This window comes from Zosterops lateralis (genome assembly GCF_965231275.1).
Source record: "Zosterops lateralis genome assembly, chromosome: Z".
NCBI lineage: Eukaryota > Metazoa > Chordata > Aves > Passeriformes > Zosteropidae > Zosterops > Zosterops lateralis.
The window spans coordinates 79,608,533-79,668,952 of NC_139800.1; the positions used below are offsets into that span (position 1 = coordinate 79,608,533).

The 60,420-nt window shown below is 42.3% G+C and overlaps 1 protein-coding gene across 6 annotated transcripts; it reads left to right on the top strand.

The window, feature by feature from the left end:
- Positions 1–12,488: 12,488 nt before the first annotated feature.
- Positions 12,489–52,692, top strand: LOC310922926 (integrator complex subunit 6-like). 6 transcript variants are annotated; one of them, XR_014592517.1, is made up of 19 exons: positions 12,489–12,662; positions 12,749–12,826; positions 30,842–30,991; positions 31,412–31,501; positions 31,817–32,000; positions 32,740–32,868; positions 34,746–34,909; positions 35,986–36,138; positions 37,713–37,845; positions 43,693–43,787; positions 44,537–44,647; positions 46,323–46,538; positions 47,019–47,142; positions 47,702–47,844; positions 48,176–48,407; positions 49,075–49,467; positions 51,190–51,283; positions 51,707–52,083; positions 52,445–52,692. XR_014592517.1 is itself a non-coding variant. In XM_083883900.1 (18 exons), exons 1-18 carry the CDS (start codon positions 12,552–12,554, stop codon positions 51,804–51,806), a joined length of 2,700 nt encoding a protein of 899 aa, XP_083740026.1. In that variant the 5' UTR covers positions 12,489–12,551; the 3' UTR covers positions 51,807–52,692. The 6 variants fall into 6 exon arrangements, 4 of the variants coding, with proteins under 4 accessions (XP_083740026.1, XP_083740027.1, XP_083740028.1 ...); XR_014592518.1 differs by having other exon boundaries at positions 51,707–52,008; XM_083883900.1 differs by having other exon boundaries at positions 51,707–52,692.
- The last annotated feature ends 7,728 nt before the right edge of the window (positions 52,693–60,420 follow it).

Genomic DNA, 60,420 nt, shown 5'->3' on the forward strand with positions numbered 1-60,420 from the left:
ATTCTGGGGCAGACATCTGGGGTGGCTTAAGGAACTGGATGAAGTTTGGGTCCCCTTGGGGGAGCAGCAAAGAGTCCCGAGCCTTTGAGGCCAGAAATTCATACTTTCTTCACTGAGTTTGCAAAAATTGACCCGTTTGTCCCTATCTCCCAAGATTCAAAAATGAAGGAACTCTTTTGGAGAATCCTTTCAAATTGAGGCAGATTGGCCTCAATGCCACTCAAGCCAACAGAGTTTTTGTTCAGCTGCTGTATTTGAGGCCTGTCCACTTCTGGTTTTAACTGCTCTTAAAATATTTCTGCACTAACAATGTGGAATATTAGCACACATAAATCTGCTGGGCTTGCTGAAGCAGTTTGCTTATAATTTTGACAGCAATAAACAATAGTGTTTCTAGAGGGAGAACTAAGTTTTTCTGTATGTTTGTTGTGTTAGTTCTTGGTTCAGGCTTTTTTTTTTTTTCTGCTATTGTCCATTAAAATTTGTTTAATGGCCTGAGCGACACAGTGACTGATGCTGAAACCCTCTGATGTCTTTTGGAAATGCAATAGAAGCAATTTCCAGCCCATGTCACAGGAAATTTGCATGTTCCAATGAATAAAAACTAAGATGAAGGCAGGATGTGTGGGAAGACCTGGTAGTGACAGAATCATTCCCAGCTGCTTTCTTGGTTGCAGAGTAATCACAAAACGAGGATTTTTACCAAGCTTGTTTAATCCTCATCACTGGATTTTGGAAGGATGTGGTCACTGCCAGCTGCCTTGCTGAGTTACATGCATGTTCTGTACCACTGGAAAACTGATGATTAGGCTCTGACCAGAAAACAAACCTCAGTGAGAAAGAACTGTCACCAAACTCCTGAAGTCGATGGTCACCAGACTCCCATTTCTTAGATGAGCTGGTTTTGTTTTAATGGTGCTAAGGAAAAGCTCTATTTGGAGGCAGAAGGCAGAGTGTAGCCCTGGTCTCTGAAATTAGATCACACTCTTTTGCCTACAGGGAAAGGAGCAGCTTGCTCACTGGAAAGGATAAAGCTTGCACACTGGCAGCTCTGTATAGTGTTTCAAGGAAAGCTTCAGAAAAGATAAGATTCTCATTTTGTACTTTGACAAAGAGCTGCACTGACTACAGGAGTCTCCACGTTGCACTCACAGCAAGTACTGCAGTTTTCCACAGTGTTGCTGCAGCACTGCCCCACCTCATTTTATTGCCCTCCCTGTTTGCCACATCACCAGCTCCAGGGAGCTGGGGGTGCTGTGGAAGTGCAGGTCCCAGAGCCTGGGAGCAAAGGGTTCATGGGAGAGCTTTCTGAGTCTCTGCAAGCAATGGGAAGTTAAAGAGTCCAGCAGCTTTTGCTGCTTTTGCGTGAAAATAGTAAACAAGTAAGAAAAATATTACAGTTGTAACTGGTATGCAGTAAGGCTTTAAATTTGAGTTTACCTACCTTTCAAGTGTTCCACATATCCTGTATTTGACCAGAGGTTTGCAAACGTGGCCCTGGGAAGGTTGCAGGAGTAATTGGCTGGCAGCCTAGGACTGTATTTAATTAGCAAGGAATGCACCGGCCCTAACTGCATTCCCTGCAGGAGCCACAGCCCACATGGCTACAGGTGCTGTCCTGCTTGCTCCTTAGGCCCAGGGACTACTCTTCCTCAGGCAGGAGTGCTGCATGCCACAGCTTGTGCTGCATTTGGAAAAGAATACATTTGGATATCACTATCAGGACAGAAGTCTTTCTATTTTCTTGTTTTTGCCCAGCCATAATGACAGGTAATATTATCAGATTTAGGGTCCTGCTGCCTTCTTGGTATGTGAACCTCTGGCTGCCATAATCTTGCTGGATTCATTTTTTAATGCCTCTTTGATAAACCATTTTGGGACAGCTGGGCCTGACTCTGACTAGCATCAGCTGCTGATCTTCCTGAGTTCATCTGGAGTTTCAAGTGATTGATACTTCAGAGAATTAAGCTCAAAGTGCACAAGGCAAGACTGCCTAGAGCTAAAATACCCACAGTCAAAGCCCATTAACTGGAACGTTTGTGTTTCACTGAAAGTCTCTTTGGAAAGCTGAGGCGAATTTTTCTTTTATTTCCACCATTCTGGAGTGTTCTGCCTTGATACACTAAGGTGTAATATACTGTTTTGTTTTTTCAAACACTCTGATGGCTAAATGCTCTTTTCAGTGGTAATTTCTGAATTAAACAAACAAAAAGTTAACTTCTATTTTTACGGTCATTTTAGCTTTATCAGGTCATTGTTTTCCTGAGACATAATTCAGGTAAGCTCCTGTTACGTGTATCAAAGGGTAATTTACGGTTTCAATTCATTAAGTTATGTATTTTGTATCACAGTGGCTGCTCCTCAAGAACAGCAGGAACCTTGTGGAACTGTGCTCCTCCTTTTGCTTGTTTTCCTTCTGATCTATGCTTGTTTTTTCATAACTACTTTTCAAAGGTTAGTTCCTTCATTTTGCCTCTATCCATTCAATTTCCTGCGTTTTATTTTCTCTGTTATTTGTGTTCCTTAACCTGTGAGCACTGAGAAGACCTGAATAAACGGAGAAGGGAAAAGGCTTTGGGACCACTTAGCTGGAAACCCTAGGGCATTGTGCTGCGGTGCAAACCCCTAAGGGACACAGTCCAGTCTCAGTGACTCCTTTTGCAGAAGACCCACACCACCAGGGTGTTAAACAACTCAAGACCCCCCCCCCCACCTTAGTGCAAGTGCAACCATTTGCCTTTATTTTTCATTTTCACCTGCTCCTAAGATGAGAATACAAGTGCTGTGGAAACCTTGATTCACCAGTAGCTCATCACAGATTTCCACTGTGCCAGACTGTCACTAGGCTTTGCGATCTTCTCAGTTGAATTTTTAATTTAATTTCTTGTATATATGTATATATATAAGGCCTGTACCCAGTAATTGATTGCCCACCTTGTCCTTTTCCCTTCCCCCTTGTCTGCTGCTTTCTTCTCTCTTCTGCTTTTCTGCTGGATGGTAAAATGAGGGAGCAGGATGTGTGTGCTGGGAGGAAAGGGGAGCTTACACAGGGGGTGGCAGGAGGGTGGAGCTGCAGGGGATAAGGGACAAGCTGCCTGCCCCTGGCTTGGCAGTGACGCAGAGTGTGTGTTGTGCAAGGCTGTAGAAGTGTTGGGGTGACGAATGAGCTTGTTGTGACACGGGGAAGGGCTGGCACAAACTCCCAGTTCAGTTGGATTTTCCTTGCAAACACAATGGGTTTAGCTGAATAAGGAGTAATTGAAGTTTGAAAATGTTTGGATGAGAATTGGCATTATTACAGCTTTTTTTTTTAATGAAAGGGTGAGCATAATCATAATTGCAAATTTTTGTCCTTTATATGAATGTTGAATATAAAACCTTTTATTGCAGATAGTATTTTTTTTAAATTAAACTGAATGACTTCAGGGTGGAGTTTCTGGTTTTTCTTTTTGTTTGTTTGGTTTTCCTTGCTGTCTGAGGTAAATTGTTACTTTCACTTGGCTCTGGAGACCAGTTGTTTGGTTACTTTTTTTTTTTTTTTTTTTTTTTTTTTTTTTTTTTTAGAAGGTACTGAATTATTACTGGGGACTGATGAGCATTTTGACCAATAACGGGGGCAGCTACATTTTCTACCCTTTAAATATGAGATAAATGCTACAATTCAATGCCAAAACACGGGATTGAAATTTTCCTTGGTTTAACCTGAGCTAACACAATATCCTCTCTCTGCACATTTATGAGCGTGGTTGCTCTAGGGAAAATGGGGGGAGGGCTGGATTGCAAAGCTCTGCCAGAAGCATCTCCTGTCCTCTGAGAGAGTCTGCTGGAAGATGGAGTCAGGCAGGAGAATGCAGAGAACGTTTGCTGCTCCTTAGTGATGTGCAACACCCGGGCTGGCGGCTCAGCACGGAACAACAGGAACTGCCTTGCTGTTTCCAAGAACAGCCAGTAGCGCTCAGGGAGGGAGGAAAAGGCCACATATCGAATCATCTCGACTTGGTGCCTCCTCCCAGCTCTGGGTAAGGGTTCGAAAACACAAAAGTTTCACCAAAGCTGCAGTGTTTATTTGCTGTTGATCACACTGTCCCATATGCATTTGTTTAATGCCTTTTAAAATCCATTTTCAGTCTCCACAACCTCCTGAGGAACTGGCTGCCACAATGCAATTATGGATAGAAGGAAAGAGTACTTCCTTTTGGGTGTGTTTGTTTTAAACCTGCTAAATGCCTTTGTTGGATGCCCCCTCAGCTTTTGTACTGCAAGAGAAAGTGAACAATTACTCTGCATTTACCTTCTCCACTGGCGTTTTACAGACTGCCATCACGTCCCTCTGCAATCAGCTTTTTTCCCAACCTGAAGAGTCTTTGTCTACTTCACTTCTTCCTGCAGTGAAACTGTTCTATATCTCAAAAAAGATAAATGTGGGCTTTTGATTACTCCTCTCTTTTTTCCTCCTCTCAGACAAAAGCGTCAAGGAAACCCTATACAGGAATGCCGTGATTAAAAGTTTTTTGGTGCTTCTTTGTGCCAAAATAATTAGCTTTTGGCTCTTGGAAATTATCAAAAGCTTCTGAAAGGAAGAGAAAATGTTGTTCTTGTAACCCCCTCCAGTTTGAGATTGTGTTCGTGTCCAAAACTAGGTAAGAGAATGCAGCAAATAAAAAGAAGTGTCTGTGTTTGAGGTTTTCCTTTGTTCCCAATAAACCTTCCAACTTAATACACAAAAATTAAGTGAGTGCAAGACAGTGACAAATCCGGGATCTGAGAGTTCAGGAAGTTCAGTAATTCAGTCTGTGCTGAGCAAGGTCAGCAGCAGTGACAGGACACAGCAGCTCCAGAGTGAGTGAGGCTGTTCTATTCTACTTAGTCCAGAATAAGCATGGTATCTTCTATTATGTCTAAATCTGAAGGAACAGATGAGTAAAAGAGCACATTTTTATTTTAAGTTTCTGTGTTCCTATCTGGCACAAATACTTCATCTGAGAGAGGCAAATGCAAATGTCTCCAGATCTGAGCACAACCATCTGCAGGGAGCACTTTGCTGTCCTTTCAGTCTGGCAAAGTCACAAAGCTCTTCCACCTTGTGCCCTTTTTTCCTACCTCGTTGCATTTGAGCTGACTTTACAAGACTTTGTACACCTACTTCTTGCTTCCTGCTGTGTCTCAGTTGTTAGGATTTCCCATCTGCAGTGTGCTACTGGCAGTGCTGCTGCCCTGCACTGTTTCCTGCCATCTCCTCTTTCCATGCCCCTGCACAGAGGGCTGCTCTCACAAGATTGAGGTTGTGTCCCTGCCTAAAGTCTTCCTGGAAACTTGTTTCTTCCAAACACCTTCCAGATACCTCAAGAGATGGGCTTCACTTCCTCTTTTTCATTATCTATCTGAAAAGAATATATATATATGTGTGTGTGTGTGTGTTGAAAGATCTTTCGACATTTTATTTTCCCATGCACTTGCTTTTTGCTGAGTTTCCTGCTAAGTTCCCAGTGCTACTTGGGCCTTTCCCTCCTGTCCTGCCTCGTTGTCTTGTAACCACCCACTCATTAGATCATGGCTTAAATTAGCTGGTGAGAGCTACAGGGCAGGGTTGATTCCTCTCCCCTCTGCAGCGAGGGCTCCATATAGTTTTAAGCTTTTTTTTAAAAAAAGGTGAAAACAACAAACTAAGCACTTCTGCAACTGGGGAAACCAAGGTAGGAAGTGCCAAGTACCCATGGAAGGTGCTGGTGAAGGTCTGTAACAGAACCTGAAGAGCTCACATGGCACCAAAGCCTTATGTTCCAAGTAGATCATTGTGTCTGCTTTTGTAACTGTCCTTAATGACAAAATGCCTTAAGGATTAAATATGGGATTCTTTTGAGGAAAACAATATTTTGTAAAAATTGCTTACAGGAAAATGCAATGATTTTATGGCACAGTGTTTTCTGTATCATTTTTGCTTGTTTTGGGGGAACTAAATAATGATAAACATAGTAATGAAAGTGTTTGTTTCAGTAAGATGATGATGATCTGTTAAGGATATGTTGGAAATGTTAATATTCAGCCCTAAATGATAATAATATTTCCTGTTTGGGATCAGTAAGTTACTTTAGGTGCCCTCAGCACAGAGTTAACATCCCATGGAGCAGTGTCCCATCAATATTTTAGAGACTGTCTCTAACTTTTTAAGACACAAGGTGCCATGCCTGTGAGGGCGAGTGGGTGTTCCCAGTGCAATAAAATGATGGTGAGGGGTGAAAGGTGACTTGCTGAGCTGAAATCAGAGGGCTGAGGCTCCCTGAGGCTTCCAGCAAGATCTGGTCTGCTTTGCATCAGACACAAGCAGTATGCAGACTACAGTCAAGTTAGCTAAACTTCCTCTGTGGGAGATACTTTGAACTCTGCAAGGGAGAATTTCTGTTGCAGGCAAACCATGTATATAGTAAAAAATCACAGCTGTGTCCAGAAATGAAACAGCCAAGTGTGGCTTTTGCTTTATGATAAACCCTGTCAGTTCAGAGCAAGTCCCCAGCCCATGAGTATTCTTTGCCATAAAATAAATGCTGATAGGTAACAGATGAAACAGTGTGAACTTCTCACTTGGTGGCATGAATCTGTGTAGCATAGGCTGGGAAAACAACTCTCCTAACCAGTCCCTGTTGGCTCCAGTCTATTTAAACATATGTATTTTCAGGTTTCAGTTCTGGTAACGATATGCTGCTTTTATGACTCTTCCTCACAGGAACAGAGGCAGAAGGATGTAGTTTTCCTCTGAAGTGGCAGTTTTTTAGTCCGTCTTTATATTTTACATTGTGGAATGTAATAAAATCCAAATCTTGCTGCTTGTGCATTCATTTAATCCATATTGTTGCTTTCCACATTGGTAATACTCTGGATTTTTTTCTCTCTCTCTTTTTTTTTTTTTTCCTCCTTTTTTAAATGCCTTTCATCCAAAGATCCCAAGCTGATTTGGCCTGATTCCCAGGTACAGCTTAGCAACACTTAGCATAAGACCAGTAAAAGGAAGTAACGGGGAATTTCACGCAGTTCTTGGCTGGCTGTCAATTCAAATGCACCTACAGTTGGAGCATCCCTGGCCTGTGAGCCCCTGCTTCTCGTGGCTGTGACTGCCTTATGCAAGGCTCCTGTCTCAGCCACAAATCCTTCTCCCTTTCTTTACCCCCCAGAAGCAGTTCTGCTGTCTCCCAGTGTTTATCAGTGAGAGATGATGAATCTTTCCTAGAGGAGAACTTGGCAGGACATATGGGGGCTTGGGGCTGGGGCCATTAATCTGATGTTATTTGCTGTTGGAGCACAAACGTGCACTACGCTGAAGCACACACTTTCAGTTTTGTATCTCCCTGAATAAGTATGTGCACAATTTTATTTTTTTTTCCTTGTCTTCTGAGGTTCACAGTAACTCAATTCTCGCGTTTGCTAAACAGGAGAAGGTTTCGGTTTCTTTTTCAGCAGCCGGAATATTTTTCAAACTTTTATTCTGAATATTGTTTCTTCTTTGGAGAGAGTCTTGGACTTTGAAACCTGTTTTCATATGGAAAGCTTTGCCTGTCTGGAAATCTGTTCTGGCTTGCTTTGCTGTTCAAAGTGCTGCTCCGTGGGTTCATTTTACGTCTCCTCGGAGACATTTTGTCAGAATTTTGCTTATCTACTAGTATGGCAAAATGATCCCCCATCTTAAGCAACCAATCACTTCCTCATCCCCTTCTCATCGGTCTTTAAAGCAAAATGGAAATCAAACTCTGTCTGCTGTTACACAGGCTGTGGATCTGGCTTTCACCTTTGCACTGTGGGCAGTATTAGCCGTGCTTGCATAAAAACTTTGCAGGAAGAGGAAATCTTGCTGAACTGTGCATAGCAAAGGGTTAACACATGTCTGAGAAAACCAGGAGAAAAGGGGAGAAAACCAGGATGGCTGGACTCTGACCCTTTGCTAAGTGGCTGCTTTTTCTGAAGTATGTGGAAGACAGATGAAAAACCTCAGAGTTGCCCTGAATTATCTTCCTGAGCCTACAGCTCTCTCTCTTTGTAGTTAAATATGACAGTTATAGTGCAGTATTTATGCACAGTCAATAAATCAGTAGAAAACATGCTGCAGTCAGGGCATGTATCCATAGTCTGTTCTTTATATTTTAGCTGAAAATGGAATTCCTGAATTTGCTGAAGCCTGTGAAAAGAAATTCAGGTGCACATCTCCAACGGAGACTTACACAAAGTCTGATGGCTCACAGTAACCAGGGTTTACTCCTCAGCTTCCATTATTGTCCTCCCATCTGCAAACCCAGATTCTTGAAAAGCAGCGAAAAGGCAAATTTTGGATCAGAGTCCTAAGCTCTTGAGTGGAATCATTGCAGAAAGGAGATGGAGCAAGTGAAAGGGGCAGAAATCTTTAAGGGTGAGTTACAATTTCATGGAAGTTTGTAGCGGAGTTACAAAATAGAAAAAATAAAAAAGGTCCTGCTGAGCAATATCCTGGAAAATACTGGTTTGGGGGTTTTGTTTGTGTTTGTTGGTTTGGGGTTTTTTTTCTGTTTTGTTTTTCCAGAAGGGGTTGTGTGACACACTGGCAGAAGCAGCCTGGCCTTTTCTAGTGTCTGGCTTAAGAGCAGCTAACTGCTGACAGGGGAGAATATTTTGCCCTGATGCAGCACACAATATCAGAGGACTTGAATTTGCTCAGCTTCTGCCATCTTGAATATAAATGTGAAGGAGCTATTATTTAGAACAATTTCTCACCTTCCACACTCAGATCCAGCTGCACACGAATTCTTTAAGTTAACAGGGGATTGCACCTTTCTGAAAGGGACAGCACAGATCTATGGTTGCCTAAGAGCTAAACCCTTCTGAATTCTCTCTGTGGTACTGAAAAATGCACCCTGTGTGGTGCCAAGCAAGTCCCTTAGTGCTCTGGTGGCAGCCCCCTCTTTTGTGTGATAGGGCTCATACCTCCCAGCTCATGGCATGGATTAATCCATATATTTGTAGTGATTTAGCAGTGACGATTTCTGCTCTGGCTGGAAGCATTTTAAATTAAGCAGGAAAGTCGTCAGGGCATCTGTCTTACATGACCAAGATAGGGAGCCACAGCAGCAGAGTGAGGTTTGAACGGTTTAGCTGTTGATCCAGATTTTAAGTAGATAATTTCTGACTAATGTATCCAGTGTGCCCCAATTTCAGGTGGCTAATGGGTGCCAAAGCTGAGTACCTTTGGTGCCTAAAGCAGCACGGCTTTTGTCTCACAGGTATATTACTTGTTAAGGGCAGAAAGCAGCTAGGTGAGAAAAAAGTAAGATGAAGCAATATAAAAGTGTTAAGAAACAAGCTGTTAGTGCTAAAATCCTTTTAGTGGCAATGGCTTAGATGTTAAGCTGTGTTAGGACAACAAACAGAAAAATAATACTTCATCAGCACAACAGGGAAAAATACCACTGATCCATCTGGTAAAAAAATTGGCTGGAATTATTAGTCCAGGTTTATGTTCCTTTTTACTGTGGGATAGAATATCTACACAGAAATTATTTTGAAATATTTAATTATAGGAGAGCTTAACCTGCTTTAGCTGTTGTGATTAATTTCCCCATAAACACCATTTCTTTAACTATTGAAAAAAAAAGCAGATGAGTGTATTTTCAATTAAAAACCAAGAAAAGTTTAAACTTTATAGGGGCGATGAATGTCTGCTGCCAAAGATGCCAGATAGTCAGCACTGCAAACACAAACTGTATGGAGGTAGAGTAAAAGCCACTCCAGCTGCATGCATGCATGTTAGCAACCATGGTGTTGGTAATTTCAGGAATAAAAAGTGTCTCATAAAACAAAATAAATGTCTTGCATTGTGACTAGAAGATTGCTAGGCTTTAGCTCTTGTGGTGTCCAGCTGGAGCAGGATCCAAAAAAAAAGATCCTCAAGAGAGAAAGAGGAAGAGTATCTGAACCTTGCTTGCTGCTGCCCTTGGAAAGGTCAACCTGTGAAATGGGAAACAAGAGTTTAATCTTGACCTTTAAATACTATATTTGGATGGGAAAGTAGTAGCTTTTAGATGTCTGGTGGTCTGGAAATTAAAAAAAAAAAACCAAAAAAGTGGATATGAACTTGTAATTGTTTAGCATTTCATACAGCCAGTCAAGGAGGCTGCAGGACACAGGGGTGCTGGGTTGCCAGCTGGAATTGGCTGAGGTCAGCTGGAGGCAGAAGGGAGTCTCTGACCTCATCTGGCTGACACGAGAGCAATGCATAGGTGGCCTCGGTGCCAGGACCTGGCAGTGTTAGGTGGCATCTTCTACCAGTAGTTCATTTTCCATTCAGGCCTTCGAAAATCCATTCCTGTCCAGGAGTTATCTTTCCAGACTAACATGCAGCAGTACAAAAATACAGTATCTGTATTTTTATCTTATCTATAGAGAGTCAAATCCCATTTGTTTCGGTCTGACTCCATTCATGTGCACTAATCATTGCGTAAAAATATTTATCTGTTTATGCCTTCTGGCATTTCTGGTATGATTGTTAAAATTCAGAAACTTTAATTGTAGATACACATGCACAACTTACGGAGGGTGTGGATGATGGAGTCTCCAAGTTTGACAGGATTCTTTTTCAAAATGAGCCGCTTATCAATTTACCTGCTTATCAATTTATCGATTATTTGCTTATTAATTTACCTACTTTTGGTTTAATAGAATTAATTAATGAGATGTTATTTAAAAAATATCTGCAGAAGTTTTTTAAAAGAAATTTTATTTCTAAAGCCAATACAGACACTACATATCCTGTGTGCAGGTGTTGGGCTTTTTCTGGTGACAAAAGGGATGAGTACCTGCCTGATTTAAATGAGTTTACATCTCTGATTATTCTGATCAAAATAGGCAGTGGTATCTTTACCAACATCTGTATTACATCATGCTTTGTAATGGGGCATTAGAATTCACCTACGATGTTGTGCAACAACAGTATTGTCCAAGTGCTTCACAAAAATGGAATGAGAACTGAAACTGATTCTGCCTGCTGCTGAAATGAATGGCAAAAAAAAATACCTGGGAAGAGCCTCTGAATTTAAAAGCACTGGGAAATATTATCAGTTTCTTTATTATTTTAAAGTAAGATTGATGTTGGCAGTTCTGCTTCTGTGTGTTTTGGATTTACTCCTGGAAGCAAACAAGCATTCTTGAGTGGACATAGTGCTAAATACTTCCTCAATCTCCTTCTCCTTATCTGGTTGCTGTTGGTGGTGGCTGCCAGGCCCACTGGAGCAGGACACCTTGAAGAGGAGGCTCAGGGAGGACCTTATTTCTCTCCAAAACTACCTGAAAGGAGGTTGTAGCTGGTGCAAGCTGGGCTCTTCTCCCAGGCAACCAGCGGCAGGACAAGGGGATGTGGCCTTGAGCTGCAGGGGGAGGTTTAGGCTGGGCATTAGGAGGAATTTCTTCACAGAAATGGTGATTAGAGATTGGAACGGGCTGCCCTGGGAGGTGGTGGGGTCACCATCCCTGGAGGTGTGTAAGGAAGAACTGAACGTGGCACCCCGTGCCCTGGTCTGGTTGACAAAATGGTGTTTGGCCGTCGGTTGGACTCCATGATCTCAGAGACACTTTCCAGGCTAATTGATTCTCTGATCCATCCTTTCAGGCGGTGGTTTTTTATTTATTTATTTATTTTATTTTATTTACCTTTTTTTTTTTTTTAAAAATTAATCTGAGTGGTAGGAAATACTGCAGGGTGTATGTATTTTCGGTTTTGCCACAACGAATTTGTTGCCATCCTGCCTTGATCCAGGCACACTGAGGGGCCGTGTCAGTGTGCGATGCCCAGCTCCAGGCACTGCCTGTGGGAGATGGTTATCACCTGACCCGGGAAAGGACCGCACATGGGGGGGCTGAGGATTTAGCGCTTAAGTGAAACCTCGGGAGACCAGGAACGGGGGCGATTATGTCACCGGGCGAGCAGCTGAGAGGGCTACGCTCGGCTCTCCGGCACCAGCATATATCTACCGCGCGTATCTCCCTCACACCCCCCTCAGCCGCGCGGGGCTGCCCCGCCATCGAGGGCGCGTGGGCCGGGCTGAGGCAGCGGCGAGGGGGAGGTGCGAGGCGGCGGGGCGGCGACTCAGCCGCGGGTACTGGGAAGTACCGGGGGCAGACGACAGGATTAGGATTAGGATTTGGGATTGGGATCGGGATTGGGACCGGGAGCGACTGTGAGGTGCCGGCGCGCGAGGGGCCGGGCGGGGCGGCCCCTGCAGCGCGGGGCGGGGGACCCCGCAGAGGGGCGGGGCGGGCGCGCTCTCTGTGTGTGTGTGTGTGACAGGTGCGGCGCGCGCGCGCCCGCCGTCACCCCTTTGCTCCCCCCCGCGCGCGCGCCGCCATGAATATGCAAATCTGGGTATAATTGCCAGCCAATGGCGTGCGCGCTGGTCACATGGTGCTGGTGGAGGCTCAGGGAAGAGAAGTTGAGTCCGGGCGAGCTCGGGCAGCGCCGCCAGAGCTGAGCAGAGCCAGCGGCGGGGCGAGCGCCGCGCCTCCTCCGCAGGGAGCCCGCCGGCCGGGGCTCTGCCTGGACCATGCCGATCCTCCTCTTCCTCATAGACACGTCCGCCTCCATGAACCAGCGGGCGTACCTGGGCACCAGCTACCTGGACATCGCCAAGGGCGCCGTGGAGATCTTCATGAAGGTGAGCGCGCGGCGCCGGGGGAGCCGCCGCCCCCCTCGCCCCTTCTTCGCCCCGCTCACGCCTCTTCTCTCCGCTCTTTTCCGCAGCTGCGGGCCCGGGACCCGGCCAGCCGCGGCGACAGGTACATGCTGGTTACGTTCGACGAGCCGCCCTACTGTATCAAGGTAATGACCCCCCCGGCCGGCTGGGCTCGGCTCCGCGGCGGGGCCGCCCTTAGCGCGGCGCGGCCCCGTCCGGCCCGGCGGCGGCAGCAGCAGCAGCCTGTGAAGATGGCGGACATTTTGCTTTTGTATGGAGGAGAGAGGCTGAGGGCGCTGCTGAGATGGAGGAGGGGGGGAGGGAGGAGACGGGCGGGCCGTGATTCACCGCCCCGGCGCTAACGAGGGGCGGCCGCGCTCCTCCCCCTGCGGGGCGGTGGCTCCGGCGGGGCCGGCACCGCGCTCGGGCCTCGGGCTGGGCCCCCAGGGCAGGGCAGGCCCGGGCACCCCTCACGGGTACCCAGGGGCAGCGCGGGGCTGTGGGTGCGGGACAGCACAGCCCCCGGCCCTTTCCGCCTCTGCGGTTCAAGGAGCCCCAGGGCTGGGGCTGTGTGCGCCCCTGGCCCCCTCCCCTGCCCCGTTTATTCTCATAAGCACCAGCCCGCACCAGCTCTGTGGAAGGTGGTCGCAGGGTTGTGGCGAGCTGGATGTGGAACCATCGAGTCATCCCCGGTTGGAAGACACTAAGATCACCAAGTCCAGTCATCAGCCCAGTAGTGCTACTGTAATTCCTAAACCACTAAACCACATCATTCAGTGCCAGCCTCTGAAACACCTCCGGGGACAGTGACTTCACCACCTCCCTAAACAGTCTGACCTCCTGAATCACGAAAATTTTCTTTCTAATATCTGATCTGAATTTCCTCTGTCCCAGTTTAGGGCCATTTTCCCTGGTCCTCACTGCAGGCACAGCACAAGAGACAGGCCCCTATCTCACTACAGCCTCCTGTTTCTATACAGGAACTGTATAGAGAACGATGAGGTTTGCCCTGGGCCTCCTTGCAAGTAAACAAGTCTGCCTGGCTGGCTCCTCTTGTCCCTGTTTTCTCATTCCTCAAGTTTGAGGCAAGTACAGCCATGCCATTCTCATCACATCAGCCTCACCACGAGGCTTAGGCAAAAGAAAAAAAAAATTGTGGTGCTGTATCCCTTATGCTGTAGGCTGCAGCTTGGTGATAGAAACATCCTGACTTAAAATACTTGGGTAAAGAGTGTCACAGAAAGCATTGCTATAGGAGTTTTAGAATCTTCCTGAATAGTCATAGATTAGGACTATATTTGCTCAGAGTAATACACTACTAATCATAACTGCTGGGCTGTAGACCCATGTTTTGAAAGCCAAAGAAGTTCATGTACAAATACATTGTTGGTCATCCTAGAGAAGAAAGGAAAATATTCTCTAGATCTTCCAGCAAGAGCTCAAGACATGTTTAAAAATAAGTGGGCTCAGTGGTGCTTATTCACCTATTCACATCTTTGATAATGAGGAAATGTAATTATTGCGAGCTATGAATCTTGGCTCCTTTCATCAGGAGTAAATTTACACAGCTGTCTGAAGTGACAAGTCATAGAGTGAGTAAGTATTTATTGTTTGGTATTGCACCTACTTTTCATTTCCTCAGAAGAGGGTGTGGAAGTCATTTCTGTGAATTGAAACCATCCTTGACTTACAGAAACTTAATGTCAAGAAAGCCACATCTGCTTAGGAGAGGTGTTTTTTAGATACAGTGCACACACCATTTGTCCTGTCCATGTTTGTGCCTGGATGCAAATCCCAAGTATAAAAATCCAGTGTTAACTGGATTTCTTGTGTTCTAGATTTCTTTCCTCCTGGTTTTGTGTCAAATATTTTACAAGTGTATCTTATGTTTGAGAAATGAACTTGCTCCCTGCAGTGACAGCAAGCAGCATACTGGTGATTTAATAAAAAAATGACTTTGCTGCTGAAGGTCCGTGTGGTAATGCTGCTACAGGTTATTACCACATCTATACTCGGGTTTGCTGCAGAAGATCCTTCTGTTTAATGAGCATCTGTGTACGTTCTGATGTGCTAATGAGCATCTGACTGTTCACAGTTTTAGTAAATAGTAATTGGAATAAATAGGACTGTGATACCCGTCATGGCGTTCAGTCATATTTAATATACGTTAAATAGCCAAGGGAAATGAAAAGTATTGTGATTCTTGTAACTTGCTAATGTCTCTTCTTAGAAATATATATTTCTGCCTTTAGCATGGTGGTTTTTAAATTGGACTTTACCAATCTTAAAATATTTTTTTCCAAAAACTAGTAACTTTTCTAGGAACAGTCAGCAGACTCAATGAATATCTGATTATAGTAATTACAATCACAAGTGCAGCTCCGCTATTGCGTAGAGACTTCATGGCATAAATGAGTGTTATTGGGCTGTCATCATGTCTGTTCCTTGGGCAGAGAAAGCCTCGCAGCAGTGGTGGCTGCCTGTTTGAGGACTTGTTCTCAAGGCCTTCACTGGTATTTATGATGTTCCCTCTGTTGTGTTTTCTAACAACCACACTTGTGCCAGGAAAACTTCTGGTCTCAGCCAGATTCTCTATGTCTTACAGAACATGCTTGTAAAAGACATAAAATGTAGTTTATTTGCTAATGCTGCTGCAGTTAAATATTTTATTTCTCTTGATTTAGAGAAGGTGGAAGCAGACTTGGCAAGTGAATGTGTTTTGCAGGCTTGCTTTCCAAGTATGTGTAGCAGTGGCTCCTTTATCCTCTTGTTTTCTTTCTCATTTATACTAATTAAATTACATAGTTTCTCAGATAGTTTAGCAGTGAAGCATTTGGGGGAAATAATCTGGTGGTGGAGTTGAGACCACCTAGGAGGCAGAGGAATTACAGGACCTTGAGCTTTGGAGCAGGAGCAGTTGAGATATGTGCTTTGGGTTGGTTTGTTTCAGAATTCAGAATTCCTGTAGCATTAAAATATTTCAGACCAACAGCACTGATTCACTTCTGATGGACAATAATGTGTCAAGAAAATATTACACGTATGTATTGTATTGTGCTAGGTGGAGGGATCGTGCCATTGCACAAATGATTTGCCAAGACCCCTGAAAGTAAGGTGATGTTTTTGAAACTGTATTTAGTATAGATGGTTTGAAATGATTTACAGGACCTGTTGCTTCTGTTGGGCTGCTTGCAGCTCTCTGTGCCATTTTTTTAGAAATGGAATTATTTAGCCTGCCAGTTTGCAGTGGGGCTCTGCAAAGAGCTGTGGTGACAAGTGTCTCAAGAGGAGTCAGGGTACAGTCCTGGAGAGGTGGGGACAGGAAAATGGGAATGGCAGCAGATGCCTCTGGAACCTTGTCAGCCGTTTGGCTCCTGTTTGTTATATAATGTATAGGTGGTGATTTGTGACAGCAATTATGGTGCAACCGTTTATAGCTCTTACTTTGTTTCCAAAATACTCTACAGTAAGAGACAAGTATTTAATATTTTAAAAGCATGTTATGAAATGTCTTAACCTTGTAATTGTCAAGTGGTGTGATCCTGTATAGGTCAGTGGAAAAATACCTGTATGTTTTCCATTGGATGTTGGGTCGAACTCCATTTTATGAACTAGGAGGGAAAATTAGTATATTATTTCATGAAATAAAACAGCCTAATGTGTTTAGTGTATTTTTTAGATGAAAATTGTGATAGGATCCTATCAAATGAGTCTGCCTTAGTAGCATGTTAACATGGAAGTGAGCCAGTCTGTTCTGGTATTTGGGTATCTGATTTGGGGTATTTGGCACGCATGGGAAGGTAATGATATGTATAATAAAGCACCTTTGTAAAAGACGTCTGTTACTATTAAAACACTACTGCTTAAATTTAGGTATGGAAGGAATTTATTCCCAATGTGCCTCCAGTTGGACAAGAAAAATGGATTTAAGAACAGCCTCGCTGCCTGGCAGGGTGTTTGACATTCCTGGCCTTCTGGCTAAGAGAAGTGCATTGTCCTATTCAGGGAACTCAGTTCCTGATGTGTCCTTGTTTTGAGGACTTTATGTCCATGGATTGCTGGAACCCAGCTCTTGCTCCATGTGCTGGTGCTGTAGCCCCTCCAGGCCTTGTGTGCCAGCCCCACCCTTCTCATCCCTCCCTGCACAACGTGGCTGGTCCCCAGTGCCCGGGCAGGGGATGGGAGCAGGGCAGGCCCCTTACTGACTGACACTTCTGCACAGCAATTCCCCAGCTCCCAGGGTTTGCAGTCAGGGGCCTCTGATGAGCTCGTGGTCTTCTGTGGCTTCATGTATTTACCCAGTTGATTTTGTTTTTTCCAAAATCACACACATTTCAGCATCCTCTGTTGAATATGGATGTTTCTCTGTGTGTAAGCACATACCGTGGTGTAAGTGGGCAGAATCTTAAGCCTTTTTTTTTTTTTTTTTTTAATGAAGTAATGGTGCTAGAGTAGAAGTACAGGGAAGACAGTCTTCTTGTATGCCCTTTTCCCCCAAGCTTTTCCTATTTTCCAGTGATGATGTTTCAGCAAGATCTATCTAGATTTGTCTGAAAATGGAGCTCGTGCCAAAATCTTAACCTAAAGAGTTTTTGAAAAGGAGAGCAGGGCTTAACTCTTCATTTATTTTTTTCCATTCTCCATTTTTGTGAAGCCTCACATCCTGCAGTTTGTGGTTTACATGTGGATTTGGGCTGCAAATGGCGAGTTCAGACCAAAAACACAATGGTGGCCTTATGTGAAGTTATTGATTAACTGGACTGCCCTGTTCCCTTGTGACTGATATCTGGCTGCTGGCAGTGATAACAGCCTTTCTTCAGGGCTCGAGGAGTATTGTTTATGATCTGGTCACAGAAATGTGACTTCTGTTTTATGTTCTTGTGAGACTCTATTGTCTGACCTTCATAAATGATATGGTCACAAGTGAGAGGACTGAGAGAACCTAAGTTATGTTCTGAAATACATATTTTCCTCCTTCTGTTGTGTTATACTGAATTCAAGAGTCATCTGTGACTGCACTGCAGAAATAGGTTCCATGAATTTGAGTGCAGAAATGTGTACAGAGCTGTCTAAGAAGTAGCTCAAATTACTTTATACACTGTGTGTGAAACACTGCACTGTTTGAGATGTGCAAATTGGGACTGATGGATAGGACGCCTTCCAGTTCTGCTGCTGTTCCTTGCTAGCCTGAACATATGTTTCAGTGCTAAAGAGCTCCCTTGTGGAAGCAGCTCTTCTTGATGGACTCTGAGCAGCCTCTTCTTTTTTTTCCCCTGAAATTCTGCAGGTGGGTTGGGATACCTTGGAGGCTGAAGCAGGAATTTGTAGAAGGGTTTTTTAAACGTCTGTCAAAGAGTACTTATTGTATGTAAATAACCTGTTCATTTATGATATTGAAGTAGTGCTTCAAAACTGGGAGTTCATAAGGTCCCACTGGAGGGTACTTACTTTGCTGTCTTTTATTTCAGTGGCACAGAAGCTTCTGCCAGCATTTTTAAATTTTTCTTTCATGGAGAGCCTGTGCTGCTGCAGAATTGAACCGATTGCCCCTCACTCACACAGGGCAGAGGCAAATGAATAGGCTGGGCTGCCGACAGAGAGATGTGAGATCTGTTTGCCTGTTTCTGGAAGAAATTAGATCAGAGCTCCTGACCCCGAGCTGCAGGGAGAAAGAGACTCAACCGTGAAACCTGTTGGGTTTGAAGCAAAGATCTGCAGGAATGCTGCCTGAGGTGGTAGGAAATGCATTAGTGTGTTTTTTCGCTTTTGTGAAGGAAGAAAACCAGAGGAATACCTAATAAGCTTAACTGTAGCAGACCCACAGAATAAGCCTAAGTTGATTAAGTTTTTATAGGAACTTGGAGACACTGAAAATCATCAGGTTTTATGTGTAAAAGGTCTGACTTTTGGCAAGCACAAGTAGTTGGTGGTCTGGCCTGCGCTGTGGAAGGAGTGGTGTGAACAGGTGGAATACAGTTGGAGGTTTGCAAGCTGGCAGTGGGGTGTGCAGGCAGAATTTTTGGTGCAAGGCAGATAGCAGCTGCAGGGGCAGGAGGGAAGCTGCTATCCGAGGGGTGCAAAAGGGAAAGAAAGGCCTCTCCCACTGACTTCAGCTATCTTTCCCTCCAGATCCGCTGTTAATGATGAGCGTGCTTAGTGAACCCACTTGACAGGCATTGTTGGAAAGGGGGGAAAAAAGGTGCTGAATGTAGTACTGAGGGACTGGATGAAATGTGAGCAGTATACAAAGTGTCTGTTCTTGGTAACTAATTCAGGAGACTCTATTCTGTACTTCTTCAGTGGAGAGAGATAATTCCTTTTCTACCACCATACACTTTTTGGGTCATTACAGCAGTATTTTTATTTCTGAGCACCAACATCTTCCATTGCCTGGGAAGTACTACACACACACACACACACACCTACCTCTCCTCCACGTTTTCCACAGTGCTTGTTTGAGGATTTGTTGTGAAATTTCTGTGTTTTCAGAAGACTGTCTTGGAGCAGAAATGACTGGCAGGTTAAAGCCGACAATTGCTTTTCCTCTGTTAAACACAGTGACTTAAGAGAAACAGGAGTCAGTTGTTTAAAGAACACTCATGCAAACCCTGATTGTCTAGTTTTATTTGAAGGCCAAATGAAATCAACTCAATACTGTTTGGGAATAATAATCAAACAGTTTTTACATGTTCCTTTTGATTCAGCTGCTTTATCACTTAAAGCTGACTGAAGAATGTACAAAATGTTCCTTTTTTCTTTTTTAGTTAGACATCTATTTTGAAATGGGATAAGTGAGGCCATGGGCAGAAGGTTCTTGTTGGTGCAGGTGGTAGGTTTGTATTTTACAAACTGTAGTGCATGTCTCTCAGAATCTGAAAACATCTAAAAATTTATTTTACTAAAATCTTAGGAATCATCAGTTGGCATCTGGGCAGCAAGCAAAGAAATATTGTAGCTCCTTTTAGCTTACAAAGGTACTAAACTGATTCCTATAGAGAGTGTCCTTTAAAAAGCATATTCCCACTCCTGAGAAACATTGGGTAGTGTAAAACACAGTAAAATGCTTTTAAACGTGCTTAAGCATGTTGTCTTACTTCTTTGTGTCCTGGTTGTGAGTTGTAATGAGCATCCTCTTCCAGGAAGTGGTATAATGAGGACAGAACATTATAATGAGGAATTTTGTGAAAAGTAATGTACCTTTTGCTTTAAAAAAACCCCCAAAGCAGTAATAATCAGGGTGATTCATTCTTTCTAAAGGAATAGTTTTGTGCCTTCTGAAATTAAGGTATTTTGTGAAAAATAGAACTCGTGTGAGAACTTAGAGGTGGTGGTTAAATTCTTGGAAGGAATTGATTTAATTGGATGGACAGTTCAGAAATTGCTTTTTGATAGATGTGAGGGACAGAACTCTGCTTAGCTATCCTTTTTATTATAATTTTGAAGTAGTTAAGTACCTGAACTTTTGCTTTCTCCTACTGCCTTTCTTCATAGAAGGGTGAGCGTGTGTTGCTAAGTTAATTCTTAATGAAAATATTTTAACTTGTTCTGCTTCTACAGGAATCTGCAAAGTAAAAGCTTCCTTTTTCAGATGAGGTGGACTTCTAATTTGTACTGTACAAAAGATGAGATGCCAGAGGCCTTGAATGGAAACCATCATCTGTTGCTCATAGCCACTACAGGAGTTTATATTTTCATTTTTATTTGGGTCTTTATTTGGGTTTGGACACATTCAAAGATGTAAGCCCTTAAGACTACAGGATAAACTAGACAAAAGTAGATATGTTTGCATTAAGAGGCTTAACTCATCCTCAGTGCAAAGGTCACTTTTATTTTAAAAATAGAAGCTTAAAATGTGAATCAAACAGTTGAGTCGGATCTCCCTAGTTGTATTTTTGTAAGGAGGAAGGTGCTTTGTGAAGTTGATGGTTCCTGCCACATGGAATCTTTATGGTCTCCCTCTTCCCCTTTTGTGCTGTTATTATTTTTAGTTTCACTTCGGAGGTTTTCAAAATATGTCTTTTTTGTTGGTATTTAGATGTAAGAGGGCCTGGGCCTTGTACCCTGGCTCTGTGGTGTGGCTAAAAATACGCTAAAAAGAGTACATCTGTAATACCTCAAGAATGGCAGAATTCTTTTTAAATTTGGTGAGAACTAATACAACATTAAGTGCTGTTTGGCTTGCATTTTAACAGTAGAAAAATGTAATTAAGATTGCAGACACTTCTACCCTGTTCACCCTTGCATATTTTATAACAGCTTGCCAGGAGGAGCAGTGATTTGCAGCAGTAATGCAACAATGATGTTTTGAGCTGGCTGTGATCTAGAAAAGATGTAACTCAGTGCTGTCTCTCAGAGTGTTCCCGTACCTCGGGCAGCTGGATCCAGTGGGAAAAAGCACGTTCTGTACCGTGTGACCTGTGATCTGGAGCTGAGTGCTTCTGCAGGGGGGAGCAGTGCAACTCCAAGGGCCTCGTCAGAAGGTTCCAGATGGCTTCAGCCTTAGTGATTCTCATCACTGTCTGTATTCTCAATGCCTCTTGGATTTTATTTAATAACATAGGCTACCAAGCCCCCACCCTCCCCACTGCCACCAAACCAAACCAACAAACAAAACCAACCAAACAAAAAACCAACCAACCAACCAAAAAAAAAACAACCAAAAAAAAAAACCCCACAAAAAAACCCCACCAACAAACAAACAAAAACATACCCTCCCAAAAAACCCCAAGTGAATGCAACTCGTTGGGAAAAAAAACAACACCAAAAAACCAACCAACCAACCAACCAACCAACCAACCAAAATAACCCCCAACAAACAAACAAAAACATACTCCTCCCCCAAAAAAACAGGAAAAAAAAAAAAAACACCAAAAAAGCAACCAAGGAACCAAAAAAACCCACAAAAACAATGGAAAGAGCAGCTGGTGCTGTTCTGAATTATAAATGCAGATTGTCACTTAAGTAATGCACTCTCATAGATTGAGTCCTGGAAGTTTTTCTTCTTAAACTGTGTTCTTACAGTGCACCTCTTAATAATGTAACTCTTGTGTTTCTACACCCCCAAAAATATAGCAGGCAATAATTGAAAGGAATTTTTGTGTGTTTTTTTCTCACCAATTCCAGAATACTTAGAAGACACGTAGCAATCAATTTCAGCTGTAATCAGCATGTTCTAGAATTGAAGTTTTAAGAATGTGCCAAGAAAAAATTACATTCTTCTAAAGAGACTTATTGTACAGATCAGAATCTGTAGTTGCCCACAGACTTGTATTGATCTGTATATTCACTCTGCAGAGCATTGGAAAAACAAAATTTATTTTGTTGTAAGAACTGAGATTGACAAAGATCTCTGGAACTTGAACTGCTTATTGTCAGATAAGTAAACAAATCTTGTTTTATTTTTAAATAGGTATTATTATTTTTATGGTTATAATGTTTTATTTTGCAGTTAACATGGTTATGATTCTTTCCTTGTGTAGCTATACAGATCTCAGGATAAGCAGTGCTAGATTTGTTAAATGTTATTCTAGACTAAAAACCCTGACAGTTCAGACTCCTTAATTTTACTTTCTAAAGATAAGGCAATTGTTGATTTGTCTGTGTGCTCACAGATGCTTTTAAAATCTTAAACGTGTGAAATAGTATTTAAAAGAGTAAGAATCTTGGTAAGATGGATGTTGTCGAGCAATTAATTGGACAGAAAACAAAGATCTACAGTGTGGTTAAGCTGTGTTGCCATGCTCTGCTCCTAAGTGAGTATAATGCATTAGCACTGGTCGTCATAGCTCGTTAATGGTTCAGCTAGTGAGTTTTGATTAAAAAAAAATAAATGAAGTTAAGCTCTGCTTTGTGGGAGAATGTGCATCTGTTGAGGCAGAACACTTGGTGCCTTTAGCTGCTGCCAGGCCTCCCGACGGTGCTCCCAGGCTGGGATGTGCTGGGACAGGAGGCTGGATTGGGATGATGTGACCTGCACTCAGAGGGCCTGGCCTGGGGGAGCCTTCTCTGATCAGAACAGCTCCAGCTCAGGTAGTTACTTTTGCCTCTTGCATTTAAAAGAAACCCAACCTTGCCATCATCTGGAATAAAAATCTGACCTGTAGTAATAGATGCTCCCAGGGCCACCAGTGTATTTTTGGCTGTATCAGGGTAAAGTTACTTGCTGGGCTGGCTAGTTGATATTTCACTGAGTATATGAATCTAGTGGTCATCTAAAGTATTTCTTTTCTTCAGCAGTGCCTTAAACAGCATTTCAGACATTAATTGAGGAAAGCTGGTGATTAGATGATTCCTTCTAGATTGACCTTCTTGGGTTTTGAAGTAAACTTGCAATACCTGTAGCACTTCAGTGTGCTGCTCTTGTTCTGTGATGTGTTTTTGGAAGGAAGGAGGAAGGAACGTGGCACTTTGCAAAATAAACATGAATCATAATGTGTCGTTTCAGCTCTGGGCTGTAAAGCTAGAATATCATCAGTAATGCTCTTCCACTTGATTTCCAAAAATGTGCAGTGAGGAATCCCTACTCTGTAACTTCTTAGTTATTGTCTTTATTCCTTGTGACTTCTCCAGCCGTGGTGAGTGTAGGAAGGGACCAGGAGAAGGACAGAACTGAGGCTGACTGGTATTGAAACTGTATTTGATAGACTGAAAGAGAAACAGGCGCTGTGAGTAGCTGAAAAATCTTTAATTGGAACCTCCAGATTTCAGCAGTTGCCCTCTCTACAGTGTTTGGATAAGACGCAGCTATAATGGTATTTCTGAAATGACTTCTATGCTGCTGAACAGGAGCATGGAGCCTCTTGTTATGCTTACTGTGCTAAGGCTGCAAACTGTGATTACTTCTGTGTTCCCTCTCCATTAAGCTGTTGTGTGAAATGTAGCTTGGTCTGGTTCAGCTCTGTACTGAATCCTGGCTTCTCAAGTGTTCCTCAGAAATAGGTGCTTTTTTAACTGGATAGTGTTTTTCTATTTAAATAAGAATGGTTTTTGGAACAGGGTCTTGCCATGATCTCTTGGGTATTTTTACTTTCCTTTCTTCATGTGTTTCCTTTTATCCTTGTGCAGGGAAAAGTGCAGTTGAGAGTAGCTGTCAAAATATATGAAATACTGTTGACCAAAAAGCTAAATCTAGAGATGGATTGAAGCAGGAGCAGCAGGTAATAAATAAAAAGGTAGTGTAGGTTTTTTCATTCTGCTTGGCATTGATTATTATCCCTTGGTTCCAAGCAGTTTCCAGCTTTGAGTTGTTCATGCAGCATCTGCATTTGGCATTCCTATAGAAGGAGGTGCAGCTTCCTGTAAATGCTGATATTAATAAAAGGCCCCAGTACTCGTTTTTAACTGGAGCTTAAGAACCTCTCTGCTAGTGTTTTGTAAGGGTGCTGTGCTTAAAGATTATTTGAACTGTTCTTAACATAAACATCATGAATTCTTCTTGAAGGAAAAGCATTTCTGTGTCTTATTTAATGGAGAAGTCATCTTGAAAGGACAGTGAACTGCATGGTGTAGCTTGACTGAGTTTTCTTTGGGTTTTTTATTTTAAGGTTTCATGGAGAAATACTTCTTTCAATACAAGATGAAATAGTTTTCTGTGTAGCTGACTCTGCCTGTAATAAAAAGTGGCACTTAGATACTGTGCTAGAATGCAGTTCACGTTCACTAAATGTGCTTTAGAAAACCAACTGGTTCGATCTGTCTTCAGAAATTATTTAGTCTCATTGGGTGCAGGTCCAGGAGAGTTCAGCTTTGAAAAGTGCAGTTGAAGGGGACTCGTGGGCACCTCAGTTCACACTGCAGCCCTTCCCTGGAGTGCAGGGGCTGGATTGCTTTGAGGGGAAGTGAAACTGGAGGATGCCCCCCAGGCACTGAGTGGTGAATGTGCAGGAGGGGCCGTGGTGCGGCTGTTGTGTCCCAAGGGACAGCTGCCCTGTCTGTGTGCACTGCCCACGGGCCTGGAGGTGCATGGCACTTCCCTGTGCTGTTTCCAGCTGTGCAGGGAAAAATAGTGTGGGTGAGGGGAGGAGATAACCTCTGTGTTATCAAGGTACATAGTGTATCTCAGAGAAAAATGAAGATTTGTACCTGGAGCTGGATGGAGAGGGAGGAGTGTGCAAAGTGACAGATTTCTGCTAAAAATCTGGTGTCAGAGTGTATCAGCTGTGTGGGATCAAAGGAATCATCTACTCCAGTGTCTTCCTTTTTTAAGGTGTGTTTTTTTTCCTAAAGATGTTTTAAGCACTTTATGCGTCTCTGGTCTCCTGGAGACATTTTATGCATGTTAAACTTTAGTGATGTTTTATTTGACTGGAATTTAAGGGCTTTTTAAAAACCTAAATTTTCAAAAAGTCCTCACTCAATTTAAAGAAGCATTTTTGGTGGATAGTTTTCAGTTTGAGTGTCCTACAAAAGCAGCAGAAATAACTTGACAGGCAGAAACAATTAACTTACTGTTCACAGAACTTAGCTTTAACATTTTGACCTGGTGCTCACTAGCTCTGGGTGTAAGGAGGACCAAGTGATGCTTCTGCAGACTCTTCACTGTACTTGACTGCTCTGTGAGATTATCGAGAGAGTAGTTTAAACCTGTGAATTGGTTACCTGCTGAAATACTCCTCAGATGAGAATTGAGAAGGGGAGTCTTTGTTGGGCAGGTGTCACAGCAGACAGCAGCGTGCACCTCCTGGAGCAGCCTGTGAGCCCTGGCTCAGCACCCCTCAGTGATGAGCTGATTCCAGACCTGGGCCAGTGTCATTCTGTGCTGATCTCAGACACCAGAGGTGGGTCCTGTCCTGCTCTCCTGTGCTGAGAACAAAAAAATAATTGATCTTGGGAGTTTCGTGGCTACAGGCTGTTTAATGCTGTGCAGTGAAAGGACTGATCTGTTGCACAAAACAACTTAAAAAGTAGAAGTGCTGAAATGAGACAAGAGTTTTGCAGCCAAAGGTACAGAAAACTTGAGAGCTCTGTTGCCTCAAAAATGGCATTCATAAGTACTTGGAGGGGAGATAGTATCTCTAAGTGTTTCTTAGGGCTGTTTTTCTGCCCCATTTGCACAAAGATTTGTGAGGATGAAATTAGTAGGTGATTAGTAGGTCATATGATTTTGAATTATTTTAGGACATGAAAAAATTTAAATAAAACTGTATTTGATGTTCATAGTGTAGTCAGTGCCTTTCATGTCATACGTGCTATTTTGTAGCAAATCTTTGATCAACAAATCAAACGTGGGGGTAGCAGGGGCATTGGCTGCTCTGTACTGACCAGGGCCTTACCCTGTCCTTGATGGGCAGGAGGGCACATGATGCCAACACCTCTCCCTCTCCCTGTTTGCTGAGTTTTATTGTGGCAGAGCTGGGGTGACCAAGACAGTCTTGGCTTGATAAAACTGCTGTCCCAAAGTTGCCAGTGCTCAGGCAAAGAAGCTCAATTTTATGTAGGTGGTTGCAAAGAGGTGAAGGTACTTCAGCATTTGGGAAGCAGCCCCTTGCATTGTAGGGTCTCTATAAGAATAATTCACTTCTGTACAAAAGAAACACCTGCTTCACTTTGGTTCAGCCATGAGCAGGTCTGAGTTGTGATCATGTGTACTGTCACCAGTGAACAGAAAGGCAATTTAAAAACGAATCATTCTGGTGATTTGGGAGGCAAAATGCTCTGCTGGTTTCACTGTCTTCCTGTAGTACTTGGAAATTCCATAGCAGGAGTTGTTTCAGGTTTCAACAGCTGGATATTTTTCTTACCTTATTTTTTCCAAATGGTTGCCACTGACAAGCTGGGATGCCACCAGCATGTGGCCTTGTCTTAAGGTAGTCTGTTTTCCCCAGATTGGGTGCATTTAATAATAGCTTGAATTACTGAGAAACCTAAATACTTCAAACAAGTTGTAATATCTGAAATGCAGTTGTTCTTTCTAGGGAAACATTAGCAGAATTCTTAAAAATCTGTATGTTTAACTAAATATTTAGTACTTATTGTAACACAGGCTGTTGTGATTGGCATGCAGGATTGCAAATTGTCTTCTTGGAAGATTATTTTAGTAACGTTGCAGTTTTTGAATTAGATCTGAAAGCAATCCAGTGTACAATAACATATGTAGTTCAGTCTTATGGCATTGCTTATTAGGAGCTCTAAAGATGAAGACTTGCAGCCTCCAAGGCACCACATCCCTGGACTTCCTGAAGCTGGTAAAACTGGGAACTGCTTTGGACCTGGAATTCTTGTGTACTAATGCCCAGCCTTTGGCTCTTTGGCCCCATTTTTTACCAGCTGACCAAACTTTGCCAAGAAATAGTTGGAAAGAATGAAAGAAAAAAAGCATAGCACCAGCCAAAGCCACAACAAACCGACAATTAATTAATTAAAAAAACCTAAATAAGACTAGTAAACCTGAGAGATAAGCCAGTGTAGGTGAGAGTTAAAGCCCTGCGTGTTGCAGGTGTTCAAAACTTGGTGCTGTTTTACTTGTATGTCAATATTGCCCCCATTTATGTGATAAAGGTGGGGTGGAGTGGTTTCTTTCTGTTTTTTAACTTCCTCTACAGCATTTTATAAGACTTTTCTTTCTAGTCTCTTGGAACTAAAATCTTCTGTATCTCCTAAGTCTTGAAGGTCTTTTTAAGCTACTGACTCTGACCAAGATTATCTTTTGCTGCTCAGCTCTGTTCTTTTGATGTTGAGTTAGTCCAGATTCTGCTTGGTCTAAAGAAGACCTCCTTTTCTTCACTGGATTTTTCACTTTGGTGTTTGAATTCTCATTAATCTGGGCCTTTCTCCTGCCAAAATGAGCTGTTGTGACCTTACCTGCTTCTCGAAGCAGCTGAAATACTTCTGTAGCCGTGTGGTGAAATATAGAGCAGGGCATGGGTCTGTCTGAAAACTAAGTCACCAGAGAAAAATGTTACTTTTTAAGTATGTTATTTCTTGTCAGCATGATTTGCTCATGAAGGCCAAAGCCAGGAGCTGGAAGGTGGTGTGATGCTTCCAAATCTCTGGGTGGTTTGTAGGATGGTGTCCAGAGCTTGCAGAAGGCCAAATGACACTGCATTTTTTTTGCCTGTTGTTGGCATAAGCAGAGGGTGAGATTTTCGATTTTAGTACTTGTTTTCTCCTATCTTTGAAAGTCTTCTGGTATGTGTTTAGAGTCTAAAGTTATTTGTTCATATAAATTATCCAAGGAAAGGCCAATAACATACTGCCAAGGTAAAGGCTGCTCAGATTGCTGTTAATAAATTCTAGGCATAAAAGTGACTAAGTTGGAATGTAATATTGAAGATTAGAAGCAACTACTCTCACTGTTCAAATTGGTTCATAAACAACTGAAATAACTAATAATCAGTTCTACTTCTTAGTTACTAACCTGTAGAGGATACGTAGTTTGGTGGAATATATATATTGTGTTTGGTCCTTTAAGGTTGTGAGGTTTTCGTTGGGGATTTTTTGGTCCTTAGTGTTTCTCCTGACAAATAGAGCCACTATTTTTTTGTATGCAGCATTAGTGGCAATATTTTTAATTTAGGAAGGATTATTATTTAATCACATTAACGTGAACTCACTGTGCATCTGCTTGGAGTTGGGTACTTGACTCTGTCTTGCCCTAAGAGTGTTCCTACTGTGTGTATGGAAAGGAGAATGTACAGACTTGTTTGGGGCTGGAGTTTCTGTCCCTGAAATACGTGTTTCATTACATACATTGGCTGGAGTCTTTCTGAGGAAAAACATTCTAAAGAAATAGACTTTCTTGTAATTGATTTAAGTGGTTTTGATTCAAGAATCTTCTTTTGGGGATAAGGTAGAAAATGCAGTACATTAACTAATCAGACTTTTATTCAGAGCTGGATATGGAAATCTTGCGTTTGCTGCTCTTGTTGCTGTGAGAAGTTCTTCTGTTTTACTCTGTTTATTTCAAAGGTACATTTCTCCTTGGCTTTATTTTTAAAGATCCTGTGAGAGCTGTAAGATGAAAAAGTTTTCTTGGACAGCCAACCGTTGGTGTTCAGCTGCTCCTTGTATCTTCAGCTTCCCTTCTTCTGCCTGGGGAAATGGTACATGTTTTATTTTGCAGGCAGTTGACCACACTGCAGTGAGATCAAACAGAGAGCTGGAAGCTGAGCAAACATTTTCACAACAGGAAAATAGCAGAATGGCCAAATATCACTGAAGACTATTACTGTTTATTTTATAAGGAATACTCTTAAATTCATTTGAGTTCAAATCAAGAAATGCAGACTGGGAATAGTGTTTCCTTTGTAAATTATTTGTTCCCCCTTGTCCTTTTGTAACAACTAAGGCAAATGGTCTTTGCTGGAAGACCCTTTCTGAACTCCAGCCTGGCTGTTCCCAAAGCCTTGATGGACTCATTAAATGGATGTTTTTGCCAGACAGAAGGGGGCAGTCTCACCTACATTTATGGGTCCATAGAATTCAGACAAAAGAATTTTGGTAACTGTTCACTTAAAATTGTTTAAGAAACGCTTTTTCAGGATAAGACAAATCATCTTGTTGGGATTTGGTGCTATTTCTTTCTGAAAAAATACCATTAACTAAGTCACTTTTACTCCAAAGCAGTGAGCCTGTGCTTGCACTTTGTTTTTGCCTTGAGCTGAGTTTTTGCCTTGAGGTGTGGGAGGTTGCTGTGGCTCTGCTGATGAGATGCTTTATTTTAAGTTGTTGTTGTGTGTGAGTATTGATGGTGTTTTACTGAGAATTACCTGGGTTTTTTGAGCTTTGAGGGCAGTTTAATCATAAAGCTGTCTTTATGACAGTCTTGGTGAAAGTGTGTTCTTTCTTTGCCCCATTGCAGAGTTTTCTTTCTTGTATCCCTTGCATTAATCTCAAGCTTGAAGAACTGGTTAAGGGAGCTAAACTTGACCAAAACGCTTTTGTTGTATCGTTTTATGATAATTTTCCATTCCGAAAAGAAACCCAACCAGCTTAGGCTTGTCAATTCAACAGAAGTATTGATCCTCATATGTCCTTTCTACTCTGTTCTTACACTCTTTTATGGTTCTGAACATGCCTGTCCTAAGACCATTTACAGAGCCCTCAGTGTGCACTAAAGATTGGGAATGGGAGCTGCTTAAAAGAGGACAGGAAAATCCTTGTCCTCCTGTGTTCTTGCACAGCCTGGCACAGCCAGCAGGTGGTTGCTGCTGAGTCCAGTGACCAGGTGCTGCTTCACCTAGAGGATGTGTTGCTCAGAGATTGTCCCAGCAGAAGTCAGGCTGTCTGAAATGATCCTCTCCATGTCTGCATAGCCGGGATTCCTGGTGGAGCAAGGGAATGTCTCTGGTGCCAGAGGATAGTGAGCCTGGGTGGATAACTGCTTGCCTGCTGCAGGAGTGATAGCAAGGCTGAGAGTTATGGGAATATCCAGGACTTCCATGCTTTGGTTGTTTTAGCTGAGGCATCTTTAGATCCTGTACCATTGTCCTGGTTTGAGCTAGTCTTTTCTAAAGTAGCTTCCCAACTGTGCAGCAAACCACTTAAGGGTATGAGAATCACATCTGTTGGCCTGCTACCAGAGGGTCCAGAGGGATTGGTTGGATTGATCCATCCACACCACTTGCAGTTCCTTCTAGCCCGAGGCTTTGTCAGCAATAACTTTTTTAAAGATCTCCAGAATTTTAAGCTGTTAGCCTGAAACACTAAGCACTGATTTGGTTCTTACATAGGCTGTTTGCAGAGGCTCCTTTCCTTCCTTCCAGACTTAATTTATGGAAGGAAGGACAAAAAGGGAATGGGTATGTGCCAGAAGAGGCAGTGACATTATGCTGCTTTTATCTTGGTTTTACCTTTGCTGTTACTTTGGCAGCTGCATTTCTGATTTCCAAACTTGGCAGTTTCTCCTAAAAAAACACTCAAATGATGAATCCAAATACTTCTATTAACAGCATCGTCTGTACAGCAATTTTCATGGTAATGCAGAGTTTTTCCAGTGTTTGGCAGTGTGTGTTTCTTGAGTCTCCCATTGTAGGTGTAACCATGTTTGACATCAAGTTGTGCATACCTGGATTAGGTGTGTGCAGCATATAAATGGTGTCGTGCATCAGTTAATCAGGAATATAATTAATTTTTGTTGGGAAGAAAGATAAATGCCAACTTGCAGTTGATTGCAGTTTGCTGCTAGAATAACTAATAAGATTTTTTTTTGTTTTATGTAACAGGCTGGATGGAAGGAAAACCACGCAACATTCATGAATGAACTGAAAAACCTTCAGGCTTCAGGACTAACAACACTTGGTCAGGCACTCAGGTCATCGTTTGACTTGTTAAATCTCAATAGATTAGTGTCTGGAATAGACAATTATGGACAGGTAACAAATCTATTTATAGTCTTCTGTCTTTTATATTTCTGTGTTTTTTAAAAATTATAGTTGGTGAGGGATTTTGTTGGTTCAAGTTCGTTTTTGCATTTAACTTTTTTTTTTTTTAATGTTGGATAGCTCTATGTAAGAGCTTGAACTGGGAACTCTTTTTAATTATGGCTACTGAAAAGGCCCTGGAAAATGCTGAGATTTTTTTCCCTATTGAAGTACAAAGAAACAGAGTGTAAATGCCCCGACTGTAGACACACAAGAGTAGCCCATTCTCTGTGGTTCTGCACCTATTAAAAAATTACAGGATTATTTTGAAAGATTGCTTATCTTTACTGTTTATTTTATAATGACAAAAGCACAAGCCTCTAAGCCTGTGTGTTAAGGTTGCTCTTAGCATTCTTGTGCTTTTGTCTTTAGGGAAGGAATCCGTTCTTTTTGGAGCCATCTATTCTGATTACCATCACAGACGGAAACAAACTGACAAATACAGCTGGAGTCCAAGAAGAGGTAAACTTGAATTAAGTTCTTTCAGGTTATAATTGTGCAAGTTGGTGCTATGCTGAGATGAATATTAATCGTTTTCTTCCTGCTAATTGTACTTCTTCATCGTTGACCTGTTTTTGTGGAGAATAGAAACCAGCTATTCTGTCACTGCCCAGCCCCCAAATTCATAGTCTGTGAGGGTTTTGAGATGAGAACTTCAGATAAATTAGTGGGTTGGAGAGAAACAGGGTCTTTTACAGATAAGTGAGTGAATTTGGATGTGATGTTTTCAGCTGTTTGTCAAATACTGGAAAATGTTCTTAAATGTTTTTTTACCAGCTTCATCTTCCGTTGAATTCTCCTTTGCCTGGAAGTGAACTAACCAAAGAACCGTTCCGTTGGGATCAAAGGCTGTTTGCTCTGGTACTGCGTTTGCCAGGAGCTGCATCTGCTGAACCAGAGCAGCTTGGGAGTGTGCCTACTGATGAATCTGCTATCACACAGATGTGTGAGGTTACAGGAGGTAACTGGATGCTTTTTTGCTTTGCTTCACATTTGGCGTTTGCCTTGAAATATTTATTTTCTTCTAATTCACCTTCACGTCTTTCCTGTTTTCTCTGTCTGAATTACTCTGTGTCCATGTGAATCCATGTAGTGCTTTCTTGGTTTCCAGTAGCACAGGAGAATTTTAAAATAAAGCAATATTCCTATTTCAGATCTAAGTGTGAGAGTGTTTTCTAAATGCAGTAGGAGGTTTTGGAAAATTTCTTTGGTTATTCGGGAGGTTAGCTTTTCTTGTCATGAGCCCTGTAGGGCTGATAAGCTAAATTTAATCTTTAAAAGATTAATTCTGGAGCCTCTTGCTTGGTATGTTGATTAGATTTTTTTTTTTTTTTTAATTGGAGCTTGGAGAAATTGTGTGGGAAGAGGAGGCTTGGGTAGACAAAACCAGATAGATTACATAGTCTTGGTGAAATCGGGCCTTCCTTAAGGGCCTGTATAAACTTTGCCTTGGTCCAGCCTTAATGGCCTCTTTTTAGTAAAAGTCTCAGCAGGTTGTGGGGTTTTGGTGCTTTTTCTTGGTTATATTGCATTTGCAAAGTACTTTGCCTTTTATATAAACTTGTGCAGAGTTTGTTGCTGTTCTTTTGGATAAAATTGCAAGCCTCAGCAGTGTGCCTTAGGTAATAAAACATCTTCCTTAAGTAAGTTTACTCAAAATTTGCTTTTTTCTTTCCTCATGTAATTTCTCTCTTGCATAGGTCGTTCGTACTGCGTTCGGACACAAAGAATGTTGAATCAATGTTTAGAATCTTTAGTTCAAAAAGTCCAAAGTGGAGTTGTTATTAACTTTGAGAAGTCAGGACCAGACCCAGCTCCGATTGGAGAAGGTACAGTGATTGTTGTTTTTTATTCCCTGCTCCTAATGTTGAAGACAAGATGTTTTGTTTGTATGTAGCTGTCCTTAAGTGTTTCATGTCCTTCCTGCCAGCTTTTCCCTTGAGTGTACAGGATGCATCTTTTACAAGTGTTAGTTTGATCCTTGCTAAGTTAAAGGATGCTATATGTCTGCACATGCTTGTATGGATCATCTACTGCTGGCTGGCTCTGTGTCACTCCTTTTTCCTCTTTTTGGATGGCTGAGGAAAGTGAATGTTTGCAGGAAGCATTTAAATTTGAATTACAGTGTTGTCAAGACTGTACTTAAAATAATCAAATCTAGCAGTAGTGTATTTAAACACTTTCACATCTCCAAAGCAATCTCAATGCTTAATTTTCTGTACATTTTCATTCTGCTGATTGATCACAGAACAGTAAGTTTCAGGTGAATGTTCTTAGCTGTGATTGAAAAACTGTGAAGAACCAGGAGTTGCTTTGCCTTCTGTGTGTAAAGGGCAAAAGGGGAAGGTGCACTCCAGATGTGAAGCAGTTCTTCAGATTTGATGAAGTTCATGGCTTGAAGGAAGAGGAAAGGGCTGACCAGTTTCAGTTTAGGAAGTTAGGATCCTGGAATATCAGAAAATATAATAGCTTTTAGCATCATCTGAACGTTCTAGCAAGGACAGCTTTATTCCTGCTTTCGTTCTGGAATCAGCTTTGTCTATGTTTGTTCTCTCCTTTTGCTTATTTAAAGAAAGCTTTCCTATAATACTGTGCTGGACAGCACAGCAGCAAAATCCCATGTCTCTGGTGGCCCAAATGTTCTCTCCTGTGTGGTAAAATGACTGGTGGTTTTTCAGGTGGGGTGTGTTGTTTCTTTTATTTATTTTTTTTTTTTTACTTCATTTTTGTCCTGTTTGAATGGTGATGGACTGTGGCTATGAATGTATAAAAATATTAAGACTTGTCATGTGTATGGGAATTGAGAGAGTCCCAAACAAGAGAGAAATATGATAGGGTTTACCCAAGCTGTAAAAATCACTGTTTTTATAATGCAGAGAAACCAGACTGATACTTCACTGAAACATGGTTTCTGCAATATTAGTGGCCAGTTCTGTAAAGCAAGGAAAACTAGTAATGTAAAATCTTTTTAAAACAAGAAAGATTGTTAAATGAGTAATCTCTGCTGTGCTGTTTGCTTTGAAGATCAGTCTTTGAAAACTACTGGTTACATCTGTAGTGCTGTAAAGTTCTTTGTCCTCAGCCTGCAGGGGTGTCTGTGCTGATGGACTGGCAGGGAACACTGGCCTTTGCAGCAGGTTTAAGTGATCTGTGAATTGTTGTAATTAAAAATATGGCAAAAACTGCCTCCTGCAAGATGGATCCAACTTCTTCAAGAAACCTTGCTGCTATTTGAGTTTCCAGTAGTAGCAGCATCAGTTAGTGAGTGTTGTGGCCTGTGTAAAAATGAAAATGTCAATTCTCAGCCTTTGCAGGTGCAGCAGAACCAGCAGCAGTAGCTGGTGCTGCCTGTGGGAGCTGTATCAGACACTGAGCTTAAGCAAATACATTTTCCATAATACGTGAGTGTGCCTTGCTGCACTCACTGTGTAATGGCTGTGCCACAGCAGCAGAGGGGAGATCAGAGCAAATACTGTGATTGTTCCTCAGATGATGCTGTGACTCTGATTGTTTCTCAGGTGATTCTGTCACACACCTGGATGTATATGTTATTTCAGCCTCTCATGTAAGGATCTATGTGTCTTTGAAACAAGAGTAATCAAATACCTTACTGGCTGCTAATACAGAAATTTTGCAAGCAGACAAATGCATGCATGTAGCTTTTCATTTTCTTTTTGTTTGTTATTTTGCTTTGTTTAAATTTTAGATGGACTTGTTGATTCATCCAGGCCCATCAATTCATTTGCTTCTCAGCCGTGGCATAGTTGTCATAAACTCATTTATGTACGGCCTAACCCTAAAACGGGTGTTCCTGTGGGGCATTGGCCAATCCCAGAATCTTTTTGGCCTGATCAGAATTCACCAACACTGGTAAGTACAATAAGAACTGAAAAAAAGGATTCTGCAATAATAGTTGAACAGACTGAAAAGAGATAATGGATAGAGTAGTTTTTACTTTCTCTATTTAGAATATGATGTGACTTTGCTTTAAAAGGTTAAAAACTGTTTTTTAACAGAGTGGTGTAATCTAATGTGGATACTGTAACCTGTGACATTTCTTGTATCCAGAAAGTTCACTTCCATGTATATGGTTAGTTAGTTTGCTGAATGGTTTTTAAAGGTTATAAAATTGAACTTTAAGTTACTTCATATACCACAAACCATAGTAAGCCTATTAATTTTTAATCAAAGCTTTAAAATTAATTTACATGGAAAAAGGAGTTGTTTTTTCTAAAGGTGATCAACCATATATTTTTTTCCTTAGTATTACTTCATGTGCGGACTCTTCTTTCACTAGCAGGAAGAATTAAAACTGACACAGAAGAGCAACTCCCTGCAGAAAATGAGGAGAAAACAGTCTTAATTTCTCCTTTTCTTACTGAAATGATCATACATTATTTGGCAAGCCTTACTAGCCTTTCTAAGCATCTCTCTTTTGTTAGCCATGTTCTGTTCCTGCACTTTGCAAGTGCACAAGGTACTGTCTGTCCATTCCCCTTGCTCTCACCTCCTAATTAAAGAGGAGAAAAAAAGCAGGAGGTTTGTTGTAGAGAACTCTTTGAGAGATTCTGTGTGATTGAGTGCAGTCTCCTATCTGTTTTTTTGTGAACATCAAGCTGAGAAGAAGAGCTGAAGTTTCCTTTAAACCTGTGTTGTTGTAGCTTGATTGACATGAAGGCTTTTAAATATAAATAGTGACATATTAACCATGTTTTTCTGTTAGTGGGAAGAACGTATCAGTGTGAGAGTATTTTTTTCAGTTAGAGAAATAGTTAATCTATATTGTTATGGGAGCTTGTGTCCGATTCTCTTTGAAGGAATATTATGGAAACTGAGTGTTTTAAGACTTACAGGGTGGTGCAATACCTGTTTATGGATGTTTTTAAGAGAATTGGTTTGTTTACCATAAATGTGTGAACACTGACACCCTTTTCCCTCCCTTTCAGCCTCCACGCACAGCTCACCCTGTAGTGAGGTTCTCCTGTGTGGATTGTGAGCCCATGGTCATAGACAAGCTTCCTTTTGACAAGTATGAGCTTGAGCCTTCACCCCTCACCCAGTACATCCTGGAACGAAAGTCTCCCCATACCTGCTGGCAGGTACTTCTTGTCCTTTATTTGATTCTAGAAATGTAGTGGGTAATCTGAGGTACTTCAGTCTTTGCAGGCCTGGAGAATTGGGGTCTGGTTTAAACTCCGCAGCAGATGAGAAGAAACATGTCAAGGTTTCACTTACCTCCTTTCTAAGGGAATTATCAGGAGTCAGAATTGAGTGTTGCCTCCACAGGCTTTGTAATCTCATTTAATTCTTTCTAGGTCCATCTCAATTTGGTAAGAAATATGCCCCCCAGGTTCCATTTCTGCCTAAATTGAAATTCTCTGCAGGCTTCCATTTGCTTACAGGGAAAACCCAGCACTAGTTTCCATCATGTTACCTAATGAACAGCTGCAAATCATTTTCACTTGATGGTTGAAGCTGCTAATGGGAATTGAATGGAAGCTGTTGATCCTGTTGGCCTTGGAAGAGGTCAAAGTTCTGTTTTTGAAATCCTTTATCACATGCTCCTGTAATTTTTTTATAAGTTTCTGTGTCCTCTGTAAAATCAGCCCCCCCCCCCTTCTTGGTGGTGTTCCAGCCTAATGTGTATGCTGGGAGTATGCTTAGTATGATACTTCAACTAGGAAGGTGAATTTGGAGGTGTCTCTGTTTTTATGTCCCTAAGAAATACTACAACTAACTGAAAATATGGCATGCATATTCAGAAGAAAAAGTTACTTAAAAAAAACTAATTTCAGAAATGTCCTTTAAACATTCATAGGCACATTACTTGCCTGAGTTACTAAAATTACTCTGCTGTTTTTCAAAAACTGCTTTTCTTCTTCCGGCTACACATCAGACCCTTAGAAATCAGAGAAATAGGCTCATTGTCATAGAAACCATGTAACAAACCCAGTTCCTTATGCCCTAAAAAAACAGAGGAAAACCACTTGCTATTTGCTGCAAGGTTTATTTTTTCCTAGGAAGACTATATTTGACTTAGATGTGGGATATTTTGCTTGCTTCAGTCAAGAACATCTACCATTTTTATCCTGTTGAAATACTGTTTACATGTATTGCTTTTCAGGGTTAGGACCCTTATATATGTGCACTTAAAAAAATAATGTCAATTTTAAGAATGTTGGCACTGGGCATAATGAGCAAGATATTTCTGGGATGGTTGTTTGTTTTGTTTAATTTCTATGCTTGAAAACGTTTTGCATTTCTTTTTATCAGTGTTGTAAATATTAGTTGTGCTATTTTAGAGTCAGAAGACTGATTTCAAATAGCTTGTTTATTTTAACATTCCTTCAACAGATGTCCCCTAACCTATTTTAAATAATTTCAAAAACTCTTCAGGGCATCACTTCACAGTAGTTCCACTAAAGCAGTAAAGATTACTCTGTGAAGAACATTTCCACACTTACTGGCTGTACACTGAATGTTACATGTCTCAGTTTTCTGACTGGAGAATATAAGTCCATACTCACCCTGATGTGTTCAGATTTGTCTGTGCTTGATAATTTACTGTCTTAGTGCAATTGGATTCAGATACATTTGAATTTTTAAATGCCCCATGCTTAATATCCTTCACATTCTTCATTCTAATACAGTGATCTCTCTTATTCTTTGTCAGGTATTTGTGAGTAGCAGTGGAAAATACAGCGAACTTGGCCACCCGTTTGGGTATTTAAAAGCAAGCACTACTTTAACCTGTGTAAACCTCTTTGTGATGCCTTACAACTACCCTGTTTTACTTCCGTTGTTAGGTAGGTAACACATCTGCACTGGCCTGCCAGTGCAGCTGCTCCAGAGTAAAAGCAAAACAGTAATGGTTGGTGTTCTGCCTTAGTTTGAGACGTTATAAAATAATGGAGATCAGAGAGTAGAGAATGTTGCAAACTCTTTTAACGTACTTTGGGAGGAGAGGATTTTCATACCCCCTCTCCCTTTTTTTCTCTCCAGCAGAGGAGGAGAGCTACCTGCTTCCAGTGCATGTTTGATGCTGTTCACCTCCTAGACACGTAGCCTCTTCCTTAACCTGGAGTAAGCTTCAACCTCCATTCTTTTCCCTCATTTAGGGTGTGGTGTATCCAGGTTTTGCAGTTGCTCTTGTAGCAGCTTATTTTTTTACTGGAAGATGAGATGCAGTGTTTGTCACGGGTGTTGGGAAGAGGGAATTCCCTAATGCAGTTTAGAGCAGCAAGAAGGAATTGAGCAGTGACACATTCTGCATTTCTTTTCTGCCCAAAGGACCAGGTTTTGGTTGTTGTTGTTTTTTTTTTTTTTTTTTTTTTTTTTTTTTTACTCCCACAATGAAATTATTTTCTAAGAAAAGATGATACAAAAAGGTGCTGTATAAGTAACTGCCACAGAATTGTGGGTGGTAGGGATCTGGCATAAAGGTAATGGCAGAAAGAAGAGTATCAGGGTGCCACTAACCCTTTCAGTTGCAGATGCTGTAAGGCTTTTTTGTTCCAGTTTTTGTGAGTGTGTTTAGTGATACAGAAGAACAATGACCAAGAGAATTCAGTCTTACTGTTTTACACAGAATTTTTCTATTCATTTCTAGGAAAAAAAGATCAGAACACAATTCAGGAATGCTTTTTCATAATCCTGGTCATAATCAAAAAAAGAAGAAATTTGTGCTTGCTGATAATGTGTCTTTTATAGTTGTCTATGTAGCCTGATAATTGTCCCGAACTGTGCAAGGAGGAAGAGAGTTTTGGTGACTTTGTGGCTCCTGAAGTATTGCAGATCCACTAGCTGAAAAGCCATCACTGATCCCGAATTAACTTCCCTGTTAATTTTGATGTTGATGTTTACAGTTCTGTTGTATCTTCCCTGGCAGCTCTTGTCTTCCCCCTGCCTACACAGAGTTGTAAAGGTCTTCCTTCTCTTTGAGGAAAGGCACTTTTCAGTGTGTGTAGTGCTGTTCTGCAGTTTACTCACCTGGTAATCCATTTCTTACATTTCTGAAGGATCTTCAAAGGACATTGCCTGAGTTGTAAAGCGGATATTTTCTTGAGGGCATGAATCCCATGCATTCCATACTGTTCATACAAACACACACAGTGTTACTTTCAGATCTCCTTACAGGACTTTGTTTATCCTTGATCTCTAAGCCATGGTAGAATTAAATATGGAATATACCTTCAACACAGAAGTAGATATCTGGGCCCTTTTCTGTTGAGCAGTATAGAAAATGAGTGAAATGATAAGCGGAATTCCTGGTAAATTGTTTGTGGATGCTTTTAGCAATACTGACTCAGTATTTGGCTCTGTAGGTAGGTAGGAACACTCCCCCTGTGTCTCACTTCATAAACGCTAGTAGTGGATACTGATGGTTCAGCAGAGCGCTGATTTGGTTGTATAAAACAGATTTTTCATTACTCTCACCCAGATTTAAAAGGATGTGAGGACTCCAAGAGCAGGAGAAGTTGCTCCGTTCAGCCACTACCTCCCATACTGGTGCATCAGTGTGGTTCTAGTGGCCCCTGCCCTACTGGTAGACTATAGTGTTGGAGGACTGGTTGGGACAGCAGTGTGGATAGTCTGCCTCTGTTCCTTCTGGTGACTCTTTCAAAGGCAAAACCACTTTACAACTGTATATTTGTACTCTATTATCAAATGTGTTCAACCTTTAAACAGATAGTAAGATGCTCAAGGACTTTTTTTTGCTTGCATTTTTTGTTTTCCTCCTGCACTCCTGAGCAGGTAGTTTTAATTCTCTTTTTGAAAAATAGTATAAGACAGCCCTAAAAACAGGTAAGCTAGGTATGCAGGTGATACTCAAGCAAACTGAAACAAGCTGTAATGGTCCATGGATGAAGGAGGTAAATTGTACCATATCCTGTAGCTTTTGTTATTTTATATCTTGGTTTCTGCAAGAATAGATTTGGGAATGCTGTAACTTCTCCTGGCTTTTAACTTTCAGAGCCTGCATTCAGAAGCTTTCTAAGGGAAAGGAGCCAATTAATAGGACTTGATAAAACAGTGGAGCCACACAGTCTGTGTGATAATGGACTCATGCATTGTGTGTTTGGTTGTCTTACAAAAATGGTCTCTGGTCCATTTCCAGTAGTGATGGATAATGTGGGATGAGCAGCTCCAGTTTGTGTTCAGACAGCCAGAGAAGTCCTGACTAGCTTGGTGGGGGTTTGCTCTCAGAACTGAGGAGGTGGGGTGCAGCTCTTTCTGTGCAGTGGGAGGCTGTTGAAGGCAGAGTTTTTCACAGGCAGATGCTGACGTGCTTCAATGCTGAATGCTTGGCCCACAGATTGTAGAAACTGCCTCTTGAAGGATTGTTGCAAAGCTCTTGTACTTCAGGTGCTGTTCTGTTTAAAAACATCTGTACAGCCAAGTTCATGCAGCAAAAGTTGAAGGAGGGGTTTTTAGGGAGTAAAGATGAGGTATACTGCTAAACAGCTTCTGCCTTGCCTAGGATGTTTCCTTGGCTCCTTTTATCTGTATGGGTGGGAGGGCAAGCACTGCTGGGCAGTAGGAGTGACTGTTCACTGGGAATGTCAGCAGAAGCGACAGTGAAACAGCCATGCAAGAAATCCCTTAAGAAGGTGGTTAAATACCCTTTTTCTGTGGGTCTAAATATGCAACAGGATGAGCCTTTGGGAAATGTCTGCCTGTGGAGGACTGCAGCATGGGCAGTTTCCTTTGATGCTTTTACAGGCTCTGAGAGAGAACCTGCAAGTAATGATTTTGTATTTTGGAAACTAAGGGCTATGTTCTCACCAGTGTGAACAAAGCCTGCTGTGGCTCTGGGAGGGACAGCCAAGTACATTTTGATACGTTTTGTATCAACGGGGAAACAGTGACACAATACCTCTCTTAGGTAATGATAGATGCTGTTATCCATTGTAGTGCCTTATTTTTGGCTAGATGGTTTGCAGGGAAGGATACTGTTTTCTGTGAATGTACAATCATGAGTCTACTACCTAGATTAGAAGAGTGTCTCTATTAGTACATAATTAGGGGAATTACAGGAGTCAGCAGGGAATGGTGGTGGACTTGCTCAGGCGGAATTTAATGTGAGTGGTGATTTAAAAAAAAAAAAGTTTTACATTTTGCTTTGGGTTACATGGTGTGTCAACTGTTGCAGTTTAGGCTCCAGCTGAACTACCTAAATTCCCTGCTGACTCTCCTCTCTTTAATGCTCTCTTGTTTTTAACTGTTCACTGATCTTAAAAGGTGCATCCAGCCCCCTTCTATAGTACTGAGTGTTAAAAGTGTGTATTGTTGTCCTGTTTGTCTCAATTTGGTTGTTTTGTACATTGATCTGAAGTGGATAAAGACTTTGCAATACAGTTTTCAGTTAACTGGTCTGTGTGGTTTTACCTGATGCCCTGAGTTGTTGCAGCTTGCAGCCTGTTCCTAATGGTTTTTAATACCATGTTCCCAGTTATACAGTGCTTTTAACTCTTGAGTTCAGAAGTAAAAAAATCTGCATTAAGTGGACTATACAGAAATGAATATCTGAAAATAATTAGGTAGAAGTAAAACTAAATTATGTAAGGATTTTTTTCAATACTTTTTTGATTTTTTGTCTGTGAAAGTTTGGGGTTTAATCTGTGAAATACAGTTAACTGGATTACTGTTAGTTTGCTTGTTTGTATAAATGATGATGTGCAGCCCAGGCCACAGGGGAGGAAGTGCCTTTCAAGTGCCTGTGTTGCAATCTGCTGACAGTGTGTGTCTCAAACTCTCGAGGTAGAGGCAGGTAAGATGCTGATGGTGAAGTTCTCTTTGAAACTTGCGGCTGTGTTTGCCACACTTCTGAGAGGGTGGCAGTTCCTGCAATGAGTTTGTGCTGTGGGGATTTTAAACAGCTGAAGCTCTCCATAGGTTTGAGAATTTTTTTCCTAGGATAGCAGAGATCAGGGAGGTGCTTTTGCATTTGATGTGTGGGAGCAGAACAGTGCTGTGGATCGGGACCCCAGCTGGCTGAGCCAAGGAGTGACTGTGCCCTGTCACAGTGCTGTGCTCTTACTGGTGCAGCCTCACAGTGCAGCAAGACACTAATCAAGTGCTGATAAGGGGTTTAAGGTTCAAGCTGTACTCAACCAGCTCATAGACCATAAAATATTAGGACATACTATAATACTGAACATCTTGCTTCTTAAGTTTTTTTTGTTGTGGGTTTTTGTTTTTTTTTTTTTCTTCGTTTTTTTAATGTTGAATTTTGAGAGGGGTGTAGTTGAACGTGCATTTTCCTGCAAAAAGGGTAATAGATCTGTGAGATAAGAATGGATATTGTTTTTTATTTGCCATATGTCATTATATATCTCAGGTTCTTTTGGATAGTAGTGCTAAGCTTGAAGTATATTGAGATTTTAAATGGAATTTTGATTTGTCCTCTCCAACTCCAGCCGAGCCAGGGAAGAGAAGAAGTAGCATCTGTAGCATGGTTTTTATATGTAATCCAGAATTAATTTAGATTGGAAAATACCTGTAATTGAATGTGGTTTGTCTATGAGAACTTGGGAAGCAGTATCATAACATCCGTTCAATTTGTGCAGAGTACTATGCAAGTAAAATTTTCTTCTCCAAATATATATTCCTGAAAACTCAATATGGAGAAAACAGTTTCCTTGCTGCATCTGTCTTTTGCACACTCTCTTCTGTGCATCTCTCTCTCCTGCAGCTCTCCCCAGCTAATTTTGGACATCCCTTTCTCCAGACCTGCATATCCTTTCATTAGCCTCACTTTGCCAGCATGCTACAATCCTACTTAGAAGAACCTTTATTTCAGTGGGTAATTCATGATTGCAAATGGTAAATTGCAGGATGCTGTGTTTGGTGTAGAGACCACAGTCACAGTTCACAGTGTGCACAGCAAATAGGCCCACGCTTCACCTCAGCCATTCCTAAATGGCCAGGTGCACTCCTGGAGTGAGCAAAGTGCTTCTAAAACAGTTCCCAAAGGAGAGAAATGTCTGGTTAAAGTACAGCAGTTTTTGTAGATAATTTCAGTCTCTTGTCTATACCTGTGGGAGACTTTGCTGCCCTGGCATGAGGCAGGTGTTGTGGCTAGAGGTAACCCCTTGTCTGCTGGGTGCAGCTGCTGCTGTTGGCAGCAAGTCCAGCAAAGCTGGCCAGAAGGATTCCCTAACTGGACTTCTTTTATTCTTTCCCTATGATGCCAAAGATCATTTTTACTGGACACCAGAATTCATCATACAGGTTGAACAGAAGAAAGCTGGTTTGAAAATGGACATTGAACCAAATTAATGTTGTTTGATTCAATCAGATACAGGGATTCCCTGATGTACAAGAGAGAGGCAAGGGAGGTGAAACTCTTAACAGGTGAACCTGTTGCACCTTCCATGCTGCTGGTAGTTGTGTGCAGTGTTTTAAGTCTGGTGTACCTTGTAAGTTTGTTTGTAATGGGGACTTGCTCTGGATTACCTACTGCAGCTAGGACTGGGGATTCCCAATCCTTCACACCTCAGGTTAAGAACAGTTTTTGGGGGGAAGCCCCATTGGGAGATGGATGGGGGGAGAAAACGGTGGGGGGAAAGCTGGCATGTACGATTTTGGACAAAACTAAAGGTCTGGGGCTGTATAAATGACACCTTCTTTTGTTGTTTTCCTTGTTGCAGATGACTTGTTTAAGGTTCACAAACTAAAGCCAAATCTGAAGTGGAGACAGGCTTTTGACAACTACTTAAAAACAATGCCTCCTTACTACTTACTGGTATGTTCTTCTTCTTATCTCATCCTCTGGGGTATAATGGCTGGTGTGACCAGAGTCCTTTGCATCATACCTCTTCCTAGTAATTTTTTTTACATAATTATGATGGCATTTTAAGTAGTTCTGCCTTTCAGAGGTATGTAGATTAGAGCAAACGTTTTTAAGAATTAAAAAATTTGTAAAAATACTGAGGAGTAGTAGTAACTATGTTAAAATATTAAGTGCTTAATAAATGTGTTTTCTGATCAGGAAATATTAAATTAATTTTGATTAAAAGTACTTCAGCACATTCAGAGAAGCCAAATTTGGCATTATTTTTGTAACTGGATAAGGAAAATGCAGATTAGGTTATTTGTTAATGTGGGTGCAGTGCTAGCACTTGGGAAGGTGATGCTGACTGGGCCAAATAAAGGGTGGAGGGAGGCACTGTGTCACCTTTTACGTGTAGCTTGGACAATGCACCTCAATATGGACTTGCATCATCCCGGCTATTCTGGACCTGAGCCTTTGAGTGGAAATTGCCAGTGGCACCACGCTGTGTGGTGTCTTGGTGATGTGGCATAATGTCCATTGTGAGCTAGTTAGACACCAAACTCATGTCACATGTTACCTGAATAGACTTGAATTTTAGTGGCCAAAAGTGGAAAAGCTAGAGCACTAATCTATGTGCCTTAGCTTCCTATAATTGAGCTTATAAATTTCTTTTTTAAATACTTATTCTCTTACTATTGTGTATTTTGTTTTCCTTATAGCCATTAAAGAAAGCCCTAAGGATGATGGGAGCTCCAAATCTGATATCAGATAATTTAGATTGTGGACTTAGTTACAGTGTTATCTCTTACCTTAAAAAACTCAGCCAACAGGTAGTATTGATGAAACCTTTGCAATTAGAAGTGCGTTGATTATTTAGTTTGTGGTAATCTCATTATAAAGCAGTTAATCCCTGTGGGAGTTCATATGGGTGTGCAGCATTTATTATAATTGAAGATTGGTGAGCATTTCCACTGCAAATATGGATGAATCCAGTGTGGTTCTGTAGCCAGTGATTGTGCTTTCTGTAAGTGGTGGAGAGGAATGCAAATGAAATCTCTTCAGCTATACTTTAAATATCTGCTAGACTTTAAACTCCAAAGGTAATCACTAATTGGATTTATGGCTGCTCTTGCCACTGTTCTTCACAGCTGAAGTCAGAGGCTTGCTTTTAATCTTACGCTTATTTCCATGTGTCCTTGGCAATGTGTATTTTCCCAAAAAAAAAATAAATTTATTGTGTTCTTGTCCGTGGGGAGCAAAATCACAGCTCAAGCTTTATATCTGAGCTTCCTGTTTCCTTCAGGTCAAAGTCTTTCCATGTTTTAAGTGTGACCTGGTGGAAAATAGTCCTATGTGTCTTTTGCTCTTTGGCAAGACTGCCATTCCAGGTGTAAGGGCCTGGGAGTTCTTCATCCTTAGCATGAAGGATTCTTGAAACAGCAGTTCAATATCCAGAAGGCAGTGGGGAAGCAGTGCAGCCTTTAAAACTACAAATAAAAAATCCTCCGCCTTAAAGAATGCACAAAATACATCCCAGAGCCTCTGAATGACTGAGCATCTACCAGACATAAAACTTCCTGTGGTATTTTGGTAATCTAATGATATGCAAATTCCTGTGATTTATTTGCGCTGTGGAGTTGGAATGACTCGAGATGGCTGCTGTGGCTCTCACAGGCGTTCTCAGCACATGGAACAGTTTGAATGTGTGGAATGCATTATAAGCTCCTCTATAGGCACAGGCAGTTCCAGAATTCTGCTGTGTTCCTGCTGTCCTTAAATTTGGTTTCCCACAGATAATGAGGCAAACTCTGCAGAGGAGGAGATCTGGGGGAAGCGGGTTACAATCAGAGTGGGTTTTGGGGTTTTGGTTGGTTGGGTGGGTTTTTTTTCCCCTTTGGAGGTACTGCTAGCAGATAAAAAAACCTGAGTAGAGTTAGAGCTTAATACAGTGAAATTCTCTGTAGCTGTAATAACAAACTTGTGCTAATTGGAGAAGTGATACATTTTTAGAAATTTACTCATAAAACAGATTTCTTTTGCAACTTTTCTCCCTTATGTTGTTGCAAAGATACAGGGCAAACCTTAGTTCATGGGTTGCTTTAAAATTAAACTGAAATTATATTACTATATCTTAATAATACTGTTGTTTTAGATGCAACTTTATTGTAACCTAAGGCATCCTACCTTCCATTTTGTTTTTTCCTTCCCTTTAAAGATGGTTCTTCAGGGACACAGGAGAGTCACAGACTTGCAGCAAAACCAGGGATATTCACAGACCTCCTACTGACATACAAATTTAGATACACTGGCTAAATATTTTTCCATATGCTAGCACATTAGGATTTCTTTATGCTTGAGATCTAATCTATGTAATCCAATATATCCCTGGGTAGGTAGTAGGGAACTAAATTTGTAGTTTTATTCTGCTAATGTAACTGTGTGTTTTCTACTGGGAATGTGCAATGCCTGCTGATTCTTTTAACTCACGGTGTGATTCCATTTTAGACAAAAATAGAATCGGAACGGATAATAGGTTCAGTGGGTAAGAAAGTTCCACAAGAAATTGGAATAAAAGTGAAAAATCACTCCAGTGGCCTCTCCTTGGTACACAGTAGGGATTTTAAACAACTGCTGCAAGGGATCACTGGGGAATCTCCTCTGAGACTGTCAGAAATGAATGTTAAAGAATTTGCTGGATTCCACATTGGACTTTTAAACAAGGTAAACAGCACTGTGATCTTGCACAACTAAGCAGTTAATCTCATCTGTTTTAAATGGGTAACTTTTATGGACTTAGTGTAGAAGGAAGTACCTTTGCTGAACTGTGATGAGTACAGCATAGACATAAGGAGGGAGAAGAAAAAATGCAGTTTTTTTGCACTTGATTTTGGAACACTATTTGAAAACCCCATGTTGGTAAATGAAAATTACTGTGTTTTAAGTTCCAATCTCTGCAAAAGATAGCTATTGTTGTTCATCCACGAATTAATGTGATTACTCTTAATGGAGCTGAAAACACTAATGCTGAATAAACTTGTGTTGAAAAGACAGCCATTGAGCTGCTTGTAGGCAGTTATGAAGCTCTAAAGTTACTTAAAAATATTTTTTTTAAGTTAATGGTACTACAGTTCATAGTGGAATTTCTCCATGTATGAGAACTGATGGATTAACTGAAAGTTACTTATTTTGTTACAACACTAGGATTTGAAGCCACAGGCATTCAGAAATGCTTATGATATTCCTCGACGCAGTCTTCTAGACCAGCTAACTAGAATGAGAACCAATCTTCTGAAAACACACAGGCTTATCTTGGGGCAGGATGAAGGTAAGGGGTCACAGTTCTTTATCATTAGTTTGAAGAGAATACAGCTATTTTTGTTATTTCCTTAAGGTAGTGGTTTTTGTCTCTGGTGTGGGAGCAGAAGTGGCCATTGCATCTCTTGCTGTGTCAGACAATGTCGTTTTTTTGACTCTGAAGGGGAAGGAAGGAAATACTTGCCTTTTGTCATGGAAGATGTCATGCTTGCTTTGAAATTTAAAATAAGTTTCATGGGAGAGCTTTCACATTCACCAGGGCTCAGTAGATTTGCTATAAAGTAATGGGAGCTTAAAGCAGAGACGACCTTTCTTTGTTTTTTGTGACATGCTGGTGGTCTAAAGATGCAGTTAATGGCATAGAAATTCAACTTGCTTATTTTTTGTTCTTCTGCCAATTAAGCTCAGCTCTTGCCAGGCTTATTTTCACAATTGTAGTGTTCAGCTCATCCTCTGTAGTCAAAAGAAGTAATCAGTTCTAGTTCTTAAATGCTAACACTCGAAATTAAGGTGTGAAGTTTGTACTTCCTTAATTTTAAGACTAAATTAAGATCTCTTTTCTGTTGCAGACTGCCTTCATAGTGTTCCTGTTGCTCAGATGGGAAATTACCAAGAATACCTGAAAATGATGCCTTCACCTCTTCGGGAAATTGACCCAGATCAACCAAAAAGACTCCATACATTTGGCAATCCATTTAAACAGGACAAGAAGGTAGGAGGGGCCTTACTGCCTGCTGTGCCTTTATATTTAATGCAACTTGAAATAGTTTGTGCGTAAAATTTCTCCCCCACAAATACAACATATTGCTAACCTGTGCAGCCTGTGGAAAGGAGGGATGTCTCCCGTGTGGTCCAAGAGGAATTGTGCTGGTTTACAGAGTTGCACTGGGCTCTCTGGTTATGTTGAGTATCTCTCTCTCCTGGGAGCTGTCAAGTTCTGAAAGCCACTTGAGTCTGAACAGAGAGGGACTCCACTGTCATCAGGGGACCGGTGAAACAGTTGCTGTTTTGTACTGCTCCTTAAATTGCTACTTCCTTTTCAGGGGATGATGATAGATGAAGCAGACGAGTTTGTGGCTGGGCCCCAGAACAAGATCAAGCGCCCCGGGGAGCCCAACACGCCGGCGTCGCTGAAGAGGCGGCGCAGCATGTCCCCCCTGCTGCGGCGGCCGCAGTCACCGCCCGTCGTCACCAACCACGTGGGTGGCAAGGGGCCCCCTGCTGCCCCTGGCTGCCCCTCCTACCTGAACCTCAAGGGTGTCCCAGCAAATAAAGGTATTCTGGGCTGTTCTACAGCAGCTCAGGGGATGGAGGGTCTGGGGAGGGAGGGAAAAGGTTCTGCCAGCGCATCTGTGCTTTGCTGTCATGTAGGAGTGGGTTTCTTTTGTTGGCCTAGATAAACAAGTCTCTGCTACAGCTAAAGAAATCTGAAATTTAAAAAAAAAAAGGTAGATAGAAAGATATCTAACTGGAGATAGAAAGTGTCTGAGATCAGCCTTTATTTTTTTCTTTGTATATTCTGTAGTGAAGAAGGAAAGTTAAAATAAGGTGGTTTTGTTTCCCACAAATACGGAGTTTTCATACCCACCTATTGCAGCAAATGGAGTCAGAAGAGAGGTCCGTTAGCTGGGTTTGGGGAACAGCAGGAAGACATGAGTTTACTTAGGAGTCATGACATTGCACTAGGAATACAGAACATGGTATTCAGACTTCACAGACAGTGATAGGACACTTCAGACTTCACAATAGTGATAGGAGATGTAACAGTCCAAAGAGGAAGGATTTGCTTGATCACAGTTGAATAAAAGTATTGGAGTGCTGACCAGCACTGTCAGATTGCTACACTGCACTTCAGACAAAAAGGATACAGAACTACACTTCTGTTTGGTTCTTCTGATGCTGCATTTATGCACTGGTAAGGATATGTATTTTTCACTTGTAGATATCAGTAACAATGTTGTCCAAGATGGCAATGGAGAGAAGAAAGCAGAAAATTGTCAGTCAATGGAGAAGCAAATTGATGGCTTACCTGTGCAAATGGCTCCTGTGGTTCCAGCTGCTGTGGGAGAGGATGAGATGTTACCCAATGACTTAGACTCCTTACCTGTTGAATTCAATTGTTTAAGTGAGGATGGGTTGGATCATAAGCCTGGTACCAATGCTCTTGTTCGAGGGCCTCTGAATTACAGTGTGAGTGGAGATGACCAAAAGCGGGCCATGGAGTCTACTTCTGAACCTGTGCCAAATTCCTTTAAAATAACACCTACCATGTTGGAGGGAAGCAATGCTGACATCAAAATTAAAGTGATGAAAGAGGTTCGCAAGCCTGGAAGAAGTAAGTTATTTGAGTTTCTTTATTTTAGTAGTGTTTATTATATGTAGTGTGAGAGAGGAGAATTCTCCTGGAAGGAAGGAGCTATTTTCAGTATAAACACAACTTCAGATTTTGAGTAATTTTTGGTTTCTCATAAATGAGCAGTGGAGGGGCAAAAAAGAAGCAAGTGCTGGGCAGGTGAGTTGAAGTTTAGACTTGTGGTTGGGAGGTTGAGTGCCAAGTCATCCTGTTTGTCCTGGAAGACAGGTTAACTGGTGTAAGAGGTGCCCTGTGAAAGCAGCACCTTTCTGAGGTTTTTGTTTTGTTACCAGTGATCTGGTGAAACCGAATGCTCTGCCTTAGGCTGCACTGCTCCTACAGAGCACAGAGTGAGTGTACTTGTTGCTCTGTGTCTGTCAAAACTCCCTTTGCAGGGCAAAGGCACATCTCTGTAAGGGTGCATCTTGGAATATGCTTGAAAGGGAATAGGAACAGTTTCTAGCAGAGTGATTTTTTGTTTTTAAAGTTTGCGAGGCTAATTAGTGATTAAACACTAAGAGTTGCAGACTTGTATTGTTACAATTCAAAATGGCTCATGTAACAACAAATAGAACTCTGATTTCATCAGGGGGCATTACAGCAAAGTTTATTGAAAGACAGTCTTTATACAGTGTTTCAGTACAGTGACTAGGATTGGTCCTTTAGAGCACCACCTTTTGTAAACATCTTTACCAGTAAACAAGTTAGGAAAACACCAGGTGTCAGGAGGAGGGTGTCTACAGGGATTGTTTGGAGTTCCTCCTCATGATTTCCCAAGCTAGAGTAAGAATGTTAGGTGCTCAGCTTTCTCACAAGCTTCAAACCATTGCCTGGAGCCTAAAATCTATTTTCTGACCACTGTCAGTTCCCACAGACTTGTAGGAATTAAAGACTAAAAGTGACATTCTGCAAAGTGGGCTCGTCCAATTTTATTTTAAATTCATGCCTAGTAAATGGTTATGTAGTGTAAAACAGTGTGTTCAGTGTGAGTCACCTGTCTTGCTGCAGAATTCAAGAAGTCATCAAAGAAAGAAGCTAAATTGTAGTCGCTTGAACATGTACATCTCTTCAGAGGTCTGACCATTTATGCTCCTTCTGCCTCCTGCATCACTCAGAGCAGACTGTTGGTCACAGCCCCATAAATCTGTTCATACTGGAGTCAGTTATGGGAAGTAGTGAAACAACACTGGTTTTAAATTTGTTTCGAATTTAATACATCCAGCTTATTCTTTTGCAGTGGACAAGTATACCTTGTACCAGTGGGACAGTCGTGTTGTGCTCACACTAAGGGTTGATGGTTTATCTTTCTAGAGATCTAATGGCAACCTCTGCTTTCAGGAATGATGGCTCCAGGCCAGATGAGGGTTTGGTGGCCCTGTGCATGTTAACGGATCATGGAAATGAGAGACTTCTCTCTACCCAGCCTGCATTTTCTGAGGATAAATGTTCCTAGCTGCTGCTCTTTAAAGAGGACCTTAATCTTTGGTGCCACATTTGAATTCCCAGATCATCAGTATTATTTTAAATTCTGTCACCTGTGTTTTGCTCTTGAAGCTAATGCAGGTGTTTTTCTTGCCTTATGTATTTTATCATACAGAGATACATGAAACTGGGCTTTGCTTTTCCTATTTGGGTCTTGAGCTTTTCTGAAATTGCATCTGCAACATTCATTTTTAATACATGGTTGAATTTTTATCTCTTTAGATTATGAAAAAATATTTTCTCTTCTTGAGGAGGTACAAGGACCTATGGAAATTCAGAAGTATTTCATTGAATTTGCTATCAAGGAAGCAGCAAGGTTTGTATAGATAGTAATGACTCAGAGTCATAAATGAAATATCAATAGATCACGGTAGTAAATAATAAACTTTATCAATACTAGTATTTTGATTTTCTGTTTTGACATATTTAATTAATAACGGTTTTAGTGATCAAACTACCGTTACGTTTTTATGTAATAAATGGTCCTTAAAGTTTAAATATTACTTAGAGTGATAACAGGTTGTTACTGAAGACCAACTCAAAATATCAGTGAATTGGGATGGGGCAGATGTATTGAATTAAATTTTCTAGTCATTCTAATGCCAGAAATAAAGAAAGCTCTTCCCTACTGGAAACAGAGAGCCTGTGGTAATACAGTTTGTCATGGGTGAATGTTCTTGAGTTGTTCAGCTGTATTTTTGGAAGGTGAAATTTATATTGCTCTCCCTCTCTTCTATAGGTTTAAAAAACGGGTCTTAATACAACACTTAGAGAGAATACTAGAGGAGCTAGATTTCACCAGCCCACCCAACAGAGTTAATCATGTCAACAGTAGATAATAATGTACCGGCCAGACGAATGCGGACCAGGAATGAGTTTGCTGTGCCACAGAAGAGTGGAAGAGGATGTAGCTGCTGCCCTCACCATCTCGGCAGTCAAGTGATTTTACTGTCACAGTCTGAGAAGAAGCAGTGGAGCTTTAACTTTAAGAGCCTGATTCGGCAGAAGCTGGGCTATAACCTTAAGGATTTGCTATGAAAGGTGTGGCTTTTTCCTGTGGAGGGTGCTCTTTGCTCAACAGGCGGAAGAAAATAACCATTGCTGCCCCTCCTGCAGGTGATGAGAATTTACTCATTTGAACGCTGTCATTAGACGTTTACGTGCTATAGGCAGCAGGTTGCACTAAAATGGGGCACTGTCAAATGCACACACTGTCTGCATCGTGGAGAGAGCCCGTGTGTTCCCAAAAAAACCCTCCCAGAAACACCTGCACTGGTAAAATTGCATGTTGCCACCACAGAGACAAGGGTCTTGTTCCCGAGAACTGCTAGCCATGCCTTTAAACTTGAGATGCAGTGTAGATTGAGAGTAAAGAAACTGCTATTGTGTTAATAAAAGCTAAAGACAGCCCTGTGACTGTTACCACCTGATGGTCACTAAACAATCTACCTCAGACTCTCTTCTGTTTTGTCTGCAGACATTATGAAAGTGCACCTGAGGCTTCCCAGGTCCCCGACTTCAGTTCTCTTTCATCCTGTGAGGAGGACGGAGATTCTTCAGGTGGCCTTGGCACACGCTGTGCTTTGGAAGCACTAAAAGGAAACGCTTTTAAAAACATGTATTTTAATGTTCATACAAAAGAGATTATTTTGAACAGTATTGTTACCAGATCACTAATTTGATATTTTAACTGTATAAATTTTTTGGAACATATGTATATATAAAATAAACCATTTTATTAATTTTTAAGAAGTGCTAATCTGAGGAGTCTGTAGCGGGCAGCACTGAGTTCCTCCAGTTGTCTGTTACCAGCAGACTGAGGATATTTTTGTAAAACCAGCTGAACCTGGTCTTTCACATCCTCAAACACAGCTTGTGGTGTTAGCTGCAGATATGTTTTGTACCCTGGAGCACTTGCCCAGGTGTCACTCAGCTTGGCCTCTGGGGTGCACATCTTTACTCAGTTTTGAAGGCTGTGAGTTCCAGTTTACTAAACCCTTGGTTACCTGAGCTGGTTTCCTCTTCTCTGTTCATCTTAACTATTTTGTTCAAAGGCAGTTCCATATATGACAGAACATACAAAGAAGACTGAAGCCACCTGCATGTAGTTTTTTTTTTTTTCTCTAAAGCAGTACCGATAATGTGCCAGTGTTCAGTGGCTCCTGGGACGAGTGTGTGTTTTCAGTTGTTCACTCATAACCTCCTCTCGTTGTCTAACAGCTTTCTTTAAAAGACAGGTTAAAGTTGAGCTTGTGCTGACTTGTGCTCTTGGCCTTGTACAGGAAATACCCCAGAGATTCCAGTGGACTGGCCAGGCAGGGAAAGAGATTCTTGTGGTGAGCCAGTACTTCTCTGTTCCTGCTGGTATTTTTAGTACAAACCAGCCTGTGAGGCATCTTTCCCATCCCCTCTGAAGCAGTGGCCTTGGTTTCCTTGGAAGACGCAGTTTGACCATTGGAATGACACCAGTGAAATCCAAGAAGGAAATGAAATTCAAGAAGGAAGTGAAATATAGCAACAGCAAATCTCTGTCATGATGTATATGAATGAAGTGACATAGGGGAAGGCATTGCTATAAATGTTCCCTGATGCTTAGAAGTAACTTTTATTCATCTGTGCAGATGAGTAAAACAAAATACATTTTTTTAAAAAAACCCACAAATACCTTGAAATGATACAAAGAGGGATTTACTCCTTCAACTTTCACATGGCAACTGTTTGTCACTGTGATGGACTTCCCATGCCAAATGTTGGACTCTTACAAGGGATTTTATTTACAGAGGGTCAGATTTACTGTGCATACCTCGTTGTAAAATGGCCTGGTTAAATGCATCAAGTTGTATGTAATGTGCTATTCTTGAAATAGTAGGTGACAGAGGAGACAGCTTTCTTCTGTATAGTTAATGGCTGTTTAATTTTCATCTCCAATTCCAGAGACACTTGCTTGATCATTGTGTGTCTGAGCAGGGTCCATATTTCTGCCTAGTGACCCTGTTAGTGTGTTAATCTGCTCTTGGTGGGATGCAGTTGGCTTCCAAATCAGCTGCAGGGAGCTGGTGACTTCCATTCATTTATTTGGAATCTTGCACCTCAGAAGCTACAAAATATTCAAGTGCAAGCAGTGAGAGTTTTCCCTTACCTCACCATTATTTTATATGAATAGATTGAATTTGGTCTAGAGTATTAGAGCAGCAGAAAGTATACAGTGAACTGGACATGAGTCTTCATGAGAAGGAAATGTCCTCAGGGGTTGTGTCACTGCAGAGGTGAAGAAAAAGGAGCAACACCAGTCGATGGAGAGCACACACAGCCCTGAATTCCACATGGAAATGGCTCATTTAGGAAGCAGAAAATGCTCCACAGATGGCTTAAGAAGATTCTTAATGGAGAGAATTCCTTGTGAGCAAGACCCTAGTGCTGGATGTGGATTGAACAAACACAGTCCCAAGCTGTGCTGGCACTTCAGGGATGGCCAAGAGGGGCACAGTGGTGTCAGGCCTTTCCTGATACAGACCCAGCAGCAAAGGCTGTGTCACCAGGGCTGAGACCTGTGTGACAGGGGAGCCTGTCACAGCAGGAGTGTCCCTCAGCAAGGACTGAGGAGAGAGAATGAGTCCACTGATGCCTCCTGGAATTGCAAGTCATTTGTGCTTTGCACAAGCTTGTATTTTTGAGCCCTTGTTTATGTAAGGTTGAAATAGTGTGGCCCAGTTGGATGTTGGGAAATAGGGAAGAAATATGGCTCTGTGTTTCCTGTAAGGAGGAACACTGTTTAGCAACGTGAGTTAACAAGTGTAGCACTTGCCTTCCTTAGGTGGAAGGGTTGTGAGGTGTTCTGGAGTCTGGATACCTGTGTGAGTTCTGCTGCATCTGTTTTCAGACCCACTCTTAATTATGCCCTCCTCATGTTACCTTTATTTTTCCCTTATAGACATGAAGGGTTTTTCCTCCTAAGCCATGCAGCTCCCAGGCTGGTCACTGTGGCAGGTGTCTGTTGAGTGCTGATGTTTCCAGTTTAGGAGTGCAGTGCATTTATCGTGGGCACATGTATCCTTGCCCAGGTTTAACCACTATCAGAGAGTGATTATCATCTCCTAAAACAGCAGATGCAGAGGCTGTTACTGTGCTGTGCTTGACTGTGCTGTGGTTAAGCAATTGTATGTCTCCCTTTGTAGGAAACAAAAAAAACCCACCCAGACTTATTTTTTGGATTTTTTTTTTTCATCTGGTAATTTTCTCCTGGTTCTTCCTGTACACTGCCTGCCTGAAATGGCAGCAGCATAGGCTGTTGAGTTTGATTTCTTTTAGTCTGTTCTTAGTATCTACTAAGAAACTTCTGATGGAAAAATGCAAGAAATGCATTACCTAACAGAAACTGTTAAAATAAACCTGTAAAGCTCAATTACAGTGTTTCATACCAGCAACATGGCAACATCAGACCTTTAGCAAATGGACTTGAGAGTGCTTGTCTTGAGAATGTGCAACCTAGTTAAGCAGAAAACAAGGCCAAAGACACTTCATATCTGGCAGACAGGAGGTTTGGCAGAGATGTGAAGGAAGGATGTTAGTCACTGAAATTAAAATAAGCTGCTGCTTGCAGGTCGGCAAAAACAAGTTGAAGTCTTATCCTAAGTGGAAAAGGAAGAAACTGGAGAAGAAGAATGCCTTGGGATTTAGCAAAAATCTTCTGGCCTGCAGGAATTGTTAAACTGTATTCTAAATCTGAATCTTGAGATCACTTCAAGGAGGATGGCGTAAACCAAAAATGTTAAACTTTGCTGGAATTAGCCATTCAGTTGAGCTGCAACTTGTCTTGTTTCACTATGGAAAGACTGTTGGCTTGGCCTTGGCAGTGCTGTTTTTCTTCTCTCTGTGATGCAGTGTTGTCTCTTGGTAGTGGCTAAAGCAGTGTGGCAGGGGAGCCCTATGGTTGTCCAGGGAGCTTGGAGTGCAGACAGGGGCTGTGGGAAGAGTTGGTGGAAAAGGGAGTTGCTGCCTGTGTGCTGTGAGAGGTGGTTCAGCTTTGCCTCTTCCCTGTCAGAGCCTTCGTTTTATAAGTGCACAAGATGCTTCTTGGGGCCAGGAGCGCAGGTCTGGTGCCTTGAGCAGCTGATTGCTCAGAATTCAGAGGATGGATGTGCCAAGGACGGAGTTAAATTGCTGTACAGACTTGTGCAGCCTCGTGGTAATTGCTGGAGGATATTTCCATAGGCAGTGGAAGAACTGAACTGCACATGCCTTCAGCCACATGGCTTTGCCAGGAATGAGGACTGGTGGTACCATGTAAGGAAAATTGCCCTTTAGCAGGAGCTTGGGACTGTTCAAAGCAGCTGCATATTTCTTCAGATTTCTTGAGATTTTCGGGATGAAGCTCTCAAACAATTTATATTGAAATCCAGAAGAATAGTTTAGCCTGGGAGAGGTGATGGAATGGAAACCTCAGATGAGATTTTTGCTGGAGATCTGATGATGTTGAGCCTGGGGAAGTTTTATCTTTATGTCTGCAGTGGGAATTTGGCAGCTATTTCCTAGTCCTGGACCAGCTCCAGCTGCAGTGGAAGTAGCTGGATCCTTGGTATTTGTATATGCTTGCTGTCATCTCAATCACTGTCACTCCTCTACTGCAAACAGTCTTGCATAATGTCCCTTAAAATATTGGACACCTCTGGCAATTTGCTGTATCCCAGTGCTCCACTCGCCACTGCTGAGCAGCTGGTAGCACAGGCAGAGCTTTTTGGGAATGATCCCCATGGTGTGTGCTCATTTAAAAAGTACTTAGAGACCTGCAGGATGTTGAACAGGAGGAGAGGGTTATAAAGCATTTTGGTATATAAAGCATTACTAGGGCAAAACTCTTTTTGTGTGGTCAGACTATTCCTTGTAATTTACTCCAAAGCAGATGTATATTTCAATGTTAAATTGTATTTGTATATGTTTAATATGTAGGATACATCAAAGAGGAGTTCAGCCTTTTGTAAAAGATGGAGCTGGGAGACTTCCTCCCCTTGCTTCATCTTGCAGCTGTGACCCGTGTGCTTGTGCAGAGGTGGCCCTTGCAGAGAGGGATGCTGGGCTGTGGTCAGGTTTTCCATAGGGAGGGACTGCTCTGGAACCATCCCAGGTCTCAGATCAGTGACAAAAGGCAACTGGAGCTGATTTTTGCTGGGTTTGTGGAAGTGCACTTACTGTTTCTTGAGGTGGTGGTAGCAGTGTGAGCAGTTCCTGTCTGGGCACAATTTTCAGAGCTGAGGAGGCTGTCAGGGTATTTGGGGTTTGGGCAGCCACAGGTCTGGTCAGGGCATGTTGCTGTAGTTCCTGCCTGATCCCTTGGCAGTGGGTGTCTCAGGGATCAAGGGTGCTCTCTGAAGTGGGACAGAAATAAAAATGAGCCCTGTTCCCCAAGACTAGAAAGTGATTTTAAAAAAAAGGCATTTTGCTGATTGCAGATGATTATAATGCAGCTGCTCGACAGTGACATCCCAGCCATGGAAAAATAACATTGATTCTTTGAGCTGTTTTCCAGTCTGCACAGCATATTAAAACCCTTCATGCACAGCTGGCACATTTAACTTTGATTATGTTGTTGAAGTGACTGATCTGAGAGCAGCCTGGATCCCAGTTGCTTGCAGAATTTGAAAATAAGATAGTTCCAATTCATCCGCAGTTGGTTATTTTGGAAGAGAGACAAACTATCTCGAGCACTTTTAGGGCTGCTAATTAAAGTCTTGTGACCAGTCTTTAAAGATGGATGGAGGGACTTAACCAAGGTCATATAGCGTGTCACTAACAAAGATGATTATAAAATCTGTACCTTAATTTGGTCTTGCAGACTTGAATTATTTCCCTGGTGTGGACAATCCCACCACAAACCAACGCACTGGCTGCTGGGCTCTTTTACATGTCAGTGGGTTCCTTTTTCCCTGTGCTCTCCCACCTGGGTCTGGCATGGGAGCAGCTTGAGGTGGAGACAGCACAGGCTCCCTACTGCTTCCTCATCGGGGTGGCTCCAGTGGGTGCCTTTTGCCCGGCTGTGTGCTTCTGGGGCTGAGAAAAAGCAGGAGCTTGGAAAGGCAGGTAGGAGGGATGCAGAGAAGCTGCCCAAGCCTGTAGGCACTTGTGGTGGTACTGCTTCTCTGTTAGAGTTTGGCTTCTGACCCGAGCTGCTCCAGCACCTTTCCTTTCCCAGCTCGGTGAAAGCACATTTGAAATTCCACTGGCATCTTGGGTTCAGGGCTCCACTCTCTGCACTCACAGAACTTAGAAACCGCTATCCAAAATAATCATTAGTAGAAAAAGAGACGGTGGGGGTGACTCGGGAGCTCTGTAAGAGGCTGTTTTAAGTGTATTGCATCCATTAAACCCTCCCGCAGGAATTCTGGCAGAGAACGGGAATGCCAGTGTGCGGCGGCAGCGTTTGGCTCGCCGGGAGCTGGATGTGGGCAGGGCATGCCGGGGCTCGGCGGGGCGGGAGGGCTCTCACCGAGCTGCTGCTGCGGCAGCCCCTGCGGCTTCCTGCAGGTGAAACCGGGTCAGAGCGACTCCTGGGAACTGCCTCTGAATTCCCCGCAGGAAAGGCAGTGACTGGTGAGTCACGGCCCAGGCTGTGATGGGAAATGGTTGCTGGATAATAGTTTGAGCGATGCTGGTGGCTTTTTCTTCACACATCAGGACCCTGAGGGGGCTGTGACCTCGTGGGGCAGCTGAAAGCTGTTTTTCGTCTGGGTTGCAGGTGGCCAAAGCTGAATTCCTGCAAATGTAGATACAACACCCTCTCCTTCCCAGGGTCTGCCTTGCACCCCTGGACTCAGTGTACCCACTGTTGAAGGGAGAAGCAGTTGTGAAAGTAAGGAGATGAAAGGGATAGCTCTTGCTATGATAGGAAGCTAGAAAGAAGTTGAAAACTTTTCCCTGTTCATACTCAGGCATGAGGTGGGAGCTCCTCTGAGGGATTGACCAGTGTTGAATTTGGGAGGTCAGTGCTGTGCTCAGTGTGAGGCTGGTGTGGGGCCCTGTGAGGGGGTTTTGTGCTGATGGAGTGCTCTTCTCTGTCTCGAGCTCATCTGTCGTGACTCACTCCTTATTTCCTGTTTTAACCTGCACTTCATCTCTCTGGAGCATCCCACTGCTCTGCTCCTGGAATGTGGTGGGGTTGAGCCTCAGGTCTGCTGCCCCTTTCAAGCTCTGCAGTTGCTGCCTGAGCACAAGAAGCAAAGGCAGAGAAGAAAGTGCCTTGCAGAGCTCCCCTGCCCACTGCTCCCATGCTGGGAGACAGCCCAAGCTGTTTGCAAGGTTGTCCTCCCTGCCAGCCCAGGACAACCCAAGGCAGCAGCTTGGCTGTGGCCCTGCACCAGCAGACCTGGGTTTTTGATCAGTCCTGGTGCATCCTGTAGGATACGTGGGTCCTTCCCATGGGAGGTGAACGTGGGCCTTGCTCTGCTGTGGCTTTTCCTTTGTGATCTGAAACTGCTGTATTTAAACAGGTATGGAAGGGGCTCCAGCTTCAGAGTGGTGGTAGTGACTTTGAAATGGTGCTACCATCCCCAAGGTCCCTCAGCAGAGATCTGTGTGTGACAGGAGGCTGTAGAGCAGCATGGTGGCCTTGGGCAAGGAGAGGGCATTATTTGGCCCCTTCTCTCCCCTCCATCTGCTTTATATTTTGCTGGGGAAGTGGTTCCTCGCTGGGGTTGGCCTCGCTGGGGGCTCACCCAGGCCTGTGGGTGCCTTGGAGGCTTCAGTAATGGCGCAGGGAGTGACAGCCTGGTGTGGATGTGGGGAAGAGGAGGCCCTCTTTGGACTGCCTGCCAAACCGGCTGCTCCAAAACCCCTTTGGTTCTGTGCACTTCTGCGTCTGGGATGGGGAATAAATCATTGCTTCAGCCTTTGCTGTGCACACAGGATGCTCCTCCTGCATCCTGCACTGGAGCAGAGACCTCCTGGGGCAGGGACAAGGGATTCTGAAGCAGCCTGGGGCTCTGGGGACATCACCACTGGCCTTTTGTGGCTGGCCCTGAACTGCTCTAAAACACACAGCAGAAATACCTTGGGGGAGGAGGGGAATATTTTCTTTCCTTCTATTATTTTTTTTTTCCTTGAAATCCAAAGTGAAGTGCCCCTGGAGCAAGGCCTGCATCTGGTAGATCCCAGAGAAACTGGTTCAGCCGGCACCAGTCTGGACAGGGAGGGCACTGTGAGTGCTGGGTGCTCTGCTGGCAGCACTGGGATATGAATTTGGAATAGAGCCACGTCTCTCTGTGTGGGGGGCTGTGGGTTCCCCGGGACCACTGGCATAGGGTGGGCCATTGATAATCCAAATGTCACCTTTTATTTATTTTTTTTCCATCTCCCTTCCTCTTAAAATGGCCTGGGAAGCTGTGACACCACACAGCCTGGGCCCCTGCCAAGGAGCCCTGGGGCTTGTGTTCCTGCTCATGCTGCCAGGCTCCTGGCTGCATC

Coding starts and splice junctions, on each gene's coding strand:
- LOC310922926 (XM_083883900.1), top strand. CDS start 12,552: ATGCCGATCCTCCTCTTCCTCATAGACACGTCCGCCTCCATGAACCAG. Junction 46,539..47,018: donor ACATTGGACTTTTAAACAAG/GTAAACAGCACT, acceptor TTACAACACTAG/GATTTGAAGCCACAGGCATT. Junction 47,143..47,701: donor TATCTTGGGGCAGGATGAAG/GTAAGGGGTCAC, acceptor TTTCTGTTGCAG/ACTGCCTTCATAGTGTTCCT.